Consider the following 72,089-nt stretch of genomic DNA (forward strand, 5'->3'; position numbering starts at 1 on the left):
TCAATTGATGGGTTTGGAATTTTGCTATAAATTAGCTTCTTCCGTTTCATTATCTTCACCACTTCTATACTTTCTTTCTTAATTCAAACTTCCAAAAGATTAAGAAAATGCTAAATCCAGTTCTGATCCTGGTTATTATATTGACCATCTATGCAGTCATTCTTCTTTTTCTTTTGCCGCCAGAGGAATCTGTTTACTTCTTCTATGCTCTTGGGGTTATAGTGTTTTTAATTATCCCGTGTCTTTATATTGCTATACGCATTGATATACACGGTTTGTAATTTCGGAGTCGTTATCGGGCTTTATATTTTCCCTTATATGTCGGAGCTTTATGTTTTTGTTTCTTCTTCCCGACTTCAAGTCAAGCGAGTAATGGTCCAGAATTCATAGGTATGAAGTTTTGAATGATCATAATATATAAAGTAGAAAGGAAAGGTAATAGCACGATTTGATTTGTCATATTACTAGAATATCCGGAAAAGACCGAATCATCAAGAAAAATATTTTCTTGATATGTTTAGAGGTTAAATAGAATGTAAGAGTCGTGTAACATGGAAAATGATGATTATAAAATCTATGAATCATCATCTTCCATTAAAAACTTAGCATGACTTACTGTAATATAATCACGTTGGCCTGACGTCATTATATTATACTAACTCATGCTTCAATTCCCAACACTTCTTCAAAGCATTTATAATTTAAACTCGAATTTTACAGAATATAGAAACTAAAACAGTTTCCTTTATAAAGATGTCGCAAAGAGATACTTAATTGCGGACATGAATCGTTATGAAGATATCTTTCGAAATATAGAGGATATTTATGATGATATTTTGGAATTTCTAGGTTCGAAAGTTGATGAAGAAAAATTTTCCGCAAGCTTTTAACATGACTTCGGAGCAAGATATTCTCTAAAGATTTCACCGGATCCAAAATTACCTGGATTCTTTGAATATAGGGTTTGGCCCTTGTGTTTGTCCTTGGTCTCCTCCATGGTTAGCTCAATTCGTTTTTCAGTTCCAAATTTTCTTTTGAGCTTTTCCAACGTACCATTCTTTATTATCAAACTGTTGGCCCTTAAGACCATCTACAATTTTTCTGTTTCCTCTGCATTTAATGCAGCCATATTTGAATCATCGGTTATCAATCCGAAATGGTTTCAAGAAATTTCATTTTTAGATGATTAAACGCTGATTGCGATCGTCAAGATTCAAACGATGTTTTCAAGAATTTTAAATTTGAAGTGTTTAAGCGTAAGATGCATCCATCAATGGATCTAACGGTTGACGAAGAAATGTTGTGATTTTCAAAAGTAAGGAATGGTAAGTTCGGTGGTTTGATTTGATAATTCATCATAGAATACGAATGAATATAATTCATGAATGTAGTGATCTTTAGGAAGATAACTCTTGCTAAAGCTTTACTTGAATTCTGATATGTCAAATTCAGAATATGTAATTTGATTTGAATGAAAATGGTTGTTCTTTGGTGCGCGGATACATATGTGGATGTAAGTAGTATAGTTACTGATTATTGAATCAGAATTTGAAGAATGTACAATGTAACATATTAATGTGAGATATAAATATTTCTCGGGTATTACCTACCCATTAAAATATTTTTTACAATTAACAGTTTGTACAAAAGAGAAGATATACATTCATATATGTATTCTTCAGATGTAATCATGGTTTTAATGAGCTAATATAATATTAAACTCATTTGATTTGCTGTTGAAACGAGAATAAATAATCTCCAAAACCTTAGAGATTTCATAATTATCGTGAAATATTTCGCTAATGAAGTTATGAATTAATACTTCATCGTTCATTGTTATTGATATACTTCAGTATATGATGTTGGTGCTCTTGGAATTCTTGTGAAATTCATAAGGCACTAATGATATTTTCTAGAAAGTTTCGAGTACATCGAAAATTAAAGTATACAATCAATCATGTATTTGAGTAATACACTTGGTTTATTACGAAATGGAGTTTATTGTATTGAAGCAATGATTAACGATTGTTAAGTTATTAACAAAAGATGTACATCATAGCATATTGTGATATAAATTAACCATGTAGTACATACTAGTTAAGATTCACACGTAATAGCTTAGTACGAAAAGATTTATTATTGTTCCAATCCATATATATAAAGTATACATATGTAATTCTTCAGGAAGAATGAGTCAATACATCTTAACTCATTATTAATAATATTCCTTGGTATCTATGGGGCGTATGATGTTGATGTTTGAGGTACTGAGTGTGATGTTGAGGCGTGGAATGCGGATGTTGTCGTTGGTGAAGCTGGTGATGTTGGTGGTGATGTTGGTGGTGATGCGAATGGTACTGGTGGTACTGGTTATGCTGCTGGTGCTGCTGCTGGTGTTCGTAGGTTTCGCACCATATTCTCCAGAGCCACTACTCGAGCGCGAAGCTCGTTGACTTCTTCTATTATTCCGGGATGATTGGCGGTTCGGACAAGTGGATGAATAAGATCTAAAATTTTAGATATTATATATTCGTGACTGGATATCCTGGAAATGAGGGTGAAAATAGTGTTCCGAACGGGTTCGCCAGTAAGTGCTTCAGGTTCTTCACCAAGAGGTGAATTCGGTTGGTGGAAGGGATCACCTTCTTCTTGTCTCCATTGATTAAGTTTACTACGAACCCATCCCCAATTCATCCAAAATAGATGATGGCTGATTGGTTGGTTCATTCCGGTTACGCTGCCATTGGAGCTCGAAGAGTTCGAGGAATCCATATTATGTGTTTGGAATTAGGGTTTTTGATATGAGATTAGTGTTGAATACTGGATGATATATTCGTCTCCTCGAATACGTGTATATAGCAAAAAGATTTCCGTAATTTACGGAGGGAATTTAGGAAAAGTGTTAGACAAAATCTATTGGGATAGATACGATAAGATATAATAAGATATGATGTGTCTATACTTTAATAATGGCAGTATGATGTGTCGAGATCATAAAGTGATAAGTATGTAATCTAATAATCTTTTGATTAAAGACTTTCAATTCGTATACTGTGATAACCCAATGACATTTTTCGATTCATAAACCGATGCATAAAGGCATAAGGCATATAGGTACGTGATATAACAGGGAGTTATATACGTTTGTGTGTGAGTAGTAACAATTATAAGAATTTCAAAATCATGGATAATATTTCATGTAATACATATCTAATACACATAACCATGATAGATGACTTATGAATGTCAAGAATTTCTGAAATCATTGTATCGCATTTAGATGCGGTGGTGTAATTGGATAGTACTCAGGAAAGTGAGCAGAGTTCTTAGATTAGCTCGGCATTCTAAGATAAGTAAAGTTTCTAAAGTATAGTGTAGCATTTAACAGTTAAAGGCAACAATTAAAGGTACTATGGTCAAGGAAAGTTGTAGTCCTACATTAGGAAAGAGACTTTGATTAGAATCTTTAAGTCAAGTTTGGTAAAGCATGATTGTTAAGATTATAAGGCAATTCTAAATGCTTTAAGTCTAAGGCAGGAAAGGTTATAGTTTCCTAGATTGCTAAGGCACCCTAGCTAGCAAGTAAGGCACACATAAAAATGCAATCCTGGTTCTCTATAACAGCCTGGTTATGCTCTGATACCAATCTGTAACGTCCTCCCAATAGGGTCTGGAAGAAACGTTACTAATATCAAATAAACCAACATATTATAATATGAGAACAATACTAAATGAGAAAATTTAACTTTATTGAGTACGCAGCGGAAAATGAAATGTCGTTACAATAATGGAAATAACGATAAAGTAATTGTTCATATGCAGAAGTAATAAATGCGATATCTCTTGATCCTAAGTCCAAGTAGCATCACATAAGTAGTAGATAAGAAAGCTTGAATCAAACAGCACCTGAGACAAAACATGCTAAAGTGTCAACCAAAAAGGTTGAGTGAAGTTCATAGGTTTAACAAAAGTAGTTATCGTTGTTTTTAGACCACAAGATTTAGTTGTAAATTTGATCTCCCGCAGGATTAAAAAGTAGATCTCGCAGATCCAAAAGTTATGCCAGTGCGTGATATTTAGACTAAACGTTCAAGTTTGCCCCATGACAAGTTGTGTCTGTCCTTGTCGGTTTAAATTTCATTATCAAGTAATACAAAGACTGAGTCAAATGTATCGGGGACGTTACTCCCGATAGGCCTACCCCCAATAAATAAGCATGCCGCAGCACTTAAAAATATCACTGTAGGGACTTAGTCGGACATAGCCGGGTATAGCATAGTTTTAACAGTTGGTACTGATATTTAGACTAGACTTTCAAGTTTACCCCATTTCAAGTTATCGTTTATACTTGTCGGTTGGGGGCTTGCTAGTCATAGCCCAACATATCACAGTTTAATAGTAGATACGTGTAAGTACTGATATTTAGACAAGACTTTCAAGTTTACCCCGTAACAAGTTATCGTTTATACTTATCGGTTGGGGGCTTGCTGGTCATAGCCGAACATATCACAGTTTAATAGTTAATACGTGTAAAACAGTTCTAAAAGTTGTGCATGTATTCTCACCCCAAAAGTTATAAAACAGTTATGAAACAGTAAAAAGTGGGGCTATGAATTCACATATATAAATATTGTAAAACATTTATTAAAATATTGCATGTTAAAAATTTAAAAGCAAGCATGTGTCTCACCCCATAGTTTCAAAACAGTAATGAAATAGTAAAAAGTGGGGCTATGAAATTCACGTATATAAATATTGTAAAACTGTTATTAAAATAATGCATGTTAAAAATTTAAAATCAAGCATGTGTCTCACCCCATAGTTTCAAAACAGTAATGAAATAGTAAAAAGTGGGGCTATGAAATTCACGTATATAAATATTGTAAAACTGTTATTAAAATAATGCATGTTAAAAATTTAAAATCAAGCATGTGTCTCACCCCATAGTTTCAAAACAGTAATGAAATAGTAAAAAGTGGGGCTATGAAATTCACCTTAGTAAGTAGAGAGAGAGTTATTCCTCGGAATAAAGAGTTGAACGAGTGAGCAGGAAAGTCAACCTATTGACATTTAAGAGTAGTTAAGTGTTTTGCCCATGTTTAAGTTTAAGTATGTGTTTAAGTATAGTTTGTTTTACTAAGTTTCTATTCCTAGTAAGTTACTATTTTTATAAAGTTTTCATTTTTAGAAAGTTTCTTATTTTACTAAGTTTCTATGACTAGAGAGTTTCTACTTTTATGAGTGTTTTTCATTTTAGGATACTTGCGTATTAGATAAGCTTCCAATCACCCCTTTCCCTTCGAATGGCTAATTTAGATCTAGGGGCTTGAGCCATAGGACCCTTTAAATCGGAAATCCAAACCCTCTGCCTAGAATCTCGTAGAAACCATTCGTCAAGAAAGTTCGAAGATCTATACATCTCTAATACATATCTCAAAATGTTTTTGTGTTACAATATAAGTAGTAGGTTATAGGTGCTAGTAATAGTAATAGTGTATACATGTTAAGTACTAGTATAAGTAGTATTAGGGTTTAAGGTTTTAATATGTATATGTATATATAATTCGTATATATACATAAAAATATTTTTTATTTTTTTTACATGTATATATGTATATATAAATCTAGGAGTGTTTATGTATATACTTATGAATAACAAGTTTATAATATGAATATGAATTAACAAAGATTAAAGTTTATGTAAATAGTTTAGGGTTTATGTTATACCTTTGAAGATTCAAGATAATTAACAAAGAAAAGATGAACATGATGAAGATGGAAGATCAAAGCCTTGAAAATCTTGAAGAACTCCTTGAAGATTCTTGAAGAACACGAAGAACAAGCTTGAAGATCCGAATACCACAAGAGAGGGAGAGGGAGAGATTGTTTTTGAGAGAGGATTTTGGTGTGATTTGTGAATGAGAAACTAGGTGTTTATATAGTGCAAGTATTAGAGTGTTAGTCAACATAAGGATGTTCTAATTAATGATTTTATTTTGTTTTATAATTTTTAGTCAACAATAGGTGGTACTAGTTTATAATTAGTCAACATAAGGATGTACTAGTTTACACTTTATTTTTAGTCAACATAAGGATGTAAGATTTTTTTAGTCTCATTATTATTACTATTATTATTATTATTATTTTTACATTTACTACATGATAAGTATTATTTTCTTTTTACTAATTCATGACTTGTATATATTTTTATTTAGTTCCCAATTGTTTTATTATTTATATAAATGTCACTTTTTATTTATTACTTATAGATTAATAATTATAAATAATATTATTGAAATGCATAAATTTTAATTAGCAGTGAGTGTCGAATAAAAGTTTTTTTTATTTGGTCAACGTTAAATTGATTGTGTATATAACAACCCTTAAATAATTAATACGTATAGTCAGACAGTAAACTCTAAGGTCATTTCAGTAATTTCAGAAGTCAAAAAGTGAGGGTTGTTATAAACATGGACTCCAAATCTTGTCCTTATTTTAGTATGCAACAGCAGAAGCTCTTAGTATTCACCTGAGAATAAACATGCTTTAAACGTCAACAAAAATGTTGGTGAGTTATAGGTTTAACCTATATATATATCAAATCGTAACAATAGACCACAAGATTTCATATTTCAATACACATCCCATACATAGAGATAAAAATCATTCATATGGTGAACACCTGGTAACCGACATAAACAAGATGCATATATAAGAATATCCCCATCATTCCGGGAAAACCTTCGGATATGATATAAATTTTGAAGTACTAAAGCATCCGGTACTTTGGATGGGGTTTGTTAGGCCCAATAGATCTATCTTTAGGATTCGCGTCAATTAGGGTGTATGTTCCCTAATTCTTAGATTACCAGACTTAATAAAAAGGGGCATATTCGATTTCGATAATTCAACCATAGAATGTAGTTTCATGTACTTGTGTCTATTTTGTAAATCATTTATAAAACCTGCATGTATTCTCATCCCAAAAATATTAGATTTTAAAAGTGGGACTATAACTCACTTTCACAGATTTTTACTTCGTCGGGAAGTAAGACTTGGCCACTGGTTGATTCACGAACCTATAACAATATATACATATATATCAAAGTATGTTCAAAATATATTTACAATACTTTTAATATATTTTGATGTTTTAAGTTTATTAAGTCAGCTGTCCTCGTTAGTAACCTACAACTAGTTGTCCACAGTTAGATGTACAGAAATAAATCGATAAATATTATCTTGAATCAATCCACGACCCAGTGTATACCTATCTCAGTATTGATCACAACTCAAACTATATATATTTTGGAATCAACCTCAACCATGTATAGCTAACTCCAACATTCACATATAGAGTGTCTATGGTTGTTCCGAAATATATATATAGATGAGTCGACATGATAGGTCGAAACATTGTATACGTGTCTATGGTATCTCAAAATTACATAATATACAATACAAGTTGATTAAGTCATGGTTGGAATAGATTTGTTACCAATTTTCACGTAGCTAAAATGAGAAAAATTATCCAATCTTGTTTTACCCATAACTTCTTCATTTTAAATCCGTTTTGAGTGAATCAAATTGCTATGGTTTCATATTGAACTCTATTTTATGAATCTAAACAGAAAAAGTATAGGTTTATAGTCGAAAAAATAAGTTACAAGTCGTTTTTGTAAAGGTAGTCATTTTAGTCGAAAGAACGACGTCTAGATGACCATTTTAGAAAACATACTTCCACTTTGAGTTTAACCATAATTTTTGGATATAGTTTCATGTTCATAATAAAAATCATTTTCTCAGAATAACAACTTTTAAATCAAAGTTTATCATAATTTTTAATTAACTAACCCAAAACAGCCCGGTGTTACTACGACGGCGTAAATCCGATTTTACGGTGTTTTTCGTGTTTCCAGGTTTTAAATCATTAAGTTAGCATATCATATAGATATAGAACATGTGTTTATTTGATTTTAAAAGTCAAGTTAGAAGGATTAACTTTTGTTTGCGAACAAGTTTAGAATTAACTAAACTATGTTCTAGTGATTACAAGTTTAAACCTTCGAATAAGATAGCTTTATATGTATGAATCGAATGATGTTATGAACATCATTACTACCTTAAGTTCCTTGGATAAACCTACTAGAAAAGAGAAAAATGGATCTAGCTTCAACGGATCCTTGGATGGCTCGAAGTTCTTGAAGCAGAATCATGACACGAAAACAAGTTCAAGTAAGATCATCACTTGAAATAAGATTATTATAGTTATAGAAATTGAACCAAAGTTTGAATATGGTTATTACCTTGTATTAGAATGATAACCTACTGTAAGAAACAAAGATTTCTTGAGGTTGGATGATCAACTTACAAGATTGGAAGTGAGCTAGCAAACTTGAAAGTATTCTTGATTTTATGTAACTAGAATTTGTAGAATTTATGAAGAACACTTAGAACTTGAAGATAGAACTTGAGAGAGATCAATTAGATGAAGAAAATTGAAGAATGAAAGTGTTTGTAGGTGTTTTTGGTCGTTGGTGTATGGATTAGATATAAAGGATATGTAATTTTGTTTTCATGTAAATAAGTCATGAATGATTACTCATATTTTTGTAATTTTATGAGATATTTCATGCTAGTTGCCAAATGATGGTTCCCACATGTTTTAGGTGACTCACATGGGCTGCTAAGAGCTGATCATTGGAGTGTATATACCAATAGTACATACATCTAAAAGCTGTGTATTGTACGAGTACGAATACGGGTGCATGCGAGTAGAATTGTTGATGAAATTGAACGAGGATGTAATTGTAAGCATTTTTGTTAAGTAGAAGTATTTTGATAAGTGTATTGAAGTCTTTCAAAAGTGTATAAATACATATTAAAACACTACATGTATATACATTTTAACTGAGTCGTTAAGTCATCGTTAGTCGTTACATGTAAGTGTTGTTTTGAAACCTTTAGGTTAACGATCTTGTTAAATGTTGTTAACCCAATGTTTATAATATCAAATGAGATTTTAAATTATTATATTATCATGATATTATCATGTATGAATATCTCTTAATATGATATATATATATACATTAAATGTCTTTACAACGATAATCGTTACATATATGTCTCGTTTAAAAAAAATCATTAAGTTAGTAGTCTTGTTTTTACATATGTAGTTCATTGTTAATATACTTAATGATATGTTTACTTATCATAGTATCATGTTAACTATATATATATATATATATATCCATATATATGTCATCATATAGTTTTTACAAGTTTTAACGTTCGTGAATCACCGGTCAACTTGGGTGGTCAATTGTCTATATGAAACATATTTCAATTAATCAAGTCTTAACAAGTTTGATTACTTAACATGTTGGAAACATTTAATCATGTAAATAACAATTTCATTTAATATATATATAAACATGGAAAAGTTCGGGTCACTACAGTACCTACCCGTTAAATAAATTTCGTCCCGAAATTTTAAGCAGTTGGAGGTGTTGACGTATCTTCTGGAAATAAATGAGGGTATTTCTTCTTCATCTGATCTTCTCGTTCCCAGGTGAACTCGGGTCCTCTACGAGCATTCCATCGAACCTTAACAATTGGTATCTTGTTTTGCTTAAGTCTTTTAACCTCACGATCCATTATTTCGACGGGTTCTTCGATAAATTGAAGTTTTTCATTAATTTGGATTTCATCTAACAGAATAGTGAGATCTTATTTAGCAAAACATTTCTTCAAATTCGAGACGTGGAAAGTGTTATGTACAGCCGCGAGTTGTTGAGGTAACTCAAGTCGGTAAGCTACTGGTCCGACACGATCAATAATCTTGAATGGTCCGATATACCTTGGATTTAATTTCCCTCGTTTACCAAATCGAACAACACCTTTCCAAGGTGCAACTTTAAGCATGACCATCTCTCCAATTTCAAATTCTATATCTTTTCTTTTAATGTCAGCGTAGCTCTTTTGTCGACTTTGGGCGGTTTTCAACCGTTGTTGAATTTGGATGATCTCCTCGGTAGTTTCTTATTTTATCTCCGGATCCGTAATCTATCTATCCCCCACTTCACTCCAACAAATCGGAGACCTGCACTTTCTACCATAAAGTGCTTCAAATGGCGCCATCTCAATGCTTGAATGGTAGCTGTTGTTGTAGGAAAATTCTGCTAACGGTAGATGTCGATCCCAACTGTTTCCGAAATCAATAACACATGCTCGTAGCATGTCTTCAAGCGTTTGTATCGTCCTTTTACTCTGCCCATCAGTTTGTGGATGATAGGTAGTACTCATGTCTAGACGAGTTCCTAATGCTTGCTGTAATGTCTGCCAGAATCTTGAAATAAATCTGCCATCCCTATCAGAGATAATAGAGATTGGTATTCCATGTCTGGAGATGACTTCCTTCAAATACAGTCGTGCTAACTTCTCCATCTTGTCATCTTCTCTTATTGGTAGGAAGTGTGCTGATTTGGTGAGACGATCAACTATTACCCAAATAGTATCAAAACCACTTGCAGTCCTTGGCAATTTAGTGATGAAATCCATGGTAATGTTTTCCCATTTCCATTCCGGGATTTCGGGTTGTTGAAGTAGACCTGATGGTTTCTGATGCTCAGCTTTGACCTTACAATACGTCAAACATTCTCCTACATATTTAGCAACATCGGCTTTCATACCCGGCCACCAAAAATGTTTCTTGAGATCCTTGTACATCTTCCCCGTTCCAGGATGTATTGAGTATCTGGTTTTATGAGCTTCTCTAAGTACCATTTCTCTCATATCTCCAAATTTTGGTACCCAAATCGTTTCAGCCCTATACCGGGTTCCGTCTTCCCGAATATTAAGATGCTTCTCCGATCCTTTGGGTATTTCATCCTTTAAATTTCCCTCTTTTAAAACTCCTTGTTGCGCCTCCTTTATTTGAGTAGTAAGGTTATTATGAATCATTATATTCAAAGATTTTACTCGAATGGGTTCTCTGTCCTTCCTGCTCAAGGCATTGGCTACCACATTTGCCTTCCCCGGGTGGTAACGAATCTCAAAGTCGTAATCATTCAACAATTCAATCCACCTACGCTGCCTCATATTCAGTTGTTTCTGATTAAATATGTGTTGAAGACTTTTGTGGTCGGTATATATAATACTTTTGACCCCATATAAGTAGTTCCTCCAAGTCTTTAATGCAAAAACAACCGCGCCTAATTCCAAATCATGCGTCGTATAATTTTGTTCGTGAATCTTCAATTGTCTAGACGCATAAGCAATCACCTTCGTTCGTTGCATTAATACACAACCGAGACCTTGCTTTGATGCGTCACAATAAATCACAAAATCATCATTCCCTTCAGGCAATGACAATATAGGTGCCGTAGTTAGCTTTTTCTTCAATAACTGAAATGCTTTCTCTTGTTCATCATTCCATTCAAATATCTTCCCTTTATGCGTTAATGCAGTCAAGGGTTTTGCTATTCTGGAAAAGTCTTGGATGAACCTTCTGTAGTAACCAGCTAGTCCTAAAAACTGGCGTATGTGTTTCGGAGTTTTCGGGGTTTCCCACTTTTCAACAGTTTCTATCTTTGCCAGATCCACCTTAATACCTTCTTTGTTCACTATGTGACCGAGGAATTGAAGTTCTTCCAACCAAAATGCACACTTTGAAAACTTAGCGTACAATTCTTCCTTCCTCAATACTTCTAACACCTTTCTCAAATGTTCACCGTGTTCTTGGTCATTCTTTGAGTAAATAAGTATGTCATCAATGAAAACAATGACAAACTTGTCAAGGTATGGTCCACACACTCGGTTCATAAGGTCCATGAACACAGCTGGTGCATTAGTTAAACCAAACGGCATGACCATAAACTCGTAATGACCGTAACGTGTTCTGAAAGCAGTCTTTGGAATATCATCTTCTTTCACCCGCATTTGATGATACCCGGAACGTAAGTCAATCTTTGAATAAATAGACGAGCCTTGTAGTTGATCAAATAAGTCGTCGATTCTCGGTAGTGGGTAGCGGTTCTTGATGGTAAGTTTGTTCAACTCTCGGTAGTCGATACACAACCTGAATGTACCATCTTTCTTCTTGACAAACAAAACAGGAGCTCCCCACGGTGATGTGCTTGGTCGAATGAAACCACGCTCTAAAAGTTCTTGTAATTGGCTTTGCAGTTCTTTCATCTCACTGGGTGCGAGTCTGTAAGGAGCACGAGCTATTGGTGCAGCTCCTGGTACAAGATCTATTTGAAATTCAACGGATCGATGTGGGGGTAATCCCGGTAATTCTTTCGGAAATACATCGGGAAATTCTTTTGCAATGGGAACATCATTGATGCTCTTTTCTTCAGTTTGTACTTTCTCGACGTGTGCTAGAACAGCATAGCAACCTTTTCTTATTAGTTTTTGTGCCTTCAAATTACTAATAAGATGTAGCTTCGTGTTGCCCTTTTCTCCGTACACCATTAAGGGTTTTCCTTTTTCTCGTATAATGCGAATTGCATTTTTGTAACAAACGATCTCTGCTTTCACTTCTTTCAACCAGTCCATACCGATTATCACATCAAAACTCCCTAACTCTACTGGTATCAAATCAATCTTAAATGTTTCGCTAACCAGTTTAATTTCTCGATTCCGACATATATTATCTGCTGAAATTAATTTACCATTTGCTAATTCGAGTAAAAATTTACTATCCAACGGCATCAATGGACAACTTAATTTAGCACAAAAATCTCTACTCATATAGCTTCTATCCGCACCCGAATCAAATAAAACGTAAGCAGATTTATTGTCAATAAGAAACGTACCCGTAACAAGCTCCGGGTCTTCCTGTGCCTCTGCCGCATTAATATTGAAAACTCTTCCGCGGCCTTGTCCATTCGTGTTCTCCTGGTTCGGGAAATTTCTAATAATGTGGCCCGGTTTTCCACATTTATAACAAACTACATTGGCATAACTTGCTCCGACACTACTTGCTCCGCCATTACTCGTTCCGACACCATTTGTTCCTTTCGTTCTATTAACCCCTGGTCCGTAGACCTCACACTTCGCCGCGCTATGACCATTTCTTTTACACTTGGTGCAAAATTTGGTGCAGAACCCCGAGTGATGCTTTTCACACCTTTGGCATAGCTGCTTCTGGTTGTTGTTGTTGTTGCGGTTATTATTGTTGTTGGGATGATTGTTGTAGTTGCTGTTGTTGTTGTTGTTGTTGTTATTGTTGTTGTTGGGCCATTTGTTGTAGTTGCGATTGATGTTGTGATTGTTGGGATAATTGTTGCGATTATTGTTGTAATTGCTGTTGTTGTTGTATTGGTGATTCTTATCACCGTTTTCCTCCCACTTTCTTTTGACTTGCTTCACATTGGCCTCTTCAGCAGTCTGTTCTTTAATTCTTTCTTCAATCTGGTTCACTAGTTTGTGAGCCATTCTACATGCCTGTTGTATGGAGGCGGGCTCGTGTGAACTTATATCTTCTTGGATTCTTTCCGGTAATCCTTTCACAAACGTGTCGATCTTCTCTTCCTCATCTTCGAATGCTCCCGGACACAATAGGCACAATTCTGTGAATCGTCTTTCGTACGTGGTAATATCAAATCCTTGGGTTCGTAACCCTCTAAGTTCTATCTTGAGCTTATTGACCTCGGTTCTGGGACGGTATTTCTCGTTCATCAAGTGCTTGAATGCTGACCACGGTAGTGCGTACGCATCGTCTTCTCCCACTTGCTCTAGATAGGTATTCCACCATGTTAACGCAGAACCGGTGAAGGTATGCGTAGCTTACTTCACTTTGTCCTCTTCAGTACACTTACTTATGGCAAACACCGATTCGACATTCTCGGTCCACCGTTTCAATCCGATCGGTCCTTCGGTTCCATCAAATTCCAAAGGTTTGCAGGCAGTGAATTCTTTGTAGGTGCATCCTACACGATTTCCTATACTGCTATATCCAAGGTTATTGTTGGTATGTAGCGCAGCCTGTACTGCGGCTATGTTTGAAGCTAGAAAAGTACGGAATTCCTCTTCATTCATATTCACGGTGTGTCGAGTAGTCGGTGCCATTTCCTTCAAAATAGTCAAATGGAACAAGTTAATCATACAGAATATTAAGAGTAGTTAATAGTATTTCGTAGCATAATATGAACTCATTTATAAAAGCTTTTTCTTCATATTAGCGTTTTATAAGTTTAAATTCGGGTAGTACCTACCCGTTAAGTTCATACTTAGTAGCTAATATACAATTCAACTACTACAATTCTATATGAAAAACTGATTATAATAATATTTCGCGTTCAAACTTTTACACAATATTTTACAAACTTACAATACCGCTTATTTTACATATAGCATGAAATATAGCACACAATAAATTTGATACAAGATGGTTGTGAAGATAATTCTAGCTAGTACACAAGTCGTTCAGCAAAGGCAATAAAGACACGTAATTCATACGTCCAGAAACAAGTCATGCATTCTGGTTTTACTAGGATTACTTCCCATCCTTGGTCTTGTGGAACATAACCATTATGGCCGTTGATAAGACAGCGTGTTGTAACGTCGTCAAAGGGACGAGGGTTACGTAATGTCCAACAGTCCCGTAACAATCTAAAAACCTCATTTCTTACCCCAATTACCGACTCCGTCACTTGTGGGAACGTTTTGTTTAATAGTTGTAGCCCGATGTTCTTGTTCTCACTTTGGTGAGAAGCGAACATTACTAATCCGTAAGCATAACATGTTTCTTTATGTTGCATGTTAGCCGCTTTTTCTAAATCACGAAGTCCAATATTCGGATATATTGAGTCAAAATAATTTCTTAACCCATTGCGTAAAATAGCATTTGGGTTCCCCGCAATATATGCGTCAAAGTAAACACATCGTAACTTATGGATTTCCCAATGTGATATCCCCCATCTTTCGAACGAAAGCCTTTTATAAACCAAGGCATTCTTGGAACGTTCTTCGAATGTCTTACAAACTGATCTCGCCTTAAATAGTTGTGCCGAAGAATTCTGACCGACTCTAGACAAGATTTCATCAATCATGTCTCCGGGTAGGTCTCTTAAAATATTGGGTTGTCTATCCATTTTGTGTTTTTATACTGTAAAATAGACAAGAGTTAGATTCATAAAAAAAAATACTTATTAATACAAGCAATTTTTACATATATCATAAAGCATAAGCACACTATATTACATATATTACACCACACGAATACAACTATCTTATTCCGACTCGCTTGTTTCTTCTTCTTCGGTTTTGGTTCGTTTTGCCAAGTTTCTAGGGATATATGATGTTCCCCTCATACGAGCCGTCGTTTTCCACATTGGTTTAGAAAAACCTGGTGGTTTAGAGGTTCCCGGGTCATTGTTACAACTTAAGGACTTCGGGGGTTGACGATACATATAAAGTTCATCGGGGTTGGAATTAGATTTCTCTATTTTTATGCCCTTTCCCTTATTATTTTCTTTTGACTTTTTAAATTCAGTTGGGGTAATTTCTATAACATCATCGGAATTCTCGTCAGAATCCGATTCATCGGAAAATTGGTAATCCTCCCAATATTTTGCTTCCTTAGCGGAAACACCATTGACCATAATTAACCTTGGTCGGTTGGTTGAGGATTTTCTTTTACTTAACCGTTTTATTATTTCCCCCACAGGTTCTATTTCTTCATACGGTTCCGATTCTTCTTCCGGTTCCGATTCTTCTTCCGGTTCCGACTCTTCTTCCGGTTCCTCTTCGGGAACTTGTGAATCAGTCCACGAATCATTCCAATTTACATTTGACTCTTCATTATTATTAGGTGAGTCAATGGGACTTGTTCTAGAGGTAGACATCTATCACATAATATCAAATGCGTTAAGAGATTAATATATCACATAATATTCACATGTTAAAAATATATAGTTTCCAACAAAATTTGTTAAGCAATCATTTTTCAAGTAAACACGGTCGAAGTCCAGACTCACTAATGCATCCTAACAAACTCGATAAGACACACTAATGCAAAATTCTGGTTCTCTAAGACCAACGCTCTGATACCAACTGAAATGTCCCGTTCTTATTGATTAAAAACGTTCCATATTAATTGATTTCGTTGCGAGGTTTTGACCTCTATATGAGACGTTTTTCAAAGACTGCATTCATTTTTAAAACAAACCATAACCTTTATTTCTTAGATAAAGGTTAAAAAAAGCTTTATGTAGATTATCAAATAATGATAATCTAAAATATCCTGTTTACACACGACCATTACATAATGGTTTACAATACAAATATGTTACATCAAAATCAGTTTTTTGAATGCAGTTTTTACACAATATCATACAAACATGGACTCCAAATCTTGTCCTTATTTTAGTATGCAACAGCGGAAGCTCTTAGTATTCACCTGAGAATAAACATGCTTTAAACGTCAAAAAAAATGTTGGTGAGTTATAGGTTTAACCTATATATATATCAAATCGTAACAATAGACCACAAGATTTCATATTTCAATACACATCCCATACATAGAGAAAAAAATCATTCATATGGTGAACACCTGGTAACCGACATTAACAAGATGCATATATAAGAATATCCCCATCATTCCGGGACAACCTTCGAATATGATATAAATTTCGAAGTACTAAAGCATCCGGTACTTTGGATGGGGTTTGTTAGGCCCAATAGATCTATCTTTAGGATTCGCGTCAATTAGGGTGTCTGTTCCCTAATTCTTAGATTACCAGACTTAATAAAAAGGGGCATATTCGATTTCGATAATTCAACCATAGAATGTAGTTTCACGTACTTGTGTCTATTTTGTAAATCATTTATAAAACCTGCATGTATTCTCATCCCAAAAATTTTAGATTTTAAAAGTGGGACTATAACTCACTTTCACAGATTTTTACTTCGTCGGGAAGTAAGACTTGGCCACTGGTTGATTCACGAACCTATAACAATATATACATATATATCAAAGTATGTTCAAAATATATTTACAATACTTTTAATATATTTTGATGTTTTAAGTTTATTAAGTCAGCTGTCCTCGTTAGTAACCTACAACTAGTTGTCCACAGTTAGATCTACAGAAATAAATCGATAAATATTATCTTGAATCAATCCACGACCTAGTGTATACCTATCTCAGTATTGATCATAACTCAAACTATATATATTTTGGAATCAACCTCAACCCTGTATAGCTAACTCCAACATTCACATATAGAGTGTCTATGGTTGTTCCGAAATATATATAGATGTGTCGACATGATAGGTCAAAACATTGTATACGTGTCTATGGTATCTCAAGATTACATAATATACAATACAAGTTGATTAAGTTATGGTTGGAATAGATTTGTTACCAATTTTCACGTAGCTAAAATGAGAAAAATTGTCCAATCTTGTTTTACCCATAACTTCTTCATTTTAAATCCGTTTTGAGTGAATCAAATTGCTATGGTTTCATATTGAACTCTATTTTATGAATATAAACAGAAAAAGTATAGGTTTATAGTCGGAAAAATAAGTTACAAGTCGTTTTTGTAAAGGTAGTCATTTTAGTCGAAAGAACGACGTCTAGATGACCATTTTAGAAAACATACTTCCACTTTGAGTTTAACCATAATTTTTGGATATAGTTTCATGTTCATAATAAAAATCATTTTCTCAGAATAACAACTTTTAAATCAAAGTTTATCATAGTTTTTAATTAACTAACCCAAAACAGCCCGCGGTGTTACTACGACGGCGTAAATCCGGTTTTACGGTGTTTTTCGTGTTTCCAGGTTTTAAATCATTAAGTTAGCATATCATATAGATATAGAACATGTTTTTAGTTAATTTTAAAAGTCAAGTTAGAAGGATTAACTTTTGTTTGCGAACAAGTTTAGAATTAACTAAACTATGTTCTAGTGATTACAAGTTTAAACCTTCGAATAAGATAGCTTTATATGTATGAATCGAATGATGTTATGAACATCATTACTACCTTAAGTTCCTTGGATAAACCTACTGGAAAAGAGAAAAATGGATCTAGCTTCAACGGATCCTTGGATGGCTCGAAGTTCTTGAAGCAGAATCATGACACGAAAACAAGTTCAAGTAAGATCATCACTTGAAATAAGATTGTTATAGTTATAGAAATTGAACCAAAGTTTGAATATGATTATTACCTTGTATTAGAATGATAACCTACTGTAAGAAACAAAGATTTCTTGAGGTTGGATGATCACCTTACAAGATTGAAAGTGAGCCAGCAAACTTGAAAGTATTCTTGATTTTATGTAACTAGAATTTGTAGAATTTATGAAGAACACTTAGAACTTGAAGATAGAACTTGAGAGAGATCAATTAGATGAAGAAAATTGAAGAATGAAAGTGTTTGTAGGTGTTTTTGGTCGTTGGTGTATGGATTAGATATAAAGGATATGTAATTTTGTTTTCATGTAAATAAGTCATGAATGATTACTCATATTTTTGTAATTTTATGAGATATTTCATGCTAGTTGCCAAATGATGGTTCCCACATGTGTTAGGTGACTCACATGGGCTGCTAAGAGCTGATCATTGGAGTGTATATACCAATAGTACATACATCTAAAAGCTGTGTATTGTACAAGTACGAATACGGGTGCATACGAGTAGAATTGTTGATGAAACTGAACGAGGATGTAATTGTAAGCATTTTTGTTAAGTAGAAGTATTTTGATAAGTGTATTGAATTCTTTCAAAAGTGTATAAATACATATTAAAACACTACATGTATATACATTTTAACTGAGTCGTTAAGTCATCGTTAGTCGTTACATGTAAGTGTTGTTTTGAAACCTTTAGGTTAACGATCTTGTTAAATGTTGTTAACCCAATGTTTATAATATCAAATGAGATTTTAAATTATTATATTATCATGATATTATCATGTATGAATATCTCTTAATATGATATATATACATTAAATGTCTTTACAACGATAATCGTTACATATATGTCTCGTTTAAAAAAATCATTAAGTTAGTAGTCTTGTTTTTACATATGTAGTTCATTGTTAACATACTTAATGATATGTTTACTTATCATAGTATCATGTTAACTATATATATATCCATATATATGTCATCATATAGTTTTTACAAGTTTTAACGTTCGTGAATCACCGGTCAACTTGGGTGGTCAATTGTCTATATGAAACATATTTCAATTAATCAAGTCTTAACAAGTTTGATTACTTAACATGTTGGAAACATTTAATCATGTAAATAACAATTTCATTTAATATATATATAAACATGGAAAAGTTCGGGTCACTACAGATCATTCTAGTAATACTGGACTTCGTTATGCTGCTGATCTTTTTCATTTGTAATTTAGTATTTGGATATTTTTGGAACATTAAGCAGTTTTATATTAATGAATTGATATATAGTTGGTATGATCATTTTCATTTATATCACTGTGTTCTATATTAGCATGTTTAATCCATGAATAATTGTTGATTATTCAAAATCTCCATAATCGGTCATGTTATGGGAATAACATGAATTAAGATTAATGTGAAATTTTGGTTATATTCATTAATGATGAATAGTTAACTTGTTGAGACCAAAATTCATATGTATTCATTGATGATGAATATTGGAATGACCCAACCATGAGATGTCACTACATGGATCGTATTCAGTAGTGAATCTTTTAGTGATTATGTCTTTGTGTCCTTAGACTTGAGATGCACGCCCGTTGTAACACCCCATTTTTCAGTTACGCGTTAGTTTGGACGTCATACGAATTACGAGGCGTGTAAGCGTATATTTGGATCCCAAATAAAGTTTGAGTTGAGGTTCCAAAACCTTACCATTGGATAGTAAATCTCATTACGTTTCCAACGATATTTGATTCATCGAAAACGGAGTTACGGTTTGAAAATTACGACCAAAACAAGTTCAAAAAACTGATCCAGTTGATTTGGACACCGTCCAACCATTTTGGACACCGTTCAAAAGGCCTGACGGGCCAGCTGTGATATTTTAATGTTTTTAAAGGGTATATTTTGGGGTGTTTTGGTCTTTTCACTTTGGGGTCGATTTGGGATCATCAAAACTGATCCAAGGCTCTTTCAAGCCTCATTTTCACCCACACAAACACTCCCATCTTATTTAGAGAGAGAGGGTGAGTTTTAGATAGAGAAAGCTTCGATTGGAGAAGAAGAAGCTTGAATCGAGTGAAGGTTCGAGTGTTAAAGTTGTTCCTTGCGTTCTTAGCTACGTTTTGGTAGTGGTGGTACGTCCTAACTCCGATTTTCTTTATTTGATTTTGATATTCAAATTAGGGTTTGAGCTTGATTTTGTTAGAAACCCTTGAATAGTTGTGAAATGGGTTTGTTGTGGTTAGTAGATGGGTTTTGACCCGTTATTGGTGGATTAGGGTTTGATGATGAATTTGGTCATGATTTTAGGTATAATCACTAAATCATAAATGTGTTAGTGTATAGATGTTCATAAGAACTTGTGTACTAATCAAAATGGGTATTGACCTTGATTTGTGTCGAATTATGTTTTGGGTCAAGATGTGATGAATCGAGTATATAAATGTTTGATTAAAATGTTAAATGGTGTTTTGGAAAGTAAATCACTAGCCGTTAGTGACTAAAGATGTTTTTGGGACTTATGTGAAAATGGGTTGACTTTGATGGGTCAAAGTTGGTAATGACGCTAGTTTGGTCAAATGGATGTTAAACGCTTTTGTTAGGTATTAAGTGACGTTTTTGAATGAAAGTAATCATGGGAAGCGATTTTGGTTTAAATGGTGTCAAGTATAATTTAGGTTAAATTGTACTTGTTTGAATGGGTCGGAATTACCAACCGTAGTGGTAATTGGTGAAGTTCCCTTTAGTTGCCTAAATGGGCGGGTTGTTGAGTTAGATAGAATCTTGGAAAAGGGTGTTGGAGTCGACTTCTCTCGTAGAGAATGTATGTTGGTTGTTTGTATACCTATATGCGTATTATAGGTAAAAGCTTGCTCGATTGCGTTTGGTGGAGATTTCACGCATGTTTTGTATTGCTCGAGTTCGAGGTGAGTGGAATAATTATGCTTGTACGTATGTAATGTATTTATTTGTGTAGTATGAATGTGGTATTGTCGTGGTGTTTAAGACACCACATTCTAAGTAACGAGTGGTATTGTCGCGGTGTTTAAGACACCACTCATTGGTTTGATTGACATGTGGTATTGTCGCGGTGTTTAAGACACCACATTGTCATGGGAGTGGAATTGTCGCGGTGTTCAAGACATCACTCATTGGTTTGATTGACATGTGGTATTGTCGCGGTGTTTAAGACACCACGTTGTCATGGGAGTGGAATTGTCGCGGTGTTCAAGACACCACTCATTGTTTTGATTGACATGTGGAATCGTCGCGGTGCTCAAGACGCCACATTGTCATGGGGGTAAGTTAGTCGCGGTGTTCAAGACATCACCCGGGGGATTAGTGATTACGCGGTGTTTAAGTAACACTAATGGATGTTATGAACTCCGACGGTCTTTTTCGAGTACCGTTTCCTAGTATGATTGGTTAACCATAGTTGTGTGAATTTTGTATTAGCATATTTAATTGTGAACTATATGCTATTGTTGTTGCTAGCCTACTGTGAATTGTGAATATTAGTTTATGCATGATGTTTGCATGGTTGTCGAATTGCTTGCTTGTATGCGGTATTGTGTAAGTGATTGCAAGTAAGTAGATTATATATGTATATGTATAATTATTGCATTCACTAAGCCTAGGCTTACCCCTCTCGTTGTTTACCTTTTTACAGGTATTGTGTTATTGATGCTAGCTAGTTATTAGACTAGACGTGCAGGAGCGTTCGGGCTTGATGGGGTAGCTTTTGGATAATTGGACGCGGATGGGGGATTTGGTAGTCCCTGGAATTATGCTCATGGTATCGGGTTGGGATGTAGAGTCCTAATCCGTCAATATATATATAAATGGGTCGAAATGGTCATTTTGTTGTAATTGGGGTCGATGTGGGCCCGGTGTTGTATAACTCGATTTTTATTATGGAGATCTCTTAATTATAATTATTACAAATGTGTTGTGAAAACCGTTTCGTTTAAAAGTGTTGGGAAGCGGGTTTTCTGCCCGCGTGAATTTGAAAAACTGAGCAGGAACTTTTAGTTCATTTGGATGTCGTCCAGATCCTCTGGACGCCGTCCTGGTCTTCTTTGCTGGACGCCGTCCAGATGACTGGATGCCGTCCAGATGTATTGGTTCAGAAAAAAAATTTAGCGTGTTTTTGGAATAACGAAGTCGGGTCGTTACAAGTGGTATCAGAGTATAGTCTAAGGGAATTAGGTGACCTTGGAATAAGTGCCTAGTCTTAGACTTATTGACGGTTATGAGCTATTTGCGGGACTTGTTGGAATACGGGTCAGATTAAGTTTTGTTAGTGCCTTAGAGTAGGTGGCTAACTAGGACTAGTGCTTGCTCAAAGTATGATTATGTGGGGGCCTTATTTTGTGTGTAAAATTAGTGCCTTTGATGGATAGTGCCTAATGTAAGTAGGTGAATCTGTACATTGTTTGAGTGATAGTCACCTAGGTTGTAGGTTGACTTGTTGTTGCGGTGTATTTGTGTACTTTTATTATTATATCATATATAGGTGTATATATACAGGTACCTATTGGTGCGGTGTCCTAGGGACGAATCTATTGGAGATATTCAGATGTTTGGCGATTTTGAGTGATTAAGTTCACGGTAAGGACTTTGGTCATTCGGGTACTAGGAGTTATCGCATGTTATTTTGGTGTGAATGTTACGTCAGTCCGAGTAAAGTACTTTGAGTGACCATGTGAAAATGGTAAGGTACGCATTTGTAATAGTGACCGATCACCATTATTATGAAAGTGTATCTTGACATCAAGCATGACACGACGAGTACCGAACGGAGGAAATGTGGCATGGTTGGGGTAGATTCGGGATGAATTAGGAATCTTTTATTTGGTTCCTAGGTTATAGTTGTCTTGGGTGATGTGCTTGTCATCACATCGAGTTCATTGCGATTCGGGAAGTGTTACGGTGGATTCGGTTAGTTAAGTGAGTGAGCCAACTCACGAGTTCGATGCGTACTTAGTCACCCTACGTAGTGGGTGCATTATTGTGATTGTCATTGGTTGTAGTTACTCATCGTAACTAGGAGGATCGATTAGTGAGTGTGTGTACGACAAGGACTTGAATCCCGTGATGGGATATAGCAAGTCTAATGATTATAGAATTGAGTTACACTCGGTAGAGTGTGTGGTTAGAGAATCGTGTAGGGATTCTTGTTGTAAGTCGCCTTAGAATTGGCGAGTCGAGGAGTCCTCGGGTCGTTCAACTCATGTGAGTGAGACCCGTATGGCGATGATTGTAATAGTGAATTGTGGATTATAGGGTAACATTCCTAATGGAATACCCCTTATTGTAGTGGTTGTGTCAATATGTGGAAGGGTGTAAGACTTGGTGGTTCCAAGCACCTCCTAGTGTTAGACGGAAGGGTTAGTTAGGCTATATTTTTGGCCTTATGGAAATTGCGGGTAGCGTGTGATTGCTAGTGACTTTGACAAGACAATAAACCGTAAGGTTTGTCGGGTATGCATGACTTCGGGTCATTATTGTGGAGAAATGAGCGATATCGGGTGTAGGGAACCCAAAGATCGAGTTTCTAAATTCGGTAGGTTGTGGCGGGGGTATGCATGACATTGCGTCAAGTGCCTTCTTATACCTGCTAGTGTAATGTTCAACTCCGGTGATGGTGTGATCACTTTGTGCTTAGGGTGTCTGTGAGATATCCTTGGAAGCAGCGAAGATTACAATAGTGATCGACGGGAGATAGTAATTCGATGGTTGTGAAAGTCTAAGTTTATGAGCATTGCGGTAAATACTTCTTATGAAGTGATGGGTGAGCGAATCTTGTTGCTCTTAAGTGATAGACGAGTAAAGATGACCGGTGAGCCGGTGACAGACTTAATGGTTGGTTAGTCCGAAGGTTATTATGAGGTATTAATATTGTGGTAGATATAATTATTGTGTCGGATTGGTCACTCTTCTCCACGAGAGTGAGCAAATGTTGATAAAGGTTCATTGCGTGGAAGGTCGGGTGATCCCGACTGAGATGCACGACTAATTAAGCGGAGAGGCATATGCCAAGGCTTAGAGGCGTATGTGGGACTTCGGTGGAGTTCGCTTTGCGAACGTTGGAGAGCTGTTAATTGTGATTGTGTATGTCGGCTTTGAGTGCCTAAAATGAATTCGCGGTGATTTGGTGTTTATGACCAACAGTGAGAATGGTCATGTGTGACGTGGAATTTCGATTTCGCAGGATGTTATCATCTTTGCGGTGAGAATGTGGAGATAAATCCTAAGTGGAGGAGTTTTACTGCTTCCCGAGGAAGCTCCCGTGGTACTAGAATCGAGCGTAGTGTAAGATTTCTTATGTAAGGTGGTCGTGTGGCACCAAAGTGCGGTATGAGAAAAAGTATGCAGTTTGAGATCACAGAAGTGATAGAATGAAGCTGTTGTTGCAGGTGCTCTCGTAGTGAAAATCTGGGTTGACATGAAACTCGGATAGTACTATTGAATGGGAACGAGTTCGATATCGTGATGGATACTGTATTTTCCCTTTCGAGAAACGTGGTCGTGAAAATTGTTAGTGGATTATTCCACTTTACGGATGATTATGAGGCGGGGAGTGCCGGTTCCGATCGTCTCACATAGAGACACGCGGATGTGTTGTAGGGCTTAAGGGAGAAACCTTGTGTCGAGTGTTGATGTTTTTCCTAATTCGTGGTGTACTAATGTCGTTCTGGATTAATCCAGAGACAGGTGGTCGGGTGCGGATCGATTGATGGGGAAGTTTGTGTTCCCAGTGAAATTATTTGGTGGTCCCGAAATTTATTCGTTGAAGGAATAACTCGGTTGTGGTGACTGTAAGAAGTACTAGTCGGAGGAGCGTGTCGATTGCCCCGTTGGCATCGACTTGTAAAAATTGCGAATCACAGGTTTTCTGGGGTGGAAAACAAATGTTTGCACATAAACGGATGTGCGATCATTGAGTGGTACGGTTATGGACCGTTGAGAGTACTGAGTTTCGACGCCGCATGAATCCCTCTCTATTTGGATTAATGCAAGACATGGTTCACAGCGTAGTGGACTTGGTAGATCGCGTTGGGTGATGTAGTTATGGATGTAGCTTGTTGCAAGTTTTAGTCGAGAGAACTTGCAGGGATAATGGTGTTTTTCGTATTTTGACGTTGAGTGTATGAGATACCGCTGGTTGCGGAAATACACGCTAGTGATTATTAGCGTGTGGTGAGATTTTTCGGATTAACGGAAGATATTAAGGATGACGGGCTTGGTGGTGTTTCGTAGGATCGTGAGGCGTGATGACGATGATTGTCGATTAATTGTTCTACTTTTAGGACGATTGTAAGTGTATGGTACGAGTTTGGATACTCGGCGTAGGAGAAACGGTTACGGTTGTAATATGATGGGTTAGTGTACCAAGCAAAAATTCGGATGCGTGTTTACTACATGTGTGACTCCGTGTAGGAAGCGGAATGTTCGAGGGAGAAGTGCTTAACTTCTAGTGTAGGTGCGGATCACGAGGACGTGATCCAATTTAAGTGGGGGAGAGTTGTAACACCCCGTTTTTCAGTTACGCGTTAGTTTGGACGTCATACGAATTACGAGGCGTGTAAGCGTATATTTAGATCCCAAATAAAGTTTGAGTTGAGGTTCCAAAACCTTACCATTGGATAGTAAATCTCATTACGTTTCCAACGATATTTGATTCATCAAAAACGGAGTTACGGTTTGAAAGTTACGACCAAAACAAGTTCAGAAAACTGATCCAGTTGATTTGGACGCCGTCCAAAAGGCCTGACGGGCCAGCTGTGATATTTTAATGTTTTTAAAGGGTATATTTTGGGGTGTTTTGGTCTTTTCACTTTGGGGTCGGTTTGGGTTCATCAAAACTGATCCAAGGCTCTTTAAAGCCTCATTTTTCACCCACACAAACACTCCCATCTTATTTAGAGAGAGCGGGTGAGTTTTAGAGAGAGAAAGCTTCGATTGGAGAAGAAGAAGCTTGAATCGGGTGAAGGTTCGAGTGTTAAAGTTGTTTCTTGCATTCTTAGATACGTTTTGGTGGTGGTGGTAAGTCCTAACTCCGATTTTCTTTATTTGATTTTCATATTCAAATTAGGGTTTGAGCTTGATTTTGTTAGAAACCCTTGAATAGTTGTGAAATGGGTTTGTTGTGGTTAGTAGATGGGTTTTGACCCGTTATTGAAGGATTAGGGTTTGATGACGAATTTGGTCATGATTTTGGGTATAATCACTAAATCATAAATGTGTTAGTGTATAGATGTTCATAAGAACTTGTGTACTAGTCAAAATGGGTATTGACCTTGATTTGTGTCGAATTATGTTTTGGGTCAAGATGTGATGAATCGAGTATATAAATGTTTGATTAAAATGTTAAATGTTTTTTTGGAAAGTAAATCACTAGCCGTTAGTGATTAAAGATGTTTTTGGGACTTATGTCAAAATGGGTTGACTTTGATGGGTCAAAGTTGGTAATGACGCTAGTTTTGGTCAAATGGATGTTAAACGCTTTTGTTAGGTATTAAGTGACGTTTTTGAATGAAAATAATCATGGGAAGCGATTTTGGTTTAAATGGCGTCAAGTATAATTTAGGTTAAATTGTACTTGTTTGAACGGGTCGGAATTACCACCTGTAGTGGTAATTGGTGAAGTTCCATTTAGTTGCCTAAATGGGCGGGTTGTTGAGTTAGATAGAATCTTGGAAAAGGGTGTTGGAGTCGAATTCTCTCGTAGACAATGTATGTTGATTGTTTGTATACCTATATGCGTATTATAGGTAAAAGCTTGCTCGATTGCGTTTGGTGGAGATTTCACGCATGTTTTGTATTGCTCGAGTTCGAGGTGAGTGGAATAATTATACGTGTAAGTATGTAATGTATTTATTTGTGTAGTATGAATGTGGTATTGTCACGGTGTTTAAGACACCACATTATAAGTAACGAGTGGTATTGTCGCGGTGTTTAAGACACCACTCATTGGTTTGATTGACATGTGGTATTGTCGCGGTGTTTAAGACATCACATTGTCATGGGAGTGGAATTGTCGCGGTGTTCAAGACACCACTCATTGGTTTGATTGACACGTGGTATTGTCGCGGTGTTTAAGACACCACATTGTCATGGGAGTGGAATTGTCGCGGTGTTCAAGACACCACTCATTGTTTTGATTGACATGTGGAATCGTCGCGGTGTTCAAGACGCCACATTGTCATGGGGGTGAGTTAGTCGCGGTGTTCAAGACATCACCCGGGGGATTAGTGATTAAGCGGTGTTTAAGTAACACTAATGGATGTTATGAACTCCGACGGTCTTTTTCGAGTACCGTTCCCTAGTATGATTGGTTAACCATGGTTGTGTGAATTTTGTATTAGCATATTTAATTGTGAACTATATGCTATTGTTGTTGCTAGCCTATTGTGAATTGTGAATATTAGTTTATGCATGATGTTTGCATGGTTGTCGAATTGCTAGCTTGTATGCGGTATTGTGTAAGTGATTGCAAGTAAGTAGATTATATATGTATATGTATAATTATTGCATTCACTAAGTCTAGGCTTACCCCTCTCGTTGTTTACCTTTTTACAGGTATTGTGTTATTGATGCTAGCTAGTTGTTAGACTAGACGTGCAGGAGCGTTCGGGCTTGATGGGGTAGCTTTTGGATAATTGGACGCGAATGGGGGATTTGGTAGTCCCCGAGATTATGATCATGGTATCGGGTTGGGTTGTAGAGTCCTAATCCGTCAATATATATATAAATGGGTCGAAATGGTCACTTTGTCGTAATTGGGGTCGATGTAGGTCCGGTGTTGTAAAACTCAATTTTTATTGCGGAGATCTCTTAATTATAATTATTACAAATGTATTGTGAAAACCGTTTCGTTTAAAAGGGTTGGGAAGCGGGTTTTCTGCCCGCGTGAATTTGAAAAACTGAGCAGGAACTTTTAGTTCATTTGGATGTCGTCCAGATCCTCTGGACGCCGTCCTGGTCTTCTTTGCTGGACGCCGTCCAGATGACTGGACGCCGTCCAGATGACTGGACGCCGTCCAGATGTATTGGTTCAGAAAAAAAAAAAATTAGCGTGTTTTTGGAATAACGAAGTCGGGTCGTTACACCCGTCTTGATGAGTGTAGCATTGTATTTTGATATGGTTAAACGCTGTCCTGAATAAGGCTCTTATAAAGGCCATTATTGGGTTTAATGTAAAGCTCGTGATAGACACGTGTATGCAATATAGGATTTGTTCCTCTAAAATGTTTGGAGTTAGATACTTTTTGAGCTCCTCGATGAATGAATAAGATATTTGTGTGGCCGCACTCAGATGTAATTAAGATGATACTTAATTAATTTGGTGATCTAATTCAGTTCTAAGATCGAGAAACAAAATTGTTAAACAAATGAGAATGACCGATGATCCATATCTCAAGTTTAACTAAAGTATCTGAAACAAAAGGACGAATGACATTTAAAACTTACCATAAACAGTTTCGAAAAACTACCCTCACATGAATTTGGGGACAATGACGTGTTGCTAGACGCTTACCATTATTTGTATAGTTACCTGGTGTTGTGCCATGCACAAGTGGGAGTATGTAGGATTAATGTGCAAGGTACAACATATAACTATATGGCCAACTTCATTTGAGCCTTCGGGGTCACACACATATACACCGAGACGTCAAATAAAATATATATGATGTATATATATTACACAAGTAACAAAATATTAAATCGAAATTAATTCATTTACTATTCATATGAATAGTAAATGAAATGAAATTAATTAATTTACTCTTCACATGAAAGCGATTATATAGAAATTATTAATCATGAGTTACATAATATGCCCCTAAAGTATTTGAGAAATATGACTTTATGATATTACATCCGATAGAAATCGAAAACAATATCCTATCTTTCATTCTTTCAAAAAGTAAAAGATTCACGGGTTAATATAGTGAATATAATTCAATAAAAAGATCCTTTTTGAGATATGATAGAATAATATCCAATCAAGGAGTCAGTGAGAAAGTGCTATATATGCTAGCTAAAATTTTCTTGAGAGTAAAATACACAAAAGGGCAGAAAAATAAAACTACACCATTTTTCTTTTGTTGATGTATGAAATCAAAAAACACCCCAAGTTCCTTTCGGGTTCTTTTCGAATGAAAGAAAAATCATACGGAGTATTATTATAGTTTTATTAATATAATTTGATTATATTAATAAGTTAGTTGGGTTTGGACTAGCATCTATTGACGGTTGTTTGAAGTGTAGTGTGGACTATCCTAAGAGACGGTCATATTTTTAATCGTAGGTTTCTCTACTTCAATTAATTTCTTCAAGAAAGGTATATCGTTTACTCACTTTGTGAATTACATATTTTGACAATTATTAGTGGTGTAACTGGATCTTTGGGATCGTTAATTATGTGCATGTTTTATTAAATTTAAATTTATGAATATTTAATATTGTAAATGGTTTATAAAATAATAACTGATTATTATTTTAACTATCCGTTGCGTTAATCTGATTTAAAAGTACACACGATTTTCCAACAATAACAAGTAATGTTTTATTATATTGATCTAACCAATGATGGTGTATGTTTTAGTTGATCGTATATACTATTTTTTAAATGTGTCTGATAGAGGGTAACCAATGTTGATCTTTCGAAGCATACGTCATGAATTAGTCCTACTCTCCAGTAAGTAGTTCATTTATCACCAACGTTGTATCCATATATATTTGGCAATTTGATGTGGAACGAAGTATTTCTATGGTTTTTTTTATCAGAAACTTAATGATTTTCTCATATGCTTTAGCTATAGTCAAAGAGTAGCATATTGTGGGTAGGTGAACAATTGAGTAATGCTTTAACTTTGTGCAAGATTGTGGTTTCGTTTTCACTTATTTCACATCAGTTTCATTAGGGATCAACATATCCATATCATTCTATTCCTCTACTTCATCGAGCGATATATAGTTTAAGGTTGTTATACTTTTGAAAAGTCAGATAGTTAGATGTATAAAGTAAGTTAAGAGCTTTTAAGGTTAAATCAACTACGCTACTGATCGAAAATGATATACCGATATATCTCATTATGAACATGAATATATGTATTTGAGTACTTAATTTGTTTATCATATACTGACTGGGTGTCATTATCTTTGAGATGGGAATTGTTTCAAGAATAGCATAATAGCACAATGAGGCTTCGAGCAGATGTTTTAGTATTTTTCCGTTTCTCCGGACAGGATGGTTGAAGGTATGATATACCTTATAAGTGCTTTACACTTTGATGTATTTCATATTATGTGACTTTTTTCTCTAATGATAAATATTCAAGAATTTTGAAATATCTTTTGTACTCTTATTATGTACATGCTGTGGATCGGGTATGTCACTGTACTTATATGATAATGAAACAATGGAATGGTGGTAAAATGGTAATGTAAATGAAACAAATCTGTTAAATGGAAGGATGTTTTAAATGCCTGCCAATATTTTTAATTATAACAGTTAGTGACGAATTTCATTTTGGGCATACATAAGTTTACCAATGTTACATGGGTGGTCCCGCTGTCAAACGGTCAGATGTTAACTACTAACATGTGCCAAGACGTTAACTACTAACATAGGTGGAAGAGAAGTAAAATGACAAAAATGTTATAATTTAGTAGGTTTATAACTACCTTTAGTGGCCTATAAATTTCTATTGATGTAATGCAGAGAGAAAATAGAGAGGAAGAAAAATATATTTGAGAAAATTGTACACCATTTACAATTGCATATGATGCATATTTATGGTATATAACTTACTGTACAATGCTCCTTATTTTCAATATGTAAACATCACAAGATATAGTCAAATATATTGTCGGCCACTTTGCATGACTTTTGATTTTCATAACACTCCCCCTTGGCTGACAATTTTATTTAGTTCATTATAGAGCAACTAGTACTGTCTCGTTAAAAACCTTGCTAAAGAAAAATCCAGTGGGATAAAAACTTTAGTCAAGGGAAAAAGAGTGCAGTATAGAGTTGACTCCCCCTCAAGTAGACATCGATGAGTCATCACATCTTTTGAACTTGTCTCATGCCAATATTGTGAACGTGTGTTCTGAAAACAGCGGTTGACAGTGCTTTGGTATAAAGATCAGCAGAGCTGTTGATTGAACGTATCTCATTTTAATCTGGTTGTCTTTTACGAGATCTTGAGTATATGAGAAGAATCTGAGGTTTTCATCTAAAACTGTATCATTTAAATCTTTTATGTACAAGTTTAGCCCCTGTGATTTGTCTACAGTCTCCTTCATGGTTTGCTCAAACCCTTGTTTCAATTCCTATTCCCTTGTAGTCTTTTCTGAGCCTTACCAACATACCATTCTTTTCCATCAAACTTATGACCGTTAAGACCGTCTATGGCTTTGGCGCCTCGTCAACATTTATATTTTGTTCTGTCACTTTTGATACTCTTCTTTCATTTGTATTATGCAATCTGCATTATCTTCATATATAGTTGTTGGTGAAGATAGTTGTTGGTCTTTTATAGCGTTCTAGTCCACAAGAATCAATAATGATTTGTGTCATTGATCTCAACCAAACACATTTTCAAGTAGTTTCATATAATGCAATCACTTCGTCATGATTTGATGATGTTGTAACAACTGTTTGTTTTAAGAACGCCATGATTTTGTGGTACCTCCATTTAGGAATACATATTGAATTTGAGATTTATCTTTATGAGGATTTGATGAATGACCTGCATATACATAATCAACCAAATCTTGTTTTGAAGCATTAGAATAAAATAATTTTAAATCGGCAGTTCCTCAAGGGTATCAAAATATGTGTTTGATCCCATTCCATGGTCATTTGGTAGAAGTTGAGTTGAATCTTGCCAACAAATTAACTGCAAGAGAAATGTCAGGTCTTGTACAATTTATAAGATACATAAGAACCTCAATTGCACTAAAATATGAAACTTCCGATCTGTTAAGATCTTCATGATCTTCGCAGGGATGAAATAGATCAGTGTCAATATTGAGTGATCTAACAACAATGGGTTTGTCTTTAAAAAATGTTTTAAAATCTTTTCGGTATAAGTTGTTTGATGTAGGCATATGCTCAATTTACAATCCAAGGTAATACTTGGTTTTTCAAGATCTTTCATTTTAAAATAATTCTTTAGAAGTTGAATGACTTCATAGATCTCTTTATTTGTTCATATGATGTTAAGAACATTGACATACATAACTACGATATATATCCGATCATTGTTTTTCATAATAAAAACACATGTGCAAATAAGTTTATATGTATACACTTTTCTTATCAAGTAATCACTTAATCAATTATACTATTGTATCAACCCATATAAAAATCTTTGTGATTCAGTGGAATATATTTCTTTGAATTTTGCATTAGATACTTATGATACCTTAAACCCTTCAGGTATATTCATATATATATCACTATCAAGTGATCTATAATGCATTTAAGTAACTACCAGGTTGATTAACTATCTAATAAGTAATTGTATACATTACAGGAGGATAAGTTTTCCTCATAATTCATTTCTGGTCTTTGTGGAAAATCTTGAGTTACAAGTTTAGTTTTGCTTTGTAACTTCATTTGCACATTTCTTTTTCGGATAAAAGTTCATTTGTATCCCATACGTTTCACATCTTTAAAAGTGATAACGATTGATCCGAAAACTTTTCTTTTATTGAGCGATTCTAATTCAGCTCGTATTGCTCTTTTCCAATGATCCCAATCATGTCTATTTTTCCATGACAGATTTTGGTTCTGGATCATCATCATCATTCATGATGTCATATGCAACATTATATGAAAATATCTCATCAAGATTTTTCATGTCATTTCGGTTTCATAATATTTTTTTGAATGTGCATAATTGATTGTAATTTCTGTATTGACATCATCAATCTCCTCTGCAGAAGGAGTATTGATTTGTGGTTCTTCTTGAATACTTTCTTTTACCTCATTATCAGCTGATTTTCTTTTTCGAGAATTTTTATCTTTGGAACTAATTGGTCTCCCACGTTTGTGGCGTGGCAAAGACTCATGAGTGACATTATTGCCAGCTTTTAGAATTTCAATTCTAACTGAAGCATTTACTGCTAGTATATATGATTTAGTCACTACTTTTTGTATCTGTAAATACGTCAGGTAATTTATCTGCAAGTTCTTTCATATGTATTATTTTTGAACTTTCTTTTTACATTCTTTTGTGCGATGATCAAGATACATTAATTTATGTTCACATCATGAAACATCTTTTTCTTTATTTTTCATTTCTCCCCCTAATATAGGGAACAATTTTTCATTATAATGACAATCAGCAAAATGTGTTGTAAAAACATCACCCGTCATGGGTTCAATATATCTTATGATTGAAGATGTTTTATATCCAACATATATTCCCATCCTTCTTTGAGGACCCATTTTAGTGCGTTGTGGTGGTGCGATAGGAACATAAACCGCACAACCAAATGTTCTAAGATGGAAAATATTTGGCTCTCAACCAAAATTAAGTTGGTAATGGAGAATACTTATGACTTGCACTTGGTTTAATGCGAATTAATATCGCATCATGTAAATTTACATGTCTCCATATAAATATTGAGAGTTTTGTACTCATTACCAATTGTTTAGTTATTAGCTGCAAGAGTTTATCTATTGATTCATCTAAACCAATTTTGTGTATGCACATGAGCAACTGGATGTTCAACAATAATCCCTGTAGACATATAATAATCATTAAATGCTTGAGATGTTAACTCACAAGCATTATCAAGTCTCATCCTTTTAATGGTGTAACCAGAATAATGTGTTCTCAATTTAATAATTTGTGGAAGAAACTTTGCAAATGCCATATTATGGCTTGATAACACACAAACATGAGACCATCCACTAGATGCGTCTATTAGAACCATGAAATATCAAAATGGTCCACATGATGGATGAATTGGTCCATATATATAACCTTGAATTTTTTCAAGAAACATTGGTGACTCTTTCTCAATATTCTTTTCATTAATCACCATATGTTCTTTTTATTAATCACCATATGTACTTTCCATTAATCACCATATGTGCTTTTCATTAATCACCATATGTCCTTTTTCATTAATCATCATATGCTCTTTTCATCATATATCCTTTTCACCACATGCACTTTTAATCATATGTGCTGTGCTTTTCATCATATGCACTTTTCATCATATGCGCTTTTAATCATATGCGCTTTTTCATCATATGCTCTTTTTATCATATGCACTTTTTATCATATGCGCTTTTTGGTGCTACATAGGTATTTCTCATTTTCGGTTATCATTGACTGATAATCATATCCATTATGATATATATCAGAGAAACTTAACAAATTTCTCTTTGATTTGGGAGAAACTAAAGCATTGTTTATCAGAAAATTTGTACCATTTGGTAATATGAATTTTTGCCTTTTCCGTTCCTTATATCAAGTTTGCAAGACCTGATATATTATTTATAATTCCTTCATTTGATTTAAATCAATGAAATATTTCTTAGATTTGATCATAGTGTGTATGTTACCACTATCTTCAATACATAGGTCTTTACCATTTAATTGATGTTGTATTTCAGTAGGATTCACACTAAAACTTCAAATAAGATAAGCAAATAATGAGTTATATTTTAGCAAGATAATCAGATTATATTACCTGCAAACAAGTTACAATCTGAAGTACATAAAAGATAACACTTAATAAACATATGCGTTATGGTCTAAAACCATTTATTTATGAGTGATACATAACAAGCTAGGCATCTTAGAAAATTCAAGCCATTCAAGTCTCAAGGTAGCTAAGGGTTTATTTAATCAAGATTTTTTTAACAGATTCACTCTCGTTTTCTTTTATTTTGGGACTTATTTGTAGAGCTAAACAAGATGTTCATGTATTCAAGAAATACTAGACTGATGATCCACGTTACCAGATCATTAATAAGAATCTCCGGGATTCTTATAAGAGCGTCTACTAACATCTTCAATTTTATTTTTTCATAGATCACCGTTATTTCTTGATAATTAATATCGTATCTATCTTTGAGTATTTTCCATAATACACTTGGATCTTAGATCATATAATATGTAGATTCTAAGGACTCGTCAATATGTTTGCTAATAAAAATACTTGCTATTGTTTTCTCTTGTTCGGAACAATTGTTATTTTCATTCAGGGTTTCTAAAATACCGATTGATTCGAGACGTTTTTCTATATTCATACCCCATGTTAAGTAGTTGTTCCCACTTGATTTTAAAGGAGCAAATTTAAGCCTTTTCAAATTCGACATTTTCTATTTTCAAAAAGATGAACAACATAAATCATAATCATAATCAACTTCTATTCATAGACAAATAATAAAATGAAATTAGAATCATTTTAAATTCATAAGTAGCAAACAACAGAATAATGGCATGATTACAAATGATAAAACCACAAGAGCAAGATAGAATATAGGTTCACTCGGTGGTATATTAGCAACAATAATGATAGTTAGTATGACCAATACAATAGGAAAAATCATCCTTGTGTGAATCATATTTACAAAAAAAAAAAAAAAATTTGAGAGTGGTAATCTGAGAAAATGAAGATTGATTTGTGAAATTGTGAAAACGGAGATGTTTATTTTATATTTGAAAAATATAGTCGTTGTAACGTCGTCAGTTGACGTTAACAACCGTTATGTATATATGACCGTTGTAACGTCGTTAGTTGACGTTAACGACTGTTATGTACTCGTTGTATTAATAATAATTCTAATAAAAGAATTTTATTAGTACAAATACGATTACTATAAATACGTTTAGTATAAATACGAAGATTAAGAGAATAAACATATTACGCATAAATAATAAATTTTAAGAATAAACATTAGTATGCATGAAATAAATAATAATTAATTACATAAGTAATCATAAATGTTAAATAACATAAATATAAATGTTAGTGAAGTTAATAAGAGTTAGATTACAGAAATATAATTCAGGCGCACTACTAGAAAGAACATTTTTTGTGGCGATGAAAATCGCCGCAATAAATGGGGTTCCTCGCCGCAAGAAATCTTTGGCGGCGACCCTTCGCCGCTTATAAGGTCGTCACCGTAAGGTCGCCGTCTGAAATCTTTTGCGTCGTTTTTTTGCGGCGGTCAGAAATGGGGCCCACTATTTAATAAGAAAAAAGAAAAGAAAATACATATTCTTTTTTGCGGCGACTTTTTAGCGGCGACTACCAGCGAAATCAGAGTCAGTACCTGCTGCTATTTTTTGCGACGACTATCGCCGCAAAAAGTACCTGATGGTTTTGACAGAATTCTGCTGTATTTACAACATCCCGCCCGATTTCATACAGAATTCTGGGCATTTTTCCGAAACCTGTTTAATAGCACCTATAACAACGTATATAACTCCAAAACAACAATAAACACGAACAACAATATATAAAGAACAATAAACGTTTACGAAAGTGAACAATTATAAAAATTACAAATATTAAAGTTTTAACGTTTTAAAGTTCTAAAATATCAATATTGTTCCATCCATGCGTTATTATCCTTGCTTATTTCTCCAATATCATCATCTTCCGTACCATCTCCCGGACCATCATCCGAATCATCCAACGGTTCGTCTCTCAAAGTAAATTCCGGTTCTTTTCCTTTACCGCCCTTTTCTTTTTTCTTCTTTTTCTTGGGCTCTCCGCTCCCGGACTTTTCGCTTGTACTTCCCGATCCCGAGAACATCTTTTTTATGTAACTTTTCACCGAATCTTTAATGGCATCTTTCATGGATTTTTGAAACTCTTTTGTTAAATCGGACTTCACTTCCGGAATCAAACTTTGTTTTAGCTCAGCTTTCATTTTCTCACGTTCCAATTGCCACTTTGAATTAAATTCATCCTCGGTGTAAAAACGTTGACTTGAAGTTGAACTTGAGCTATCAACAGACCTGCGGGACCCAGAAATGCGTGGACCGATACCACGCTCCCATCCGGGGCGTGACCCCAATACCTTGTTCATGATTTGTAGTTCGGTCATCGGGTTTTCTACACCAACTTGCTCATTTAGAAGTTCAACCATTTCATCCTACATATTTAAAACACGAGAATAATCCAAGTTATAATACGAACACTTTTAGTATGTTTTGACTTATATAAAAAATTAACGTTCTAGTGAATTATAAGGTATTTACTTACATATTTTTCTTCTGTGTTGCCACGAAATTTACCATCTTTATCAGTGTTGTTCCGTTTATATGCTTTAATTAAACTTTCAAGCTCATTTGTCTCCAAGTTACGTTGTACGGTATATAATATTAATAAGTAGCTAATAACAATATATGTATATATATATATACACAATAATAGGCATATATATATATATATATATATATACACACAATAATAGGTATATATATATATATATATATATATACAATAATAGGCATATATATATACATATATATATATATAATAACAATATATATATATATATATATATATATATATATATATATATATATATATATATATATATATATATATATATATATATATATATTAAATTAACTTACATGTACATATCGATATTGGGAGAATGACTTTCTACCCATATGAGGTGTGACCATTTGTTGTTTTCGACAATCTTTGTTCGTTTTAGCTCGTTCCTTGGTTTTCTCATCTTCTTGGTGTTTTCTATAAAGATCCCAGTCGTGTTGTGTAACTTTGCACCCGGGTGGAGGCTTTGACATATCCTCTGAGTCATCCCAAAAAGTCTTCTTGAATTTTGTTTTTTTATCTAGATACAACTTTCCGGCATAGGCAAGGATACCATTAGTTATTTGGGCCCCGTGAGGACCTTCGAGGTGGTCCTTTAAGTCGAAATAATGCTACAAAATATTGATCAACAATTAGGTGTATAGATACAACAGTTTCCCTTTTTTTTCTTTTTTCAAAGAACATTATATATTATATACACATACAGTAGTATATAAACATAATGTTCTTGAAAAAAGAAAAAAAAAGGAAAGAAAAAACTGTACGTGTATATATATATATATATATATATATATATATACGTAATACTACGTTAATATTAAAAAATTTAATTTACCGATAGTTCCGAAATGATTGTACACTTATACTTCTCATGTACATTCTCCCACTCAGGATAATATAGCGGTATGCCGTTTAAAGTTGTTCCTAATACGGAACTAAAATATGGTTGATTATCGCCATAAGGATTGTATATATTCTGGCTAGCATATTCAAAAGCTATCGGAAGTTTTCCATGTTTTTTAAGTAGTTTCTTTAGCTGCAGATTGCGGGTTTTTCCCCGACCTCCTCTCCGGGGCACTACAAACAAATATACAATTATATGTACGTATATATATATACGTATATATATATACGTATGCATATATATATATATATATATATATATATATATATATATATATGTGTGTGTGTATGTGTGTGTGTGTGTGTGTGTGTGTGTGTGTATACAATTATATGCGTGAAAATAAACTCTTACCTAACATGTGAGATTTGGATGGCTCCCAAGGATCATCCCGTTCTGGAGGATCGTTCCCACTACCATACATTCGATCAACTGCTGCCATCTGTAAAAAAATATACAACTATACAAATACGCATACAAAGATAACAAGTAAAATAAATGAATATATAATTACATACAAATTTAACTTAAGCAAATATTGATAACGATTAAAGATAATATGTTTTTACAAATTACAATCTAAAATCATTCACTAATATAATCCATAGGTTCACATTCATCGTCTTCATTCACGCTAGTATCACTATCTGTATAGCAGAAAGCATCTTCGTCCACATTGTCTTCATCGACTTCTTGGTTGTCATCATTGACTTCTTGGTCGTCATCATTGACTACTTGATTGTCTTCATTGTTCACATCGTCGTCTTCATAGTTATCTACATCGACATCAAGATCGATTATGGCATTTATGTTCATGCATATTTTTTCCAAGGGAAAACATACACACGGACATCAATGCGAAAGGGTTTTTTTAGGCGTCAACGTCGTTGATCTCCGGTCCGGTTACCGTGAATAACCCGTACCTGAGATGATGATCTCGGGAGGGTGACCAACGAATTGCCCGCCGGTCGATAGTCGGAACCTATCGACGGCAAAGGGAGAAAAACCCTACAAGACCCGTAGGAAAAAACCCTAGTGTTGTGATTGTGAAGACGATCGAGGAGAAGATCCGGCTATGACTGCCGCGTGCTTTCATTGAGAGAGTGAGAGGCGGGATTGAATGACCGCATGAGGGTGTATGCGATTGGGAGCGTGTGAACTTGATGTAGGTTTTGCCCCATATTTATAGATGGGAATTAGGGTTAATTGACTTGGGGCCCAAGTTAATTGCGTAGACCCTAATTGGGCCAAACCCTACGTCATCAAGTCCCCCAAGTTCGGTATGATATTTTTGTCAAGTATCGTATCGAACTTCTCATTATGCAGCGGAAAATAAGTTCACAGGAGCCTACGCAAACAACTGTGCGTAAACCCGCGAACAGATGCACAAAGAATCGCATACAGAGTGCGCAGGGAAACCACGTGAACTACCATGCGTAAAACCGCATGAAAATTGCGTCTAAAGTCGCTGACAACTGTGCGCAAAGTGTGCGTAACCTGGACAAAAGCGCGTGGACAGTTGCGCAAGCGCGCGAACATCTGCGCTAAATATTCATGTACTTAAACCGAATATAACGAATTAAAAGCTCAATAAGAAAAGACAAACCTTCTCAAACCGAACGATAGACGGTAGAAACACGAGACATAATGCATCGTGCCCCACGGTGGGCGCCAAATGTTCATGCATATTTTTTCCAAGGGAAAACATACACACGGACATCAATGCGAAAGGGTTTTTTTAGGCGTCAACGTCGTTGATCTCCGGTCCGGTTACCGTGAATAACCCGTACCCGAGATGATGATCTCGGGAGGGTGACCAACGAATTGCCCGCTGGTCGATAGTCGGAACCTATCGACGGCAAAGGGAGAAAAACCCTACAAGACCCGTAGGAAAAAACCCTAGTGTTGCGATCGTGAAGACGATCGAGGAGAAGATCCGGCTATGACTACCGCGTGCATTCATTGAGAGAGTGAGAGGCAGGATTGAATGACCGCATGAGGGTGTATGCGATTGGGAGCGTGTGAACTTGATGTAGGTTTTGCCCTATATTTATAGATGGGAATTAGGGTTAATTGACTTGGGGCCCAAGTTAATTGCGTAGACCCTAATTGGGCCAAACCCTACGTCATCAATTTACTTGGACCTGTTCAACTATTGTTGCTTCGTTTCTACTCAAATTAGTTTGAACGAGTTCTTCCAAGTTAGAAGACAAACGAATATCTGATGAAGTGTTGGCATGTATAAGGTCCAATTCGTCGTCTCCAACAAAGATATCTCGGTCCCAAGTGTTCCGATGGTGGACTTCTTGAACAACCTTCCAATACTTGCTTATTTGGCCTTTCCTTTTAGTCGGGTCATCAAGGTAAAAGATTAGATTTGCCTGTGTTGCAAGGATGTATTGAGAATTTCTGTACCATTCATTTTGAGTATTAATGGTAGTTATGTTATTCTTAGTAACTAAACCAGTGCTACCGGTGTTGAACCACTTGCATCGAAATAAAAAAAACATTACAGTCGTACAAATATTGAAGCTCCAAGATTTCTTCTAGCACACCATAATATAGTGTGCCATTAGGTCCAGGACTTGAAATTCCACTATTCTGAGTTGTTCGGCGTTTATCTCTACAATTAATCACAAACCTCACACCGTTACATATGCAAGCGGCGTAAGAGGTCACACTTATTGGTCCATGTTCCAAAGCAAGTAACTCATCACTAACTTGAGATTTGTCTTGTACTCGCAAACACTTGATCTACAAAATAAACGAGGTTAGACAAGATAAGACAAGCATTATTGGCCTTAATTGTGGAAATTACCTTGTCACTGAATCATGAAGGGAACTCTTTTTCTATTTTTGCACCTCGCGACAATTGTCTTGTGCATTCCCTAAAAAAATATAGATAAATATGGATGAGCATCGAATAAATAACTTACAAAAAAAACATGGGTGGAAAAAAAAACACTTACTCTTTGTATTTGTCGATCTCGGAGCTGTTGTTAAGTACGAACCAATCAATACTGGCCTTAACTGGGGTATCCAATACTGTATCTTCACCTTTACTAATAGGTTTACAAATTGACTGAAAGACGAAATGCTTACGTGAGGGAACTGAAGCATCCTCATTTCTGTCTGGCTTACAAATTGACTGAAAGACGAAATGCTTACAAGTATCTAACTTACAAATTACTAACCAACAACTATCTAACTTACAAATTACTAACATACAAGTATCTAACTTACAAATTACTAACTTACAACATACAAATTACTTACATACACATGAAATCAAAATTATTAAACTTCAAACTTACAAATTCCTAATTTAAAATTCAACACTAACAATTATCCTCCAAAAACTAAGAACCCTAACAACATAATTCGAAATTGATGTTAAAGAAGCAAGTTTAAACAAGTAATTAGCATATTAAACAAATAAATTGCACAAATTGAAGATATAGCAAAAATTAGAAAAAAACAAGAAAAGATGAGAAAATCACTAACTTTGATGATAGATTTGTGAAGAAATTAGAAGGAACTTGGTGGAAATTGATGGATTTGGCCGGATTTTAAGATAAATCGCCGCAGGGTTTTTTGGTGGTGAAGTGGGTGTAAAGTGTGGGCTGTTAACAGAACTCCTGCGTAAAAGTTTTTTTATTTTTTTTTGCGGCGATTATCGCCGCTAAAAATCGCCGCAGAATATGCCTGTCAGTGTGGAAAACTTGTATTTTTCGTGAAAATTTTGGGGGAGCTTATCTGCGGCGATGGTCGCCGCTAAAAAGGATTTTTTTTAAAATTTTAATAATTATAATTAGTTTACTAATTAATTTATATAATTATTTTATATACATTAATTAGGATAATTATTTTATATATATTAATTATTTTACGTATAAAATATATATATATATATATATAATATTTTATATAGATATATATATATATATTAATTATTTTACGTATATAATTATTTTATATATATTAATTATTTTATGTAGAATATATATAAAATGTAATTTTTATATTTAAGTTTATAAGTTAGTCGACCGCACATATTATCGTCATCACCGTCATTAGCGTTATCATCGTCATCTTCATCACCGTCATCATCATCCATCACTGTCATCATCATCCATCACCGTCATCACCATCATCGTCCATCATCGTCATCTTCATCACCGCCATCACCGGCATCACTTTATTAACGTTACTTGATGACGTTACTTTACGACGTTATTTGATGACGTTACTTGATTACGTTTCTAATTTCAGTTTCCAGTTTAACTTATTTAACAATGTGTTTTAGTTTCTAATTAATTAGGCGGGAAACACTTTGTGGCAGTATATATTTATGGCTATTTAAAGACTATCCAATACACCCATGTGTTCCTTCGTATCCACCAACTCAACTCAGTTTTCTATCCCAATTACACAATGAATCACTCTGTGATCGGTAGACCTATTAGTGAAGGTCGTGAGGTTAATCTAGAAGATCTTCCAGAAATCGAGCACGAATTCGAAAGAATGGGTTGGCTTACTTTCATTCAGATTAATAAGTACTTGTTTCCTCTACTTGTCTTTCAATTCTATTCAAACTTTCAATTCATTAATGAACAAACAGTGAGGTTTCGAATCTTTGACCATCCATATGAGGATAATCTTCAAGAATTCGGTGCACTATTGGGCGTTCCATTTGATGGTATAAATATCTATTATCCCGGTGAAGACCTTCAAGATCTTCCCGAGGGTATTGTACCACATCAAATAACCATACTTATATGTCGTACTTGTGTTCCATACAAGAACATAGTACGTACGGGCATCCTTGACGATTATATTCGTCCACAAGAAATGAAGTTATCTCAAGTAACATGTACCACAATGATCCAAATGTCAGTTGTTTGTCAATGACTGAAGCTTTGATTCACTGGTGCATGACTCACAATATTAGAGTTAATATTTCTCATTTATTCGCTTCCCGAATGAATGAGCTTCATAATGAAACAAGACCTCTTCCATTTGGAGCGTTTTTTAGTCGTTTATTTACTAATATCGGTGCGGTTAATGGTCTTGTAGGACGACGTCTTTTAAGTACGGTACCTATTGACATTTCCTTCATTGCTGAAACTTCGGCAGCATCGGTCTCGGGTTCTGAAAATTCGTCCACTACGTCGGATGCTCGTAGTCATCATCATCGCCGTGGTTAGTAGTGTGATTTAAGTTCAGTAACTTTTTAAGATCGTCATTTAATAATTTATGTTGAAGTGTGTTTAATTCAGTAACATCGTATGACCTTTATTTTATGTTTGTCGTTTGCAGTGCTTAATTCACAATCTTTGTATAATATTCGATTGAATGTTTGTCGTTTGTCCGATGTTAATTAAAGTAAAACATAAACGATACAACATAAAAACGATACTAATAACATAAACGGTAGCTTATAAAACGATACTAACACTTGAAAACTAGAAAATGACAATAACATAAACGATTTCATTCGACATTGCTTATAAAACGATACAATTAATACTTGAAAACTAGAAGATGACAATAACATAAACGATACAACATAAAAATGATACTAATAATACTAAACTTAACAGTTTAGTAATAATACTAAACGATACTAAAACATTTCTTCATCTTCTTCGAAAACTAAATAGGGAGAAATGCGATTGGAACGCCAATTCAATGTCTCTTTTATACCGTTCCACTCATCTTCGGTACGAAGATATTTAGCGGATAATTCCGAAACATAGTCATCTTCGTAATACAACACGTCAGTGTGTTCAAACGGAACCATTTCTTTCAAAAAACATAACAGGTCCTCTAAACCTGCGTGGCGAACATCAATTTCTCTGAATATAGATTGAGAACTACGGGCATAATCGTAATCTCTCCTTTCATTACGGAAATTACTTCCGTAATAAACTTCCAGTGAGACAATCATCGGCGCAACGATAGTCATTTTGTGTATTGTTTGTGTGTGTGTGTGTGTGTATTGTGTGTGTGATGATAAGTTGTTCAGCGTGTTAAATAGAAAAAAAAATCCTTGTTATTTGCGGCGACTTTTTTGCGGCGAGGTGCAATTTGGAGGGAATTTTTTTGTCCGGAAAAAATTGGAGGGAAAAAAGAACCATTATTTGCGGCGACATACATCGCCGCAAAAAAAAAATTCAACTCTTTGACCGACTGTCATTAAAAGAAAATGTAAAAGAAAATAAATTACCGATTATTTGCGGCGAGGAGTAAAAAGTATCGTCGCAAAAAAGGTGGACCCATCTGTGACCAGAAAAGCAGGTAAAGAACGTGAATTTTTTGGCGTTTAGTGGCTTATTTGCGGCGACCTCATATCGCCGCAAAAAAGGGTCGACGCCTGTTCTGTTTTTTCTTGTAGTGGCGGTATAACCGACCATATATAACTTAAATAACATAAATATAAATGTTAGTGAAGTTAATTAAAGTTAGATTACATAAATATAATTCAGGCGGTATAACCGACCATATATAACTTAAATAACATAAATATAAATGTTAGTGAAGTTAATAAAAGTTAGATTACAGTAATATAATTTTACTTATAATGATAATAATATTTACCTTACTAATAAATAATAGAAGATATCGTTAAAGAATTTCTTACCTTGATCAGTGACTTGTGCTTACTTAGATAAACCTTGATTATACGGAGCACTTCGTGCTGATAACGTGTTATAATTTAGTAGGTTTATAACTACCTTTAGTGGCCTATAAATTTCTATTGATGTAATGCAGAGAGAAAATAGAGAGGAAGAAAAATATATTTGAGAAAATTGTACACCATTTACAATTGCGTATGATGCATATTTATAGTATGGGTAATGTGAATATGGTGCTGTTAGGCATCTAATATTATATGACACTCCTACATAAACGACACCGTATAACCCAAAAACTAAAAAACCTAATAAAAACCTCCTACCCACGTTGCTTTCTTCTTCAACGTACCACGTAGCTGCATTCTCCATTCCTACTATACCTATTCACAATCCTAATTTTTCATTATAATCAACATCCCTTCTTAATTATTCAATCAATTTCGTTGTAGAACTACTCAGGTATGATCCCTTTACAATTGATAGTTTACATTACACCAATCGCAATCAATGCTTACCTCTTTTCTAATTCTGTGTATTACATAGTCAATCTTAAGTCGAAGTTATTGCCATATTTATTATTTTGTCTTACTTCAGAAATCAATTATTCATCTTTTTATGTTGATGGCAAATGCAATATTTACGTTAAATTATCCATCATTAAACTATAGTTTCTTATGGTAGTTTTTGTCTATGTGTTTGCACCAATATGATTGTCTTTGTGTTTGCTTATAATTCATGCACCAATATTTTCAATAATTCATGCTCCGATATATTACTGTTTGTCTTTGTGTTTGCTTTCAATCGGAGCGGGTAGTTCATTTTATATATGTATCTAATTGTGTTTTGGCTACAGAAAATGTTTGATATTGAAGACATTGACACAAATGGGTATCTAGTCAATCACGATAGTACTTCGGAATCTGAAAATGAGGAAGAAGTTGATGTACAGGTGCAGGGTTTATATGAGAAAGAGACGCATGACAACGACGATATTGTAAATGATGGATCCCCGTTCACCAATAATGGTTCCGAGTCTAAAAATGAGAAACAAAATGTTGATAACATGGATCCTGAGTTTGAGAAGGATGATAGGGGTACTGATGTACATGTCATGGGAATGGTTTTTGATGACCCAGATGAAGCTTACACATTTTATAATCGCTATGCTTTTATACATGGATTTGGAATACGAATACGAACAACCTATAGAAATAAGATAACAAATGAGGCTTACCGAAAGAGATACGTCTGTAACAAAGAAGGATTTAAGGATACTTCAAATGATAAGGTTAAGAAACGTCGTAGGGAATCAAGAACGGGCTGTAATGCAATGATTTAAGTATCTAAAAATAAAGATGGTAAATGGGTTTTGGATGCTTTTACAGATATACATAACCATCAATTAAGCACACCGAGCAAAGTAATGAAACACCATTCTCATGGAAAGACACACTGCACGATGGCTTGTAAATCTCTTATGTTGGATCTTAGCAAAAATGGCTTGAGGCCTTGTCAAATAAAAAAGGTTGTAAATTCCATGAAAGATCCACATACACCTGATGTAACTTCGAAACAATGTGTTGATATCCTATCTGAGGAGCGAAAAAAATATAGAGGTAAGGAACTTTATGGGGTTATCAAATATTTCCAAGATAAAGCCTCTGTAGATAGTAAACATTATTGGGTTGTGGACTTATTTGATGATGGGTCTCCAAGAAATATTTTTTGGGCGGACGGAGGTCACGGGATGCATATATAAATTTTGGAGATGTTGTCGTATTTGATGTGACATATATGACTAACAGATTTAAGATGCCGTTTTCTCCTTTTGTTGGTGTAAATCATCATGGCCAGTCTATACTTTTCGGAGGTGCATTACTAGAGAATGAAAAAGAAGAAACTTTTGTTTGGCTATTTGAGCAGTTCTTAAAGTGCATGTTTAACATGCATCCAACGGCAATAGTTACTGATCAGGATAAAGAAGTGAGAAATGCTATCAAAAGAGTTTTTCCAAACGCTCGCCACCGGTATTGTTCATGGCACATTAATAAGCATGAAACCGAGCAGCTTTGACCTCTTAAAGCACGTTATAGTGATTTTCAAGTCACGTACAAGCAATGGGTTAAAAGTCATACAATCGAGGAATTTGAATCCCGGTGGTTAGCTCTACGAGATAAGTATAACCTTGAAAATCATAATTGGTTAAATGAGATGTATAACCAACGTACACTTTGGGTAAATGTCTTTTTAAAAGATTGTTTTTTCGCTGGGATGACAACAAGTGGAAGAAGCAAGAGCATTCATTCTTTCTTTGATGGATTTGTTAATTCTAATACTATGTTGAACGAATTTGTCGTCCAGTATGATAAAGCTGTCGAGTCTCGATGAGCTGCGGAAGAAGATGAGGATTTCAAAACGATGAACACGAAGGCGGTTCTTTCTTCCGTTAATAAAATAGAAGAAAAAGCTGGTGCGCGTTATACAAGCAAAATGTTTGATGTTTTTCAAAAAGAGTGGATACAAGCGACTAACAATTTAACTCACGAGACTTTATGTAAGAGCTCAGAAGAGGTGAAATATAAGGTTGGTCAAGTTAATATTAAGAAATTATATTGGAGAACTGTGAACATTAGTTTGTCAGATGAGGTTGATGTGACATGTTCCTGCTCTAAGTTTGAAACATATGGAATCTTATGCAAACATATATTATATGTATTGAAGAAGAAGCATGTAGATACTCTTCCTGATCATTATATTTTACCTCGATGGACACTTGATGCTAGGTATAGAGTGGATAATTACAATAACATGATTGAAGATGGTGAAAACAAAGTTAGTGCCTTAAATTTGTGGTGTGTTCAATCGAAATATATGAAAGTGGTCGAACTAGCTAAAGAGTCTCCCTCTGATGTGAAGAAACTGGATACTCTTTTGGGTAAGTTTTTAAACGAACAAATGCTTCGTAAAAAGTCAACATATGTTGAAAATTCATCACGGGATTCTAAAGCAGGTTATTCCCAAGTAAACATGGTGCCCCAAATATCAGTTCGGGATCCTCAGGCGCCTGTTACTACTAAAGGTCGTCCTAAAGTTGCAAGTAGAATCAAATCGTCTCTGGAAGCACCAAAAAAAAGGACATGTTCGCACTGCAAGGGATTGGGTCACTATATCAATGGGTGTCCAGTAAAGAAGGTAATAGATAAGGTTAATTTTTTTGTATTTATTATCTTCTTTCTTTTTCATCTTTACTGATTTATTCATTTTGAAGTCTATCAATGGTTATTTGTATCAGGCTGCAGATGCAGAAGCTGCTAAAAAAGCTGCTGCAGAAGCTGCTAAAAGAACTGCTGCATAAGCCGCTGCTAGTACCCGATAAAAGAGCTGCTGCACAAGCCGTTGTTGTTAGATTATGCTTAGCTTCTATCAAATATTGTTTGAGTTTTTGATGAAATTACAATCTTTTGTTGAATAAAAACGATAGAACTTTATTTCGTAAACATCGAAACTACTTATGGTTTGGTTACTTTCAATCAAACTTGATAACATTATTATATCACATGCACATCCAAGCTTGTTGAATCAGTTAACATTTGAGTTTAATTTATGAGGAAGATACTTTTAAACTCAAGCCTGGTTGCTTACTGATGGTATTATATGTATTGAGATGAAGATACTTCTAAAAGTAGATCATACCTTATGTTGGATATTTTATGAAGGATAACTGTATGTATGCCATGATCATACTTTTAAATGACATGATATATCAAGCTCGTATGCAAGTCACTCATTGTGCATTGTGCATTGTGCATTATGCAAATGAAGTAAAAAATACAATCAACTAGTTTCTATTGAATGGTATAAAATCGTACATTGTGTCTCAAAATTCTAGTAGTCGACTTTACCCACTCACTTTAGCTTAACAAACCTAACACACAACTCACTCAAATAAACTATCCAAATACAACAATGGTAGAAACATCATGCCACCACTATCAAGCTTGAATCATAACGTCTTTGGAACAAATATTTTCATGAAATGAATAGAACTTTGAGCTTGAATATAGAATCGCACTTGCTGCTAAAGCTTTTGACACTTGCACTTGTTGCTGGACCATTTGATTTGATAACTCATTCTAATTTCTTTAGAGGACCGACAAAGTATCTTTCCAATTTATGCTCTAGCTCTGACATTTTGTTTACAAGCTTCAACCGTACCTGAAAAATTAATAGTAGATCAACAGCCACATCTTAAAGCATTACAATTACATACATCTGTAAACTACATGGGTTCTTAAAAAATGTATGAAAGTACTATTGAGGCATTTCATCAAACATATGATATGCACCTAATCATGAGGTTGCTATCTACAAAATGTGCAATTGACCTATACCCATTAAAAATAAAATTTAATTTAAGGGATCTACGATATGAATTGCTATCAGATACGCAAAATAAACTTCATAGATACATGCATAAATTAAAAAAAAAAAAAAAAAAAAAAAAAAAAAAAAAAAAAAAAAACTACCTGATGAACACAAAGATCGATATAAATCAATAACGTGATGATCTCAATCAAGGTTTTATTTCCACGAATATAAGTATAAATATAAAATAAATATTAAGATTAAATTAAGAAGAGTAATACACAGAATTAGAAAAGAGGTAAGCATCGATTGCGACTGGTGTAATGTAAACGATTAATTATAAAGGATCATACCTGCGTAGTTCTACAACGAAATTGATTGAATAATTAAGAAGGGAGGTTGATTATGATGAACAATTAGGATTGTGTATAGGTATAACGTGGTACGTTGAAGAAGAAAGCAACGTGGGTAGGAGGTTTTTATTAGGTTTTTTAGTTTTTGGGTTATACTGAGGAGTGTCATATAATATTAGATGCCTAACAGCACCATATTCACATTACCCTTATAATATATAACTTACTGTACAATGCTCCTTATTTTCAATATGTAAACATCACAAGATATAGTCAAATATATTGTCGGCCACTTTGCATGACTTTTGATTTTCATAACAAAAATACATTATTGTGCTTGGAACATGTTAGTAATTAACATGTTAGTAGTTAACGTTTGACCGAGGGACTATCTACGTAAGATTGGTAAATCACAGCCACCCAAGTAAAAAAAACACAAGGACTTCACGTGAAACTTGAAATAAAACACGGGGACCACTAAAGTAATTATTTTATTAGAATAAGAAATACAAACACCATGTCCAGCCATCATGTTTTTGATGCAGAACAATGAAATTAACTTCTGTAAAAAAAAAAAAAAAAAAATGAAGCAATTTCATACGAAAAACATAAGTTGATGGGTTGAACAAGAAGTTTAGTTAAAGGGGAAATGGTTGAACTGGGTGAAAAATGTCGAAAGTCTTTTTTTTATTCATGCAATCTTTGTTATAAAGTGGATAAGATTAAAACTAACGTGTTCAATTTGCATATTCGTCCATATGCAAATGAACAAGTTTAAAGAACAACCTTTTATGCAATATTGATATTAATGTTCAGATGTTCTTAAATGTTATTTTAGGACTTTTAAAGGTTCGCAAGCAAGGAAAAGGGCAATGCTTTTGCAAATGAGCTTCAATGCTTATTTGTTGTGTGAAGTGCTGTGATTTTGAAAATGTACTCTAATGTTTCAAAGAGCTTGTAGCGCATGTAAAGTAGAACCTACAATTCTTCCTAAATTTTTCATAGCAATTACTTTTAAAAGTCCTAATTTTTTTTTTTTTTTTTTTTTTTTTTTTTTTTTTTTTGTTCTTTCGAGCATGATACATGTGTTCATTAACGCTTTTATTGTTCCTAAATGTTATTTAAGATTTGTATAGACAAAGAGTCACGTCCCATTATTGATAGAATTTTGGCACATTACAATTTATACCAATTGAAAAATAAGGCAGCCAAATTAGATTTCGTTAGTATAACTTTTGGTACATGAATGCTTCATACTAAGCGTTATATTTCGTGAGTTAGGGATTCCGCTCTTCTAAAATAAGGTATACTCAATTATATACTCACTTAAAATCAGTAATTTCTCATAAAATAATAATGTTGCTCATATAAGTAGTCTATTGACTTACATTTTATAATATAGGAAATATAAGCACTTTTATTAGTTTATAAGTAAATTTCAAATAATCCCGCAAATTCGCGGGTTATAAACTAGTTAGACTAAATTTAGAAATTAAAAAACATTTAAAAATCGAAATGTTTTGCTCCGCATAGAGTTTGTACTATAGTGAACTCAAATTTATCATCAATTTATCTTTTGAAGATTATCACTTATACTATTAGACAAAGTTACTACTGCTCCCTGTATCATCTAATGTAGTTAGGGATGGCAATGACCACCCGATCTGGTGGATGTCCACCCGATCCATCCGCTTCGTGATGGATATGGATGAACTTAAATGGATATGGATACGGATATGGATGAACCTAAATGGATATGGATATGGACATGGATGAAAAGTTTCATCCATGGATATATCCATTACCACCCGAAATACATATAGAAATACATAAATATAGATATATGCTTACATATTTATTATTACAAGTTCATTTACCATTTTATTAACATTTTGATTTCAACCCTATTACAATAAAACACGTATATCTAACACAATAAACTTACAAATTTCGTATTTAGTTTTTCATAATATATGTTTTATAGTAAATTTAACAAATTTCGGTATATCTTCGACAAATATTACACATTCTTATGGATAGATTTTAACTATGTCATGTTATATTTATTTTTGTTATACTACGTTTTTATTTTAATCGCATATTAGAAAATATTATAACATTTTTTAAATATTAATTGGATATCCATTAACCCGCTTAATCTATTGGATATGGATATGGATGGATGACTTGAAACTAAATGGATATGGATATGGATGAACAAAATCTAAATGGATATGGATATGGATACGGCATCACCCGATCCATATTCGATCCATTGCCATCCCTAACTGTAGTGATTGGCCTAAAATGTCATTTTACATTTTATTTTTATTTTTCTTTTATTTTGTAAGTCATATACAACCAATCACAAATAGGTGTGGCTTTGCAAAAGACGAAACAGCACCTTAGATTTGAATCCGTTTGAAGACCACAAAACACACGCACATACATCGGACCCATCCCAACATTGACATGGCATTTATTTATTTGCCGCACAATGATCACATGAGTTTTTTCCTTCTTTATTTTTTTAATTGTTTATTTTTACATGCTACTACTTTATTATAAATTATAATATTTTTTTTTACCTATATTAGCAAAATCCATGATTGTCGTTCTCCTTAAAAAACTTGACGTTTCCATACCTTCTTTCACATTGCATTTTCCATTTCAGCCCCCACCTTCAGGGATGAAATCGTAAATCTCTCAGGGGTATAAACCGTAACTTCCACGGGTGTAAAACGTAAATTTAATATTTAATTCATAAATACCCCACAAAACCACCACAATCTTTAACGAGTTATATCTTCCTGTTTGTCGCGAGTTACTTTTCACCGACGTCACCATTAAACTCAAAATAATTTTACGAACAAAACGAAACTAGCTACGTTCGAAACGGATGCTTTTTTAAAAAAGCTGAGCACACCGACATCTAAAACGGGCTTACAACATGGGAAGTTTTTTCTTCTGTCAAAACATAACTCTACGTTAATATGAATATGAAAGTCGAAATACTCCGCCATAACGCGCGATCTGAATATGATTAGATCATTTGTAATTATTCATGATTAACATAACTTGCAAGTACTTATGGATTATGAATGTTTGTAAGTATGTGGAATGGATTGTAATGGTTTGTAAATATGTGGAATGGACTGTAAATGGTTTGTATAAATGGTTTGTAACTGTATACAAACACATGTGTTGGTTAATGAACTAAACGACAAACTTAAGTATGATGATTAAACAAAGAATATGTTTTGATGATGACACACACATATGCATAAGTGATGACTGACATCTTAACATAAAACATGCAAGGTCACTAATCCATACTTTATCTTGCAAACGACCAAGTCAAACATAGGCTAAAGAATGAAATTAAAAGTTCAGCTAAACACACGGTCGAGGTACGGTCGACCGCATAGTCAACCGTGAAACCCCAAACTGAACTGCAACGCAATTTTGTGAAAACAAGTTGCACGGTCGCCACCACGGTTAACCGCAGTGCGACCGCAGTTTTCTCTGTTACCGTTTTTGACCAAATAAAGTTTAACTAGTTCCCGACATCTATAATTCATGAAACCTTTCTCAACATGCTTAGAAAAGATGCCTTCTCCATACTCAATTGAGTTTTGGTCATAAAAACACTAATTGTGATTAAATACGCCTAATGACATTTTAATGATAAATTAACCAAGATTAGGCATAACACATAAGTGTTAATCAACAACTTGTGATCTTACTTCTTATCTAGATATTCTTAATATGATCATCAAGTACCAACACACTTAAGCCAATATCACTAGAACAATAATTGCTATTAGAAATAACTTAGCGATTAATTAAGGCTAAATGAGGAACAATGCTCTCAAGGTTAACTAGTAATGACTTGTAATCCTAAAACACACTTAGATACATTTAGGATGGTCACCAAGTCCCAACTAGAGATTTCTCTTCCTTTGTGCATGTGTTGGACATTAATGTGTGCTTACACATTAATCAAGCAATATGTTATATTGCACTTAAACTTGTTAAAGCTTGAATTATAAGTTGTGCAAGTATCTATATGATTGATTCTAGAATAACTATCTCTTGCTATGTGAGTATTACTTGCTACTTGCCAATATGATTAATACTTATAAACGTGTCAACTTGATTAATATGTTTGGTATGTGCTCACTAGTTAGGATTCAAGTAACTAACCTACTCCAATAGATTAAGTGTAAAATAGTTCACAATGAAAGTATAGTCATTTGTCTATGTGGTCTAGTCTAAGTAACTAAGGGTGATTACTTAAGACTTAACTTTGATGTCTCTACATATTTCATGATTATCTTATAGAGACATTATTCAATTAATCTCTAAACTAAACTCAAATAGAACATGACTTGTGATTAATTGAAACTAGGAAGTTAATGACATAGTGACTAGTCTTTAGAATTGAACCAAAGGCATTAAAGTGACTAACTAAATCTTGACCAAACTGAGATTTTCCAAAATATCAATCAAGACACTTCTCCAAGAATGTTGGGTTTGTCACTTTTAGAATGATTAGTCACTTTCATGCAGTAAGACCAAATCTCACACACTTAATGCATATAGTACTTGTATATGATGTTTGGTTTCTTTTGCAGGTGCTAGAAGGAGTAAAGGTGCCAAAATGTGGTGTTCGAATTTGAGTCAAACGGCTATACAACAGATACCAAATTTGGACTGGAGCACGCACGGTTGCACCACGGTTGACCGTGATGGCAACCATGTGTCAACGGCTATTTTTTGAATCCCACTATAAAAGGCAAACATTTAAGAGCATTTGAAGCAGACCCACTTGCATATTTCAAAGGCTTATTTCCAGTGATCACAAGTGCATCAATTACTACTCAAATGTGATTAAGCAAGAGAAGATTCTATGATCTTATAGATATAGAATTGGGTCGTTATAAACTTACTAATCAAAATCATTTATCTTGTGAGTTTACTTAATGTAATATATGTCCTAGTATTGTCTTAGGATCATCATTGCAAAGTATATAAGTCTTGTAACTTCAATTAGTAGAAGCATATGCTAGCTTAGTAATCTACTTCCTTAAAGGGACTTAGGAAGTTGATTAATCTTATTTGGAGATTGGAGATTAATACTTGTCCAAGGTGAAGACAAGTTGATCTAGGTTGGAGTTGATCTTTCAAAGGGATAGAAAGATTAGGTTTGTTGTCTACCAAAGAAGTTGAAGACTTGTAAATCGGATCTCCACCGGGTTTGGAGAAAAGTGCTTAGTGAAGCAACAAATCCCGATTAGTGTAATCGGGGAGTGGATTAAAGTGGATTAGTTAACATCCACCCGAACCACTATAAATCCTTGTGTCTATGTTCTTTACATTACTTCATTTATCATTTTGAACATATACACTATACACATCAAGTTTGAGTTGAGTTGATTGATCAAAGTTAAATCGAATTTGGTAATCAATCGAAAAAGTGTTAAAAACGTATCAAGTAACTATTCACCCCCCTCCCTCTAGTTACTTACAATTGATTTCAGAGTGGTTGCTCAAATCATTGAACTATAAACGATTGCGAAAGCATCAAAATTTGTTTTGTGCAAAAACTTGAGTCAACGATTCTCAGATCAACTCAAACTATGGGATATTTGGAAGAATTGATGAAAGAAGCACCAATCTTTGATAAGATGGATATTGATGTGTGGAAATTAAGATTTGAGTCTTATCTCAAATCCAAGGATTACTACTTGTGGAGAATAATCAAAGTAGGAGATTTTGTACCACAAGCTAGTTCAAGACTAGTGAAGTCAACATTTCAAAACAATGATGTTTTGAAATAATTTGATGCAATTTCACTACTTCATGGAATTCTTCCTAGTGAAGAAAGATTAAAGATAATCTCATGTAAAAGTGCAAAAGAATTTTGGGACTCACTATATTCTCAAGAAGATTTAAACTCTAGGAGTTTAAAGGGTAAAGGAATAGAGAAGGGTTTGGAAAAGGTTGGTGATTTTCAAGCAAAAGGGTTGAATGGAAATGAAGACTTTTGCCTCATGAGTTCTTGGAATGATTTGGATCAAGATGGTCAAAGTGAAGAAGAGGTTGAATCTCCATTCAAAGAAGATGATGTCTCAAGCATGGATTGCAATAGGTTCAAATGTTCTATCCTTCTAATTATGAAGAATTGTTAGATGATTACAAGACTATTAAATTTGTGTATGTAGTAGTCGTGACAAAGTAAAATTTTTGGAGAAAGAATTACACAAAGTTAGACAACTTAACAAAATTTTAATTGATGAAAATAACACCTTGAAAAGAAAAATTGAAAGGATAACTATTTGTGATTCATCAAGAGATAAACATAAAATGAATGTATGTCACGACTCTAGCAAACACAAATCGTGTAATCAAAGTCCATTATCTATTATTAGGAAAATTGAAAATATGGGAAAAATGGACCAAGCTAGTAATTCCATGGTAGGGATAAGTCAAGGATTGGGTAATCTTAAAATCAATCAAAATAAATGATCAAAATGCTAATGAGAATAATCTTCTCAAAAAGACTTTGTATTAATGAAAGGTTTTTCTTACAAATGCAAAATTGTTTTTAAAAAGTGATTTTAAAAGATTAGTGTAGAAGCTTACTTGCCTTAGGATTGTGTATTTATGTGAAAATATGTATTGCATGCTAAATACTAGATTGATGCTTTTTGTGTATACTATGTGGATGATTGAATATGAATATATATATATATATAAAATATATTACGTGTCATTGATGATTAAACATCGGTAGGATGTAATCATTCAATGTTAGGAAAAGAAAACTTGTCCTCAAGTATTCTATAGAACCTAAGAATCGTCAAAACACGTTCGAAGAAAGAAGAAGTGAAGAAATAAGTGATCAGAAGGATGACCGTATACCCGACCGCAGATTCCTGTCCTGTACGTGTAAAAACATCTGCATGGCTAACACCACGGTCGACCGTGCTTCGACCGTGCGTGGTCTGATTATGTTTTAAATTAAATTAAACCATCACTTTTATTTCTTTTCAACCCACTTCAAAACACACACACTTACACACGGCTGAGGAGATCGGCCGCACGGAGAAGAATGCTCATTCCTTCAATTTCAATTCCTACTTTCGATATGATTAATCCTTGCTTTCCTTGCATTCAATTGTGTTTGTATGATGAATTAGGGTTATGAAGAAACCCTAACTAGAATGAATCAAAACCTAAATTGATGCAAACAATCAAAATTATTCTTGAAGAACAACTTGGAAACGATTGTAGTAGTACCTATCTATGCGTTAATTTAATAATGAATGATTCTAGGGTTCATTATACATCTAGGTTAAATTTTCATAGAAGCATTGTTCATTGATAAGGCTAAAAAGGAACATATATTTCATAACATTATCCCCCAAGAAAGACAAGATTTTAGTTGCAATTGTTCCATATTCAAGTAATATTCGTTTATATTAAATAAGTGCGAAGACAAAAGGCGAAAATGAAGATTTGAAGACGGAAAGGTCCAAAATGCTCAAATGTACAAGATACAATTAAAATGGTTCAAATTATTGATGAGGAACGTCTAAAAATAACAAGAGTACAAGTTACGAAACGCAAAGTACACGATATAAAATAGTACGCAAGGACGTCCGAAAATCCGGAACCGGGACCCGAGCCAAGAAGAAACGCCCGACGCAATGGACCAAAAATATCTAGTCTACTATGCACATAAATATAATATAATATATAAATAATTATTAAAATTATTTATATTTTATATATATTTAATAAATATGTCGACGAACAAGAAGACAAAAGATATGTGAGCTGTCCAGCGTGGCCATGCGAGTCGCATGGCAAATAGGCATAAACCCATGCGAGTCGCATGAGGATCAGAATCAGGCCTGGTCTATAAATTTGCCAGTTTTCGTTCGTTTTTACCACACCAACATAATAATAATAATACTCCATAAGATAATAAATAAATAAATATATATATATAGTATAGATTAGTGTTATATTAGATTAGTTCGGGTTATGTAAAGGTTATTTTACGGGTTTTTGAAGTCGAAATTCTGTCCGTGTAACACTACGCGATAAATACTCAATGTAAGTTATGTTCTCCTTTTTAAATTAATGTCTCGTAACTAAGTTATTATTATGCTTATTTGAGCCAAAGTAATCATGATGTTGGGCTAATTACTAAAATTGGGTAATTGGACTTTGTACCATAATTGGGGTTTGGACAAAAGAACGACACTTGTGGAAATTAGACTATGGGCTATTAATGGGCTTTATATTTGTTTAACTAAATGATAGTTTGTTAATGTTAATATAAAGATTTACAATTGGGCGTCCCTATAAATTACCATATACACTCGATCGGACACGATGGGCGGGGTATTTATATGTACGAATAATCGTTCATTTAACCGGACACGGGAATGGATTAATAGCCACTAGAATAATTAAAACAGGGGTGAAATTACATTCAAGGGTAATTGGTGTAATTGTTAACAAAGTAGTAAAACCTTGGTTTACACGCAGTCGATATCCTGGTGTATTCATTAAACAAAGTATTAAAACCTTGTTACAATTCGAATCCCCAATTAGTTGGAATATTTAACTTCGGGTATAAGAATAATTTGATGAGGACACTCGCATTTTATATTTATGACTGATGGACTGTTATGGACAAAAACCAGACGGACATATTAAATAAACCAGGACAAAGGACAATTAACCCATGGGCATAAAACTAAAATCAACACGTCAAACATCATGATTACGGAAGTTTAAATAAGCATAATTCTTTTATTTCATATATAATCCCTTTTATTTCATATTTAATTGCACTTTTAATTTTCGCACTTTAATTTCTGTCATTTTAATTATCGTCATTTACTTTACTCTTTAAATTAAGTTTTTAGTTATTTTTAATATTTTGCATTAGCTTTTAACTGCGACTAAAGTTATAAAATCGACAAACCAGTCATTAAACGGTAAAAACCCCCTTTTTATATTTATATTTATATATTGTTATATAAAAATAAAGTGTTTCATAAGCCCGTCTCCCTGTGGAACGAACCGGACTTACTAAAAACTATACTACTTCGCGACTAGGTACACTGCCTATTGTGTTGTAGCAAGGTTTTGGTATATCCATTTTGTAAATATTTAATTAAAACTTGTTAAATTTTGTAGCATTCCGTATTAAAAATATACACTATTTTGTAACCCCGTGCTACCACATCAAGTTTTTGGCGCCGCTGCCGGGGAGTCGGCGAAATATTTATTTACATTTTTAGAAAAACAATATAAAATCTATAAAAAAAAAAAAAAAAAAATTTAAAAATTTAAAAACCGAAAAAAAAAAAATAATTGCTTTTATATATTTTTAAGATTTTTATTTATGAAAATATAAAATATTTCTATTTTTAGTTTTATAAAAATATAAATTTTTATTTATTTTATATATATTTTACTTTAAATATAAAACAAAATAAAAATAAATAATAAATAATAAATAATAAATACGAACTGACCTGTCATTTTTGAACCCTTCTTGAACTGAACCAGCAGGTCATGCGAGTCGCATGACCTTTTCTCTTAGACCCATGCGAGTCGCATGAGGGGTTCTGACAGGCCCACTCACTTGACCTAAAAACGCATTTATTACGTTTTATTTTATTATTATTATTATAACCCTAGTTTTTATTATTATTATTATTATTTTTAGATAATTTAATTTATATTTACTTTTAATTAGTTTTAAATTTATAAACTTAATACTTTTATAATATAAAATATAAAAATAATATTTTTATAAATCTAATAATTTTTATAAACTTTTTATTAACTTTTATATTTTGTATCTTTTATTTATTTTTAGCGTAATTTTTGTATTTTTATCATTCGTGCTTAGTTTTAAGTCTAGTTTTTGCCGTAGTTTCATTTTTATTTCTAGAATTTTTAGGCATTGCCGTAAAATCCCTTAAGTGCTTATTCCTTAGACTAAGATTTAGGTGCTTTAGAATTTTGCGACGCCGTTTTTCGCTTTAGTTTTACCTGTATACCTTTAGGCGCAACTTTTTAGATATAATTTTTAGACTTTTAAGTTCCGACGTTTTTTTTTCTTATTTTTATTTTTCGACACTTTTCGACGCGCAATCTTTTTCTTTCTTATTTCTCGACATTCTAGTTTTTAGGACTTAGAATTTTCTCTACTTCTTATCTAATTCTCCAAACGGAAAGAAAAATTATTTAAGTGGTTAAATTAATGGACGTTGACATTTTTCTGGTTCGTAGTAATAGTTGGATTTGTTAGTGGCTAGTTGTGGGCTTCCGATTTAAAGGGTCCTGGCTACCTGCTGCATCTTTTGGCTATTCGAAACGTGGGCAAAATCAGAAAAGTCTATTAATTGGATAACTTATATAAGTTTTTCTAAATTTTATAACTAATAGGATAATTCGTGATTGTACCACATTGTAGCTAAAATTTGGCCATCGCAATAAAATGGAAAATTTTGAAAGCAAGGCCTTGGAAACTCTTTTTGAATTCCAAAATCAATTAAATCAATACTCTCAACCGAGTGTTGATGACAATTCATTCAGTCAATCTTGGATCGCGAACGATGAAACAATAACTGGTTGTGAAATCTGTGGAGATTATCACTCAACATGGGAATGTTACTATTACGTTCCTATGGAAAATTACGCACCCACAGAACCTGCATGGAACGATTATGAAGAACGCAATTCAAACTGGGATTATTCCCAAGAATATATCCAAACTCAACAACCAGAAGACGAGGAAAATTACGTGTCCGAAAATTCTTTAGATCATATGAAAATCAAACTCGAAGAACTCGATGCTCAAAATGAACAAATGAGCGAGTTTGTAAACCGGCAAGCTGAAACTCTATCAGACTACACACCTGTTGATCTGAGGAGTATTGTTCAAGAAAATCTCAAATCATCGAATTTTGATGAATTCGAGAGCTCCGAAATCACCAACTATCCCGATGATACTTTTTATTCAGTTTTACCAATTTCACAACATATCGACACATTAGCCTCTACCGACGAAATCATCGATCCACCAATGGATGAAGAAGAAGTAAGGGTGACAAATTGGAACTCTTGGGAAAACGATAACGCTGAAAATTTTACCCCCGAGGCCAAACCGAAATTCACCATTCCACAACCTTCCAACCCAATATTCTCAATAGACGAGTTATCTACCCAAGATGAACTACGAGCTGTAATAGATAATGACACTTCGGATTTCACCCAATTGGGTAATAGAGGTGAAAACTTTGATCCCGAGAATAAAAGGAAGAAAATATTAGGAATTGTCCGCCCTATAGAATGTATGTCGGTGTATATTGATCCATTTGACCAAGAAACAGAAAAGAGACATATCCATTTACTAAAAGCTACACTTAAAAAAGAATTAAGTAGTGACGATCGGGTGGGTCTAAACTTTAAACCCATTAATATATTTTATACCACCCGAGATGTAAATAACTGGCTCACTATTTTAATTCGAGGAACTTATTCCACCGACTTCACATATCGTCAGCTAAAGTGTAGGGAAGTCTAACCCCACTTAACGTTAAATTAGGGGTTCGGGTTAGTGCATAACTCGTTAATAAATATGCATGATAAGTTAGGGTAAAAGACGCATTTTCAAAGATTAGCAAACTGTTCAAAAAAGCAACCATTTTTGAAGAAAAACATGTGTGATAAAATAAGAAGGAATGAACGATGAGGCGCGCCATCTATCATTCGACGAGCTTTGTAAGTACAAACTAGGTATTCTTAATCACTTTTCTACACTAATCACCCTCATGAATTTATAATTAGAGTCTGATTTCATGCAAATGAGGGCATTGCATGATCTCAAGTGTGGGGAAGGGTTATAAATTCTCTCGGGTTTACACTTGGTTTATTTGCCAAATTTTGTGAAAATTTGAAAAATTTTCAACTAAATAAATTTAAAATCATGTTTATACATATTTATGAACGATGAAAACTAGGTGTTAATACCGAAATTATCGTTACCTAGAAAAGGACATAAATTGAGAAACAACCCAAAACGCTTGAATTCATTTAAAATGGAATAAAGGAAAATAACAAGGCAAAGAAAGAAACTAAGTGTGGGGAGAATATACCAAGTTATTAAAAACTATCTATCATATGTTTCTGTAAAGTTATTGCAGGTGTTTTTGTTTTTGACTAAATTAACTGTTTTACCCAATTTACTGTAATGAAAGATGGATCTACACGATGAATCAATTCCATCATTAAAAGGAAGTAAAGTCTTCCGAAAAAGACACGCGCTTCTTGATTTAGGTCATGAAGTTGTCGTCCAGACCAGCTGTAGGTTGACGAAAAATCTAGAAAAGTCATTTCTAAAATCAGCAGGAAATCCACGGACCTCAGCATCAAACAGGGTCGCCATGTGGTCAGATTTATCCTAACCATGAGAAGGATTTATCTCGTACAATGGGGAGGCACCGTGCAAATTAGCTTGATAAGACTAATGAATCAGATCCCCAGAAAAGGATAATCTCCTTAAAGATTAAAAATCAGCTTTTAAGACTGATAATACTCAATCCTAGAGATTGACCTTAAAGATTGAGAATTCAAACTCATGGAATTCGATGATATCTAAACTCGAGCATGAACGAGAAAATATTTTGATCAAAAATACAAACCGATTTGTTTTCTGAAAAACCATTTTCAATGCGTTCATTACCATTGAACGTAAAATCCTAAGAAATTCACCTGGAATTCATTAGGTCACCTGAACCAAATCGGGTGTCAACCGTAAGAACGGTGGTTGCATAGCATGGTCGGAGACAGGACCTTGTGCCAGACCGAAAAATCATAGGATGATCTTTACTATCGCTCCTACCAAGGATAGTTCTAGCATCCGACACGTTAAAAGACCATAACCAAAAGCATGTCATTAGACATTGCCTTAACAGTTTCTTGTTCATCGCTTTCCTTTACAACCGGACGGTAGTTTGCCGAAAGGTAATATACGGAACAAGTAAACTGGATGTGTGCTTTCCGATACCGGGATAGCAGTGGATTACACGAACCTAAATGTTTTTAGCCAAAATATTGATCCACAAATATATTTTGCAACACCAATGGTGGATCAAATCAGAAAACTTATCTAGGGTAAAAGCTAGATTGAATTTTTAAAAGATCAAATGTTTTCATAAAGATCCTATTTCCTAAAGGATCTAAATTTTTATAGTCATGTGGGACTGTAAACCGCCTTTCAAATGTGCACTTTGCTTCGGAAACCGAAAGTAAATCGGCTATTTGATTGCAAGTGTCGTTGACCTAAACCCGAGGCAACTGTGGATGACACACCCACCTTTAACCATGGTTCTATTGTTAATATCATTGTTTATACCGCTCTATCAAAATCACTGATGTACAAAGTGTGAAGAATAAAGAAGTGATTTGTGTGATGTATTATATTATTTCAAGACTGTATTGCTTGAGGACAAGCAACGCTCAAGTGTGGGGATATTGATAAGGCTAAAAAGGAACATATATTTCATAACATTATCCCCCAAGAAAGACAAGATTTTAGTTGCAATTGTTCCATATTCAAGTAATATTCGTTTATATTAAATAAGTGCGAAGACAAAAGGCGAAAATGAAGATTTGAAGACGGAAAGGTCCAAAATGCTCAAATGTACAAGATACAATTAAAATGGTTCAAATTATTGATGAGGAACGTCTAAAAATAACAAGAGTACAAGTTACGAAACGCAAAGTACACGATATAAAATAGTACGCAAGGACGTCCGAAAATCCGGAACCGGGACCCGAGCCAAGAAGAAACGCCCGACGCAATGGACCAAAAATATCTAGTCTACTATGTACATAAATATAATATAATATATAAATAATTATTAAAATTATTTATATTTTATATATATTTAATAAATATGTCGACGAACAAGAAGACAAAAGATATGTGAGCTGTCCAGCGTGGCCATGCGAGTCGCATGGCAAATAGGCATAAACCCATGCGAGTCGCATGAGGATCAGAATCAGGCCTGGTCTATAAATTTCCCAGTTTTCGTTCGTTTTTACCACACCAACATAATAATAATAATACTCCATAAGATAATAAATAAATAAATATATATATATAGTATAGATTAGTGTTATATTAGATTAGTTCGGGTTATGTAAAGGTTATTTTACGGGTTTTTGAAGTCGAAATTCTGTCCGTGTAACACTACGCGATAAATACTCAATGTAAGTTATGTTCTCCTTTTTAAATTAATGTCTCGTAACTAAGTTATTATTATGCTTATTTGAGCCAAAGTAATCATGATGTTGGGCTAATTACTAAAATTGGGTAATTGGACTTTGTACCATAATTGGGGTTTGGACAAAAGAACGACACTTGTGGAAATTAGACTATAGGCTATTAATGGGCTTTATATTTGTTTAACTAAATGATAGTTTGTTAATGTTAATATAAAGATTTACAATTGGGCGTCCCTATAAATTACCATATACACTCGATCGGACACGATGGGCGGGGTATTTATATGTACGAATAATCGTTCATTTAACCGGACACGGGAATGGATTAATAGCCACTAGAATAATTAAAACAGGGGTGAAATTACATTCAAGGGTAATTGGTGTAATTGTTAACAAAGTAGTAAAACCTTGGTTTACACGCAGTCGATATCCTGGTGTATTCATTAAACAAAGTATTAAAACCTTGTTACAATTCGAATCCCCAATTAGTTGGAATATTTAACTTCGGGTATAAGAATAATTTGATGAGGACACTCGCATTTTATATTTATGACTGATGGACTGTTATGGACAAAAACCAGACGGACATATTAAATAAACCAGGACAAAGGACAATTAACCCATGGGCATAAAACTAAAATCAACACGTCAAACATCATGATTACGGAAGTTTAAATAAGCATAATTCTTTTATTTCATATATAATCCCTTTTATTTCATATTTAATTGCACTTTTAATTTTCGCACTTTAATTTCTGTCATTTTAATTATCGTCATTTACTTTACTCTTTAAATTAAGTTTTTAGTTATTTTTAATATTTTGCATTAGCTTTTAACTGCGACTAAAGTTATAAAATCGACAAACCAGTCATTAAACGGTAAAAACCCCCTTTTTATATTTATATTTATATATTGTTATATAAAAATAAAGTGTTTCATAAGCCCGTCTCCCTGTGGAACGAACCGGACTTACTAAAAACTATACTACTTCGCGACTAGGTACACTGCCTATTGTGTTGTAGCAAGGTTTTGGTATATCCATTTTGTAAATATTTAATTAAAACTTGTTAAATTTTGTAGCATTCCGTATTAAAAATATACACTATTTTGTAACCCCGTGCTACCACATCATTCATATGATATGAATGACATTGTTGCTAATTGAGTGTAATAATGTTGAATGTAAAAACATGTGTTGATGATGATTTCAAAAGTCTAGAACACATATGAACTTTGTGAAAATCTTAATCTAGTTGCAAACTCATTGACACTAATGAAGAGTGAAAATGTGAAGAACATTAACATCAAAACATCTAAGTATTGATGATAATTAAAGTTTGCAAAACTTGTTGCCTACAATTGAATTGTACACTTTGAATTAATTTAAAGTGTCAATGCGCAGAAAATGGCCAATCGAGGAGAAAGCTCATCCAACTTTCGTCCGCACCAATTGACACTTAATAGAGAAAAAGTGAAAAATCGAAAAATAGCAGAAGGAAGAAGAATTGATGCAGAAGATTTTCCTGAAATGGTGGCAGCTTTCTCAGACTTAAACTGGGATGTATTTCTTGATCTAAATGGACCAATTTATCCTTCACTCATTCGAGACTTTTACTCTAGCTTCGTCTATGCCAACGGATCAGTTTCCTTTAGGCTAAAAACAACAAGAACGACTATATCACTTCAAGAATTTGGAAAACTTTTAGGAGTTCCAGCAAGTGGACACAGGTTCTTCCACACAGGACACAGTCTGACCTATCTTCCTGATTTCATCAATAAAGATGCTGCCATTCGAACACTGTGTGAAGACAATGCTCCAAGAGAAGAAATCCTTAGTCGATGAGTACTGAGCAAACATCTGTGAAAGATGTTTCGGACATGGAACACAGTGATCGATTACAATATTTACTGTAGAATGAGAAATCGTTCACATATCAATGCTGTTCAGATCGCTTTCCTTTGGTGTCTAGAAATGCAAGAACCAGTGAACATGGCTTACTTTATGGCCATACAAATGAGTGATGTACCAAAATACTCAACAAGAGCTCTTTCCTATGGAATGCATCTTAAAAAGTTATTTGAAAGACTAAGAACAATAGATGAGATTCGCATGAATCCAACCAATCAAATATTTGATCGCCATACATTAACATTGATGGGGTGGGATGATGAAGATGACTCTGATGAGATTGAAAGAGTCTATGAAGCCATGACCAACTCAACTTGGAAGATATATCTTACAGTGATGAGGAACAGTTTCCGGATGAAGCTAATGATCCTTTTTACGGCTTTAATCGTGATTCAAAGGCTGAACGAATCTACTTGAATCAAGCTAAGATAAAGAAGTATCAATCCAAGATCCGTCTGCTACTGAAGAAAGCGATAAAGGCTTTTTCATGTCGAAGTAGTAGCGATGTGAGAAGTAGAAGGTGAAGGAAGTGAGTGAAGATAAAATGTTGGTTGAATAACTTATTTTGTAATAATTGAATGTGTGACTATTTGAATTTGTTTTTAGCATCTGTTTAAATTAAGTTGATTATTTTTTTTTTGACAGAACTCACACGGTCAACTACACGGTCGACCGTAGAATCGACCGTGTATCAGTCTGACACTTCTTCATCTCTCTCCTTGAAAAATAAATGCACATTGAACCTCTCAGATCTAATTGGATCTGTTTTTAAAGTATCATTCACAAACTAGCATACTTGAATATGATCAAAATTCTCAAATGATTCAATTACTCCAAAAGAGAATGAAATATTAAATGAAGGTTCATCTTTTTCCCTTTAAATTGAGAAGATTATGATGCAAAACTCACTACACCATCTCACTCAAAATGAGTCAAGCAAACAACTCTCCCAACAATCCTTTTGTGATTGACTTGTCTTCTTCAGTTTTCGACTCCTTTGATAATCTCTTTCCTAACTCTCAAGAAGAACGAGATGTGATCAATCGCAACCGACAAATGGTTATCACTAGACCAATTGTCGAAGGTTGTATGGTTACTATTGAGCACTTTTCAAAAGAGCTTCTCGAAAACTTTGCTTACATAAAATGGGATTCATTCCTGACTCTGAAAGGTCTCATTCACTCCACTCTTGTTCGTGAATTCTACGCTAACTATGAATTCACTCCCCCAAATAACATCAAATTCTGGTTGTTTGATAAAGGGTTTTTCGTGTCTCTCAAAGACTTTGGAAAATTCATGCATGTTCCCGATGAAGGCGTGGAATGTTTCTCCTATAGTCCATATCTCCTCTGTCTTCCTGAATTTGTCACAAAAGGTGACATCATCAACACCTTTTGTCAAAGGCCCATCAATCACATTGAAATCCAAAGTGATGGTCTTAAGGCAAATCATCTTGCACCTAAGTTTGACCTTTGGCTCAAAGTCATAAGTCAAAACATCTACTGCAAGGGGGAAACACTATCCACAAATGTTCATGCTTGTGAAGCCTCACTACTCTGGTGTCTCCAACACTGAATTCAAGTCAACATGGCACTATTCATGGCAAAGAGGATGAATGGATTGGTGTACAATGAATCTCTCTCCCTTTCCTATAGGGTACACTTAACGAAGCTCTTCACACAACTGTGCGTTCATGACGTACATCCTATTGGTCTAACCTCCCTCCCAATCAATTACGATTCGGTTCGACCTTTTAACGAAAAAAACAGAAGGTGAGAACACACATGCCTGGATTGTTACGGGATCAGATGATAGTGTTGAAGATGACCAGTTCATTGCACTATTATCCTCTACTCAAATGTCCATCCTTCATCGTCAGAATCGTCGAACTCGCAAGATCCTGCGACGTTTTCTGAACAATCTTGTTTGTGGAAAATGCTCATCTCACCCAAGCGCATCTCATCCCATGTAGAAAAATCTTAATATTGATCTACTGTACCTTCCATGCATATTTTCATATATGCATTACTATGTTCCTTGCTTACTTTGAATGAAATGTATGCTTATTATGTTTTAATATATGTTTTCAAACGTGCACAATTTAAGGGGGAGTTTTGTTCTAAGGGCGAGCTTAGTTCTAGGGCGAGCTAACCTTTTTGCTTCGACAAAAGGGGGAGAAAGATGGATACAAGTGATTGTTAACAGTTGCGTATTTATAGCAAAATGTCCCTCATCACTTGTATGTTTGTCATCATCAAAAAGGGGGAGAATGTTGTTTGAATGTTGGTTAATGAACTAAACGACAAACTTAAGTATGATGATTAACCAAAGAATATGTTTTGATAATGACACACACATATGCATAAGTGATGACTGACATCTTAACATAAAACACGCAAGGTCACTAATCCATACTTTATCTTGCAAACGACCAAGTCAAACATAGGCTAAAGAATGAAATTAAAATTTCAGCTAAACACACGGTCGAGGTACGGTCGACCGCATAGTCAATCGTGAAACCCCAAACTGAACTGCAACGCAGTTTTGTGAAAACAAGTTGCACGGTCGCCACCACGGTCAACCGTAGTGCGACCGCAGTTTTCTCTGTTACCGTTTTTGACCAAATAAAGTTTGACTAGTCCCCGACATCTATAATTCATGAAACCTTTCTCAACATGCTTAGAATAGATGCCTTCTCCATACTCAATTGAGTTTTGGTCATAAAAATACTAATTGTGATTAATTACGCCTAATGACATTTTAATGACAAATTAACCAAGATTAGGCATAATACATAAGTGTTAATCAACAACTTGTGATCTTAATTCTTATCTAGATATTCTTAGTATGATCATCAAGTACCAACTCACTTAAGCCAATATCACTAGAACAATAATTACTACTAGAAATGACTTAGTGATTAATTAAGGCTAAATGAGGAACAATGCTCTCAAGGTTAACTAGTAATGACTTGTAATCCTAAAACGCACTTAGTTACATTTAGGATGGTCACCAAGTCTCAATTAGAGATTGATCTTCCTTTGTGCATGTGCTGGACATTAATGTGTGCTTACACATTAATCAAGCAATATGTTATATTGCACTTAAACTTGTTAAAGCTTGAATTATAAGTTGTGCAAGTATCTATATGATTGATTCTAGAATAACTATCTCTTGCTATGTGAGTATTACTTGCTACTTGCCAATATGATTAATACTCATAAACTTATCAACTTGATTAATATGTTTGCTATGTGCTCACTAGTTAGGATTCAAGTAACTAACCTACTCCAATAGATTAAGTGTAAAATGGTTCACAATGAAAGTATAGTCAATTGTCTATGTGGTCTAGTCTAAGTAACTAAGGGTGATTACTTAAGACTTAAATTTAATATCTCTACATATTTCATGATTATTTTATAGAGACATTATTCCATTAATCTCTAAACTAAACTAAAAAAGAACATGACTTGTGAATAATTGAAACTAGGAAGTTAATGACATAGTGACTAGTCTTTAGAATTGAACCAAAGGCATTAAAGTGACTAACTAAGTCTCGACCAAACTGAGATTTCCCAAAATATCAATCAAGACACTTCTCCAAGAATGTTGGGTTTGCCACTTTTGGAATGATTAGTCACTTTCATGCATTAAGACCAAATCTCACACTTAATGCATATAGTACTTGTATAGGATGTTTGGTTTCTTTTGTAGGAGCTAGAAGGAGTAAAGGTGTCAAAATGTGGTGTCCAAATTTGAGTCAAACGGCTATACAACGGATACCAAATTTAGACTGGAGCACGGACGGTCGTAACACGGTTGACCGTGATGGAAACCGTGTGTCAACGGCTACTTTTTGAATCCCACTATAAAAGGCAAACATTTAAGAGCATTTGAAGCAGACCCTCTTGCATATTTCAAATGCTTATTTTCAGTGATCACAAGTGCATCAATTACTACTCAAATGTGATCAAACAAGAGAAAATTCTATGATCTTATAGATATAGAATTGGGTTGTTGTTGTGAGTTTACTTAATGTAATGTATGTCCTAGTATTGTCTTAGGATCATCATTGCAAAGTGTATAAGTCTTGTAACTTCAATTAGTAGAAGCATAGGCTAGCTTAGTGATCTACTTCCTTAAAGGGACTTAGGAAGTTGATTAATCTTATTTGGAGATTAATACTTGTACAAGGTGAAGACAAGTTGATCTAGGTTGGAGTTGATCTTTCAAAGGGATAGAAAGATTAGGTTTGTTGTCTACCAAAGAAGTTGAAGACTTGTAAATCGGATCTCCACCGGGTTTGGAGAAAAGTGTTTAGTGAAGCAACAAATCCCGATTAGTGTAATCGGGGAGTGGATTAAGGTGGATTAGTTAACATTCACCTGAACCACTATAAATCCTTGTGTCTATGTTCTTTACATTACTTCATTTATCATTTTGAACATATACATTACACACATCAAGTTTGAGTTAAGTTGGTTGATCAAAGTTAAATCGAATTTGGTAATCAATCAAAAAAGTGTTAAAAATGTATCAAGTAACTATTCACCCCCTCTAGTTACTTACAACATGATATATTAACTAGCTAAGACAACAAACTTCCGTCAACAACAACTGTAAATCAGACACAGCGAAGCGCGTCGGGCCTTCTCGTTATTGATATCGGTATCAAGTGAAGTCACATTTTCTCAAGATTTCAAATATATTATATAGTTTAATACTTAAAAACATATTTATAATAGATTTTGTGCAAAAATTATTATAAAAAAAAAGATAATAATGGAATTGATTTTTATTATCTTCGTACTAATAGTATATAACAATAAAAGTATTCGTTTAGCTAAATATGACACCGATATTTTATTTGAACAAATAATATATAACAATAAAACAATTCGCTATTATAATCTTGACAACTTCGGAGCAACGCGCTGGTTAAGTCACTAGTTGTAACCAAAATAATAATATATCACCAATTTAGCTTTTGAAGTGTAACTGATATGACTGAAACAGACGGTTTTATTTATGCGGTGTCGTTAGGACGCAATACGTCAGAATCAGCTATCGAGATGTGAAACAATAGTTTTAAATTTATATTTAGCGGGGCCTAAATCGTACTACTCCTTATTATGGTGAGTAAGGGAAGTATGACCTAGGGTCGAATTTTTAAGAGATCAGTAGAATCGAACCTATATTTATAACTTAAGATAATCCTAAAGTGAAGGAGTAGTTGTGTTGTGTATTACGTAATTTTGGGTTTTCTGGCTTATAAGATAAAGTAAAGTACATGCGATAAAATTTGTAATTCATATAAGGTTAAAGCAAGTGCATACTATGATTTCATTAGGTACTTTGCCGAGATTATGCAATGATGGCTCATGAATAGGTAGTGACCTTGTATTCACTGGTCCTACCTCCCCTGTCATAAGACATGACACTGGTTAAGGCATTAGGCTTGAAGATTCTGAATAGACAGCAACGTCCCTTGCCCCCGACGCCCGTGCAGTCTTACTACAGGCATACACGTTCAAACGGCTCATCCAATTGAGCGACTCGGTTGGGTGACATATTAATATTCCACAAAGGTCTAAACTTTCTTAAGCACAATGAAGTACAAGGTGTGCCATATCCGAGAGACGTGATGTGTTTCGATGCTTTCGTTAATGATTGGGTTTAAAAAGATAGTTAGGCCCTTAAAAAGAGTCCAACCATAAAAAACACCATGGCCAAGTCGGTTTGACTTCCACGAACACGTTCGGTTATCCTAACGGTACAATCCTTTATGCGTTTAAACAAACAGTTCCTTAATTAACTAAGACTCCCTCAAGAGGGGTACAATGCTTAAGACCGCGTTATGGTAAAGTGTACTAATCAATACTGACCGGGTTCCATGGACTTACTTAGTAGAGGTACAGCTTACAACAACCGTTGTGCTTCATAGTGCACGTACGAAGTTTATATGCTTGGTGACTACACTAGCATGGTCTAGGACCGACAATGTATTATGGGTCTAGTTAGATGTTTCACTACGAAAGAGTTCTCAGTCGGAATCCAAAGCTCGGTGGACTTACTACAACACGTGTGTCAGTCAAACTTACGTTGT

The 72,089-nt window shown here is 34.3% G+C and overlaps 1 pseudogene; it reads left to right on the forward strand.

Annotated features, from left to right (window-relative positions):
* The first annotated feature begins 46,041 nt into the window (after positions 1–46,041).
* LOC139842025 (protein FAR1-RELATED SEQUENCE 5-like) lies at positions 46,042–48,383 on the forward strand (annotated as a pseudogene).
* The last annotated feature ends 23,706 nt before the right edge of the window (positions 48,384–72,089 follow it).

This window comes from Rutidosis leptorrhynchoides, chromosome 4 (assembly GCF_046630445.1).
Source record: "Rutidosis leptorrhynchoides isolate AG116_Rl617_1_P2 chromosome 4, CSIRO_AGI_Rlap_v1, whole genome shotgun sequence".
NCBI classification, from domain to species: domain Eukaryota; kingdom Viridiplantae; phylum Streptophyta; class Magnoliopsida; order Asterales; family Asteraceae; genus Rutidosis; species Rutidosis leptorrhynchoides.